A 72,089-nucleotide genomic window follows, 5' to 3' on the forward strand; every position below is an offset into this window, starting at 1 on the left:
AAATATTTTTGTATTTTTTGAATATCAAAAACTATTTAAAATGAATTAAAAATAACCAAAAAAGAGAAAATTCACAAAATATCAAATGATGAAATAAAAAATATTAAAAATCAAAATTAGAAGCTAGAAATTATTTGGAGAAGAATGCAATTGGTCCCATATTTTTTGGATTAAAACTGAAGAAGATATTGATTTTTGAAAATAATGGAAATAAAAAAATTAAATCAGAAAATTGGAAATTCAAAAAAAACCAGGAGCGTTAGATCTGAGCTCATTAATTGAGCTGGCAGATCATACGCTCCAGAAGCGCGCTTCCATCATAGGTCCAAGTCCACGCGTAACACAATGAATAAATGAAAGTCATAACAAGCGAAGGCCAGGATTAGATATGGGAAACTCAATCCAACGATCCAGATTCAAACTGGCAATGGGATGGCCACCAAAGCCACCTTCTTCTCCGGTGAGCTTGTGTTTTCTGGCCAAAATTGCAGACAACCAAAACTTAACCAAAATACACGATCCATACATCATTGGAAAGCTGGGATGATGTACATCATCCCTGTATCACTTAATTCCACTCTAGATCTCTATATTGAGAGAAATCAGAGATGGAAATTCTGTGATGTTCAAGTGAACTTCATGGATTTCAACAATTAAGTACTCAAATCAATTGCCTCTATGAAGAGGACTTCACCAACACAAAATCCAAGCAAATAGATCAATAGATGATGAGTTTCGAAGAAAAAACCAGTTGAAGAACAACCTTGGATTCTGGAAATTTGAGCTTGATTCCTTGCTTCTTTTGGCAAAACAGAAGATCAATGGAGTACAGGATGAAGGTCTAGAAGCTTTAGATCCAAAGATTCAACCAGATGTAGTTGAATTTTAGATCTGAAAAATTTGAAGAAAAGTGAAATAGCTTCTTTGGTGAGAGGTTAGGTTTTCAGTTCTGCAGCATTTCAGGTTGATTCAAGGATCAGATTTGAATGGAATAGAGCTTCTATTTATAGAGGGAATGGCAAGGAGAGGGTGATTCAATCCGTGTGCATGAAATTGGACATTCCTTGCATGGGCTTGCATGATCATGCACAAGGCCCAAATTCAATGCCAAATGCAATCAGAAATCATACCAAAGCGAAATGGACGTGTAATCTGAATGGCAATTGCTTGTGCATGGAATTTTGAGGTGTTATGCATAATTGAACCAAAAGCTTCTCCTCTTCGAAAATACCATTTGCCAAATCCAATCATGAGCATGTGAGTAATGGTTGGAAAGGTTTTGATGTAAGGAACAATTGTTATGTTGGCCAAAAATCCATTTGAAGTGTGGAAATTGGTGAAATTGGAGTTTAAAGTGCAAGGTGCAAAACATGTAAAGGCAAAGTTTCTAAATTTGGCCAATGTTCAAGCCCTTCTGTTTTGATGATGCAAGCCTCAAATGTAAAAACCTCCAACATCAAAGTTGTATATATCTTCAAGACAATCAAAATGGACTTAAATTTTGCATCATTTGTATTTTTGATGAAAGAGTTATGGGCACTTGAAGTTGGACTTTTTTGCCTTTTAATGCATTTGGCCCAAAAGGACCTATAATGTCTTGCATTATCACATGTATTTCCTTTGGATTTTGAAATTTGGTCCAACATAACATTTTAAGTATACATCTTAAGCTTTCCAAAGCATTTGATCCCACCTCAAAATCATAAAAAAATGAATGAGTTATGTCCTTGGGAAGTTGACCCAAAATTAGGGTTTCAGTCAAAATGACCTATAATGTCTTGGAATGGGATATGACCTTCCAAGATTTAAATAAATTTTTTATGAACATTAAAGTTATTCATATTGTCCTTAAGAACATTTTTTATTTTGGAACCATCTCCATTTGACCAACACATAAAAAGTTAGGTCTTAGTGCATTTCAGAATAGTCATATGAATTGACTGATCAACTTCTCAAGTCCATGACTCATATCTTGATGAATTGATGATTGAGGAAACTCAAATAAGTTCAAATATGTATGAAATGAAGAATTAAATAACTTCCCTTGATTGTATTTGATCGTGGGTTGAGGTTGCTTCAAGAGCAAGGCATTGTGGATGTTCAGATGAACTAGGGTTTCCTTGGGGAACAAACCTCAAACCCTTTGACTTACTTTGATCAAAGTGATGAATTGAAATGCTAGGGAGGCATATTTGATGGATGAGAGCTTTGGGAACCACTACCATGCTTGCTATCCTCTTCACTTGGCCATATCTCTGCATAGAGGATCTCCTTGAAGCTCTTAACCTTGTGATTGCTCAGGCTACAAACAAAAGATGTTAGTGACATATTTTTGTGCTTTTGGTTAGTAAACAAAATAAGAAAAACAATGATATACAATTCAAGCATGCTTGGTGATCTCAAACCACTCACAAGAGGTCCCACCCAAAGGCCAAGGGAACCAAGATGCTTATGATCCTTGAGGCTTTGCAAATGCAATGTTATGATGCCATGAGGGATCTTAGGGTCAAAATTGGGGTCTTACAGGGACGTAATCTTCGTCTTGGGGATTCAGACCTGGCGTGCTATCATTCCTTTTTGCCCTGGCTTCTTCCTCCTCAATCCTCTCTCTCTGAGTGATCGCGAGCATTGTCTCCAACAACTGATCCATCTTCTCCTGGATTGTATTGATGTCTGTCCTCATGGTAACCTGATTGGCCTCAACTTGCTCTAATGTCATCTTGTATTTGCTTCGCGTCTCGTATCGGTGTTGATTAGTCAGTGTGGCTGGATAAAGGGTAAAAAGGTTGGGTAAGTTTTTTTGAATTTTTATGAAACGTGATGCATAATGAGGATGCAAATGTTTATGCATATTTTATTTTCAAGGAATCATTCGAGTTTCATTAGTTGTTAGTAATTCGAAGAAACAAGAAATGCTTGGAATAGCAATAATGGAGTAATTTTTAAACGTCATTCATTCAAGTACATAACACAGAGGTCCGAAAAGGTCATAGTTCAAAAGTACATTTATTAAAGGAACAAAATACAAGACATAAGAAAATTAAACAGCTGGCTTTCTGGCCTGAAGCTCTTCTAGTTCCTCATTGAATCTCTTCAGCAACCCTTTACAGAGCAGAATGAAACTGATTATGGCTGGAGGAGTGCTATCTTCTTTCAACTCTTTGACTGCGTCTCTCAACTTCCATGGCAATTCTTTAGCCGCCCAATTACAGAACCCTACTAGCCCATCAAGTTTTGCACGAAACTTATCCCTATCTCCTTGTAAGAAGTCTATGGTCTTCTTAAAGGATTCATAATCTTCAATCACATAGTCTCGCTCTTTCAACCATATGGAGCTGTCTTGGCGTAATGACTCTAGCTGGTTCTTCCAATAGCTGACAGATTCTCTTGCATCTCTTACTTCTCGACACTTCTCCTCCCATATTATGGGTGACACCCTAGAAGCTTCAGTGGCTATATTCTTGAGTCGGCGCTCCTGATCTACTTCAGCTTTTGCATGACGAACATAATTGGTGAGTTCTTTTATCTGAGTCCCAAGTGTATCCTTTATCGTCTTATTTTCCTTTGTGGCTAGATGCCACCAACGCTCATTGTCTTGACATTCTTTCTGAGTTTGTCGTAGTTGACCCTTAAGAGTATCTAAACAATGATCATCTTGTTCTAATCCCACTTTGATCTTTTTCCTCTTATGCTCTTCCTTGTTGAACTTTTCCACATGTGCTTGAAGTTGTGCCTCTTTTCTCTCAAGCTCCCACTTCATATTGTTTTTCTCATTGATGGTTTGCTGGAGTTTTATCTGCAACTCTTTGTTCTCTTTTTCTAGCTTTGCCATGGTAGTCTTGAGTTCCTCCATTTCTTCAATAGGGACATGGGTGAGCTTAGGTTCAGGAAGAGGTATAGGCATCCTAATGACAAATGGCATTTTAATCATTTGCACCCTTTCCTTTACCCACTGAAAATATGGTTCTTTTGTAATCCCATTTGCTCTCCCTAACTCAGTTTTCCCTTTTCGATTGACATTCTTCCAAGCTTCTTTGATTCGCTGGAATAAGCTAGGATTCTCAACCCCAAAGCCAAGTAACAAGAAAGCTTCCAAATAATTTGCCTCTGGAGGGCCTTCCATTGGGTAGCCGAGTTGTCTGAGTGATAGAACTGGATTAGCATTCACACATCCTTGAGTTCCAATAAGCAGAAGATTTGAGAAATCTCCACAACTGAATATGATGTCTACGTTGATGTATTCTTTGGAGTACCAAGAGAGATCATCAGATCGGAGTGATCCCAATCTCTGAGGCCAACTAACATCTGTCTGTTCAACCCAAGCACCTGTCTTCGGAAGATGTTATAGAAACCACTGATACAATAAAGGAGCACACCAAGCAATCAATCCCTTCTTCTTAGTATACCTATGACTTATGTGATAATAGACATCGGCTAACAAAGTGGGTACTGGGTTCCCAGTAAGGAAGACACAAATGGCAGTCATGTCTACGAAACCATCCATATTCAGGAACAGGACGATGCCATAGATGGCCAATACAATAGCAGAGTAACAAGCATCCCAACTTTCTGCCTTCAATAGGGTATGAGCTCTTTCCAAAAGAAAACTTAGTGAAAATCCTTTGGTATTCCCTTTGGTCTCTAAGTTAGCCTCTGCTTCCTTTTCATCCATGTGAAGCGCACTAGCAATGACCTCAAGGGGCAAAGATTCATTTGTCCCTTCAAATAGTGGCTTGTTCTTCATAGGAATCCTAACAAGACGGTCGAATTCTTCCAACGTTGGTGCTAGCTGGAAGTCTTGGAATGTGAAGCATCTTAAAGGTAGGTCATAGAATTGGGCTAAAGTGATTAAGGTTGTATGGTCCACTTGTTGATTGAGGATGCTGAGCAGATTGCCATAATTCTTTCCAAAGTTGATTCTGTATACTGGGTGCATCTGAGAGACCAAGTCACGTAAGCTCCTTAGATAGAGATCTTTGAACTTGAATGAGTAAATATTTCTTTTGCTTGATTCCATGTTTCTTGAATTCCTGCAACTCATGATACTCAGATTCCTTGGAAATAATATAATATGAATGTTATGCTATGAATGATATTATGCGTGCCACATGTAGGTTAATATAAAGGTCATGAGATAGGGTATTCTTGGTTACTAAACAAAACCCTTTTGGGAGGATGCTAAAGTTAAAAGGTTCCCAAAGTCATCAATTAATATTTAGGAAAGTTATTGTCATGATGAAAACTCATCTGCAAATAACATCCCCAAACAAAGTTTCATCTGGGTGAGGCCTTCGTATGGTCCCAAAGAGGAAAACTCCTAGTGGGCCCATACTACACAACTCTCGAGTCCAAGGTTCTAATAAGGTTCTCAGAGTCATAGATCGAGGTTGGGAATACCAATGTAAGATAGTAATACGCCCAAGGGATCTCATCTGATTGGGGCTTTCGTATTAACCCAATAAGTCTTGAGACTCTTCAGGTAAATACTACATAACCACCGGATATAATGGGTTAAAAGGTCCCTAGAGTCATTGATCCAACTTGAGAATACTATCGTCATGACGAAGACTCGTCGGGAAATAATATCTCAAGAGAATCTCCTCTAGACGGGGTCTTCGTTTCTTCCCAACAAAGAAGACTCCTTGTGGGCGCCCACTACGCAACCACCAACTTAATCTTATGGTTTTTCTCAGACTCGGGTAGAGAGTCTATCTCACAAAGTACCACTAACAGAGAGCCCCAAATAAGATACAGTCAATAATCCACAACACAATAATTACAACAGAATAGTAACAGAATAAAAATAACAAACAAACGAACAAGATTAACACACAAATACAAAAACCGAACTAAATTAGGCTTCACTCTCTTTTGCTTGGAGCTAGTCCCCAGCAGAGTCGCAATTTGTCACATCTCGAAAAATACGATTCCTCACGATGGTCGCGGAAAAATTAATGTCTGAACAGAGTCGCCACCGAACTTTATTTATCCCAATAAAGGGATAGGAAAATATCGATAAAACCTTTAGGAAATAGAATAATGGTCATCGCAACCATATTCGGGTTCGGGAGTGGATTACGTAAAGGGAAGGTACTAACACCCCTTATGTCCATTGTACTCAACGGGAACCTTTTAGTTCTAATTTGCATTTCGAGTGTTATTCATATTTGTTTGTTATCTTTGGGTTATAAAATATTAGAAATTAGAAATGGATGGGAATCTCAGAAAGGGAAAGGGGAGGTTTTTTATTAGTGTGCTCGCGAAGATACAGCAATCTCCTGCCTATGTATCCTTATGGTATAATAAGGAAATCAGAGCATTCGTAGTTCGGAGAACTACGGTTGGTTGGTGTTTTTTAATGAACTACTGTTTAGATCACATCCTAAAGGCTAAACGTTGGCTTGTCTACTCTCGGCGGAGGCTTAAGCATTAGTTTGTTGTGCGCATCAGAAAGGATTAAATAGTGTTTTTTTAAAAGAATTTTGATCACACGGAGGTGACAAGTTGAATTAATGTGTTGGGTTTTTTGTTTGATTGGTTATGATCGCACGAGGGCGAGAAAAGATAGGTTTGATGTGTTGAGATATTTTTGGTTGGATGACGATTACTCGGATAATCGAGTAAGACAACTCGTATCCTAATAGTCGGGAAAGGGAGTAGAAGACTCTAGACCACTTTCTTTTTCATCCTTAATTATAGAAAGGATTTCATAATAATTAAGATGTTTTAAATGGATGACGAATACTCGGATAATCGAGTAAGACAACTCGTATCCTAATAATCGGGAAAGAGAGTAGAAGACTCTAGACCGCTTTCTTTTTCATCTGAGTGATTATGAAAATCAGTTTGCGTATGGTTGATATATTTTAGCATGAACAACAAATACTCGAATGACTGAGTAAGACAACTCATATCCAAGCATTTGAGAAGAGGAATTGAAAGCTCAAAACCATCTCCTTTTTCGTATAGTTTGTTAAGAAAATGATTTGATTAAGTTGTATGTTTGGCGAAAAATAACAATTGTTCGACTGAACGAATAAGAAAACTCGTATTCGTCCAATTGAGGAGTGAAGTTGAAAACTCAAAGTCAACTCCTTTTTCATTCAACTTATTGTAAACAAATGTTTTGATTTAATCGGGATATTTCAACTGAGTTTGAGAGAAAATACTCGACGTTGGATCGAGGTTTTAGATTTGTGTTTTGAAGGAAGTGAATTTATTTAGTGTATTGCTCTTCTACTCGATAAAAATCGAATAGGTCTCATTGTCAAAAAGCCCAAGAGTAAGCTATGTGAGGTTGATGGCGATGCTTTAAAAGCCATCGACTTACAAGGGTGTTTTGAATTGATTTGGAAAAGTCGCACTCGATATTGACCGAAGTTTGTATTTACATGTGCATATGAATCAAATTACGACAATGGTCTCAAAATGAGATTACTTATAAATTTTAACTTATGCAACGTGAATGCAAAAATAACCAACAAGAAAATAAAAAGTCTCATTGTAAGGTAGCCCAAGACAAAGCCTTTTGTGTGCTAAAGTGACCTAAGCTAAACAAAGGATAATGGTCTTACAAACATGCATGTAAGTTACGGGTGAGAATCCAATTGTTTACAAAGTATCACAAAGAGTGAAGGAAGGTTTCCAAGCAAAGGTCCTAAGATGAGATTCTCTAAGTTCAAGTTGCTTAAGAGTTGAGTGAATATTTTTGGTCTTATCATTTTATCATGTTTTGGTTATTTTTAATATATGATGACAATAAAATAAATAACAAACAAATAAACATGCATGATGAGTTTGTACAATGATGATGATAATGAGTACTAGAATATAAATTACAAAGTAATGACATAAAAGAAAATCACAAGATAAAGAAAGATAATATCACAATAATAATGGTTAGTGAATGTAAATGACAATAAAATAAATTGCAAGGAAGTAAAGTGCAATACTATAAATGTTAGAAGTTAGTAGTTAATGGTTAGTGGTTAGTATAATAACAATAAGCAAATAGAATAACAAGTTAATGTAAAGAGAATGGTTTCATCTATGTATCAAATGACCCAAATATGGTTGAAATAGAGGCAATCTATCAATACCTCAAAGTATCATGAATGGTATATTTATCAACCATTAATAGATTTAAAGTATTGAAGTTTTAATCAACTCTAAACAACCATGGTCATGATCTAATAGAACTCATCAACCAAATAAATGTAACAAAAAGTCAACAATAAATATTAAATGATAACAAGAAACAATGCAAAGGAAATGGTTTCATCTATGTATCAAATGACCCAAACATGGTTGAAATAGAGGCAGCCTATCAATGCCTCAAAGTATCATGAAGGATCTATTGATCAATCATTAATAGGTTTGAAACATTTAAGGTTTTATCAACCCTAAACAACCATAGCCATGATCTAATAGATCTCATCAACCAAATAAATGTGAACAACAAGTCAACAATAAATAGCAAATGAAACAAAATACTAAGTTTGATTAAAGATAGTGGATAAAAGTAGCAAGAGCAAGAAATCCCAAAAAAAGGGGTGTAAACCAAGGTTAATCATTTTTACAATCTTGAGTCTAAAACCTCTCACAAGATCAACCAAGAATGAACAAACATTTTCAACGTAAAAACAGAACCAAAAAGTTAACAAAGATTAAGCTAAAATTATTACCCAAAAATGTTGAAAAATGGTAGGTTGAAGTGGTGTTGAGCTTGGATATAAAGTGGTTTTTGGGATGAAAGTGTTTATGGTGGAAGTATAGTGAAGGAGCTGAGTTATGAGTGTTAGAGAGTAAGAAGTTTTGAAGAAAATATGAAAGTGGACAAAAAAAAGTTGGTAGGGTGACTTTTCTAAGAGAGAAAGATTTTTTTGATTTGGCTTAGGTTTAGAGAGGTGAGTAAATGGTACTTGGACAGAACTTTTGGGGGCTAGGAAGCATGAAAAATGAGGGGAAATAGTACCTCTATTTATAGGGAAAGTTTGTGGAAAATGGGGGTGATCCAAATAGTATAATGTGTAAAAAACAGACCTATTACAGCTACCTGCGCAGGTGTAATCGGTTACCCTGATTAGGGTAACCGGTTACACAGTCCAAAATGGCCAAAAACTCAATTTTGGGTCTGTGTAACCGGTTACGCTGATTAGGGTAACCGATTACCCAATATGGTTGCGATGACCATTATTCTATTTCCTAAAGGTTTTATCCATATTTTCCTATCCCTTTATTGGGATAAATAAAGTTCGGTGGCGACTCTGTTCGGACATTAATTTTTCCGCGACCATCGCGAGGAATCGTATTTTTCCAGATGCGACAACTAACAGTACTTGGCAACTTGCCCTTCTTTATGTGGATTTCAATTCTTTCGTCGGAGGTGACAATGTAAGAGAAAGTTGGGAATACGTTCGCTACCATATTCTCAAGATATTGAACTTGTAAAGTTCCCATAAACATATATATCATCTCTTTATTAAGGATGGGTGGCTGAACTCTGGCAGCTAGTTCCCTCCAATGTTACACGTATTCCTTGAAGGACTCATTACGCTTTTGTGACATATCTTATAATTGAGTTTGATTTGGTACCAAGTCCGTATTATATTGATAGACTTATCAAGGTTCCTCCATGACTGGACGTGGCTCCACTCGATTTGCATGTACCATTCCAAAGACGCCCTACTGAGGCTATCTTTGAAGTAATGAATCAATAGCTAGTCATTATCTGCATACATTGCCATCTTACGATAGTAATCCCTTAGGCGAGTTAAGGGACAACTAACCCATTTGTACTTGTCAAAGTTTGGTGCTTTGAACTTTTGGGGAATGATGAATCCAGGAACTAGACACATGCCCATAACATTAAGGCCTGGAGTGTTGTGTACTTCTATTACTTTAAATATTTTCTCAAGGGCATGCACTCTTTCAGCAGATGGATCAGGCAGAGGACCAACAATAGGTACTATCTGAGGCATATGAGGAGGCATAAAGTAAGCATCTTGTGGATCCTCTTCATCATATAGGGATCATTGCCTTGCTGAGGCACTAGAATAATCATATGCAACTAGATTTATCATAGGAATCCTGACAGGTGGATAAGCAGTCACTCCCTCATGAGGAGTGTACCAGGGGGTGGTCCAAATTCAGGGTTATTCACTTCAGGAATGCGGAGTGAAGAAGAGCCCAATTGGGATGCAATGTTTATGGCGTCAGCTATTATTTATGGATTGTCTTCTTTTCTGGCCATAGCCATCATGGCCTCTAGCAGTTGGTCCATCTTCCCATTCATCACGTCCATTTCTTCCCTCATAGTAGCCTAATTTGCTTAAACTATATCTATTATTCTTTAGTAGTTGATGTGATTCTTGTACCGGTTTCAAGAAGTCAGGGTTGGTTTCTGGATAAAAAGGAAGACGAGTATCATTTTTGGCATTGAAGAATGAGATGCAGGAAGATGGGCTTATGCATGCAAAATGTTATGTTTTTGTTTATTGATTTTATTTGCAGAGAACATTTGGATTCATTATCTCTTTACCATTCAAAAGCGTAAAAGTAAGAAAGAAAGATAATAACTGCCAACGTTTTTCACTCATTTATTTATAGACAAAGTACAATAGAGGAAAGTACAAGTACAAAGTCTCCTAGCCACTAGTAGTGCCTCGCACCGCCTTAAAATGCTCTAACTACTCATGGAGATCTCTAACCACACGTCTACAGATAATTATGAAATAAAAAATGATCAGAGGAGTGTTCTCAGGTGTCATCTCCTCGAATGTATCTCTCAATCTCAGAAGCAATGTGTGCAACAAGCTGTTCGAAAGTTTGAATACTTGATCACATTTTGCAAACCATTTTACGACTTCTAGGCGTGCATAATGAATACTCTCTCTGTCTCTTTGTGCCAAGCTTTCCCATTGTTGGGTTTTCAAACTTTATTCCCTCTTCATGGCCTATCTGGCATCTCTCAGGACCTCGTTGGATAACTTGAGTCTTTCCACCTCTACTAAGGCTTTTTAGAGGCTAGCATAAGGGTTGCTTGAAGTCCTCTCAATCTCTTGTCGGATCTGAGTCTCGTGAGTAGAATGAGCTTGGGCTTCTTGGAGTAGCCGGGTGAGATCTTAGATTCGGGCATCAAAATCTACCCCAAAGAATCTTCCACTCAACATTCTTTCATTGGGAATCTCGAAGCTCTTGGTTTCTCTGACCAAGCTCAAGGCCTTCCTCATTCAGGAAATCCCCGAGCCTCTTCCTCCCGTGCTTCTCATATTCAACCCTGGCTTCTTTCTCTTTAAGTAGTTCCTCATTCTGCTTGAGATTGAATCTCAATTCATTTTTCTCATAAGACACCTGATGAAGAACAATATGTAGCTCCTCTTTCTCTAAATCAAGTATGAATATGATGGCTCTGAGCTTATCCACCTCCTCGAGATAAATAGGAACACGCTCTAGTGATGTAGGTATGGTGGGAAGCTCGATGGAGAAGGGAAGCTTGACAATCTTAACCATTTCCAGAACCCACTACCGGTAAGGTTCCTTGGCTACACAATTATTTCTTCTTAGCTCATTGCTCTAGTATAAATTTTCTCCCGTTCTTGGATGATCTTGTGTAGTAAGGTTGAATTACCAACACCCATATCATTAAGTATCATCTCTTTCAAAGCTTTACCTTCAGGCTTTCCTAGCATCGGATACCCAAGTTGTCTCAAAGATAAAGCATGATAGTAACTTATACAACCCATGTATCCGATTAAAGGCACATTAGGAAAGCTCCCACAATTGAAAATAATCTCTTCTATATTGAGATTTCTGCAATACTAGGTGACAAACTTTCAGGTTAAGGATACAAGGGTATGGGACCACTCTTCACTAGACATCTCATCAATGGAGGCATTAGGATTAAATACATGTGAAGTGAGCCATGTATAAAGTAGTGGGAGACAACCGACTATATCACCGCTTCTCTTCTCATGACGAAGATGAAGAGTGTGGAATACATTATCCAGGAGTGCAGGAATTCGATTCTGTTTCTCCTTTAGCACGACCCAAAATATGCTCAAGGTAGCAGAATATATGAAACCCTCATATGTCGGTGTCGCATTACGCGAAAAACCGGCGGGAAAACGAAACAACAGAGCCGCCACCGTGCGTTATTTATCCCAAAAGAGGGAAAGGAAACGCTCGAAGTAAACCTGGAAAAGACATAGTCTCGCGACCAGAGAAAGATGGGATCGGGAGTCGATTATGCGAAGGGAAGGTATTAGCACCCCTACGCATCCGTCGTACTCGACGGGATCCACGCACAAAAGAAAGGAAGAAAGGTTGCTAAAGACTTCTCAAACACTGCACAAGGCTGGAAGGAAACACAGAAAGACGGAAGAAACGGGACTCGGCAGGATATCGCATCCTAGGCCTACGTAGTCTGCTAGACACAGACATTAGAGTCGACGTAGTTCGGGGACAGGGGAAACGTGCTCTCTAGGATGTCACATCCTATGCATACGTATCTTCTCTAACCAGAGAAGAATCAGAGCACTCGTAGCTCGGCTAACGCACGCCAAACAAAACCACACAGGAAACCGACTGCCAATCGCTGGGCTTACGTCAGACTCCATACAAAACAGGCAAACATGGAAACCGAATGCCAATCGCTGGACTTACATCAGACTCCGAACCAACAAACACACACACAGGAAACCGACTGCCAATCGCTGGACTTACGTCAGACTCCAACGAGCAAATAAGACACAGGAAACCAACTGCCAATCGCTGGACTTACGTCAGACTCCAAACACACACAAAGGGGTTGAAAAAGAAAAAGGGCGCCCGGAGAGATCAGCTCATCTCCTGCCTACGTACCTCATCTGGTATGAGGATCAGGGCGACGTAGTTCCCCTTAACAGGGAAAAAGGACTAGCCTAACCAGATACAAAGGGAGACACAAACTACTAGGGAGACTACGACTCGAGCCTAGAAGTTATCATACATACCATCCCTATGTTAAGGTTTCTATCTAACTTGCACAGGGAGTAAGCTATCCTAAACAACACAGGAAAATACATACAAGCACACAAAGCAAGCACACACACTATATGCACACAATTAGGCTCATACAAGGTTAGGCTGTGAAACACAAGCCAACTGGAATCGGGTGTGGTTAGCTCTTAACCCTAACATTGAGAGTTAGGGTGAAGCAGATGAAATGGGAAGTGAGGGTAAGACCTCACAGCTCTTATCCCTGGCCTGAGAGAGCTTCACTCAAATAGAAAGTGTGGGAGTTCAGAATGTAGGAACTCTTCTCCACAGATGACTGACACAACAAAGATCTTGAGCTATTATCCACAATGCATCAACACATGGTGTGAGCAAAGTGGATGACACACTGAATAGCAAGAGATGGATTACACATCTCTTTTATCTGCCAATTGCCTCATAAGAGGACTTTTCCTGCTTGGCATAAAGATAAACAAACACAAGCATTGCCTCTTAAGGAGGGCTTCAGACAGGTGTCTGCCCACATAACAAGACAGGTCTTCCAGACTACATGAAGTCAGAGAATTATACCTAGGTTAAGCAACCCACAAGCTAGCAAAGCAAGTTCAAAAGAACTCAAAGCAACTTAGGTACCTGAAAAAATCTAAACCAATCAGTTTACAAGTCAAACAACAGACAACAGTCATCAGGCAATAGTACACAGACAGACAAAGCATTAGGCAACAATGTGCAAGGCACAAGATCGATGGAACTTGTTCTCAAAACCTACAAAACAACTCAATATTAGCCAACATCAATCAAGTAATCAACTCAAATGAATGAGCCACTCCAATCATGGCAATGTGCTTCTTAACCTGAAATCCACAATCCAAACAGTGAGTCCAAACCACTAGGTCAAAGCCTAGGGTCAAAAGTAGGTCAAACATTCAAAACAGAACATGAAATTTAACATGAATCAACTTCAATCATATCTTGACACATTCCAAAAGGTCTCATATCAATATCATTAACCAAAAGCATTTCATGAACCAAACATGGCAAGGTATGCAAATTGTGACCACATTGTGACATCAGAAGAAATAAATGCACATTAAATCAAAAATGATTCAAATAATCTTGGAAAAATTCATGAGTAAACAGGACATACAACATGATCATCACACAAAAAATTAGAGGCATTGGACATCATTAGGCATGGCAATCACATAGCATAAGTCAAGGCAAGCACATGTGTGACACAAATTGTCACACCAAGTTAGCATAGGCATAAAACATGGATGTATCATGGTAAAAACCTCAAACCAAAGCCAAAACAACACTCAACATGTCTAGAAATAGTATGCAAAAATTCAGAAGCATTGGATAAGAAACAAGCATTTTGTGATCAAATTAAGTTCAAGGCAATTTTAAAGCTCAAATGTGACCAACCAGAATGAAAAATCTCAATTAAATCAGAAATGATCCCAATAATTCCAACAAAAATCATGAGCAATCAAAACATCTATAACATGCATCACAAAAGAAAATTAGGACCATAGGATATCATTTGGCATGGCAAACACATCAATCAAGTTGAACATCACAAGGTGTGACACAAATTGTCAAACCAACTTAACATGATCATCAAACAGAAATGGTAAGTGATAAAAATACCAAATCAACACCAAAATGTCAAACAATGTGTCTAGTTATAGCATGCAAAATTTCACATTCATTGGATAAGAATCAAGCATTTCATGATCAAATGAACAAGGCAATGTCAAACATACATACATGTGCAAACTCCTTAGACAAAATATTTTCCAGGCCAGGCACAACTTGCACTTTGATAATCATAAAAATCTAGATAGAATGAGGAACATAATGCAAAAAATCGGGAATCATTTGGTTGATTTTTCAATTTTTAATGAATTTTGGAAGTTGAGAAAAAATTGAAATGAAATGTGAAGCCAAACATGAAATAATGAAGAAAATGGTGAAAAAGGCAATTGAAGAATGATCTCAGCCAGGCTCGAACCGTGCACAATTTCAAACTACCTAGCGCGCCAATCCAAAACGACAACGTTTGGACACCTAAACCCTAACGCGCGCTCCTGCATGGATTCAAAAATCCGCAGGAAATCCACATGAACTCGTGGATGAATTCGCAGGAAAACATATACGTTTCGCACCAAAATTCGCAGGAAACCTGGACATGCATGAGCACGATGAAGATCATGAAGATCTTCATCTGGAAATTTCCAGATCCAACAAAATGTTCCAGAAATCCATAAAAGCTATACCAAACGATTCGCCATGCATCATACAATCACAATCCATAAACATTTCATAAGAAAACACATAAACACGCATGGATCGAAGGAATCAAAGTTTATCATCAAAACTTCAAATGCATGGATCTTTGTGTACAATGCATCATTTCACTCCATTCAAAGCTCAGATTCATCACCAATCTATGAACTACACAACTAGCATAATGGATTTGTGAATTAAAGAGGTCGAAAAACCAACCTCTTGGTGAACAGAGTTGAATCCACGTGCTTCCAAGGCTTGGCAATGCTCAGATCTCTTCCAATATGCTCCTTGAGATGGATGATGATGAAATGGAAGCTTAACAATGCATGAAACGAACTGAATCTCCAACTGCCATGAATGCTTCACTCTATGAACATGAACAATACAACCACGATTTCTCTTGAATCTTGATCCAAATATGCTCAACAACACTTCATGATGATGAATGGATCACTGAAAAGTGCTTGTGTTTGAAGAACTTAGCAAAAAAAAGTGAGAGAATTTTTTTGAAGATTTTGTGATTCTAGATCTAGAGTTGGTAATCCTGATGAAAACAGTTATGATTAAGCATATATACTTTATGCTAATCATGTTTAGGAATGGATTAGGGCAAATGCACATGTGATTAAGGAGTTTGTGGTGTGAATGCAAAAAATGAAATTTTCTCTCCATGCACCCTCATGCACGTGAACAATGCATGTTCAATGTCAAAAATGCCTTAAAATGGTTTCATGCACATGTTGAATTGATTTGGTATGCATATGTTCAACCAAAATGAAGTTATGCAATTTCTTCCCAAAATCTTCATGAATGAGCCAATGCCATGCAAATGAGAATTCATGTCAAATGATGATATGCTTGGAAAATACATGTTATAAGGATCAATATGCAAAAAGAACCACTCAAATTGGAGTTTTGGTTTGAAAGTTATGCTCATTTGAAGTTTAAACCACACTTTGCCATGATTGGACCATATCTCCTCAACCACACATGAGAAATTCATGATCTTGGACTTTTTGGAAATGGGAGAGAAATATCTTCAACTTTCATGTTGGACAAAATTTCATTTGAAGCTTTCTTGATGATGTAATCTTGAGTTGAAGTTTGTCCAAAACCTTTCCATTTTTGGAAAGTTCAAATTACAGGTCACCTGCTATTTTTGGAAAGTCTTGATCTGACTTCAAATTCTTCAATGTTGATGTTTGAGATGTCAAATGAGACTTGTTTACACATGAATGAGGCATCTCTAACCATTTCCCATCTCCAAATCCATAATTGAATTGACAATTGACTTTTGTTGACTTTTCAAGGTCTCAGATGAATTGCACATGGACTGATGGTCTCTGAGCCTCCAATACTTGGCCAAACCACTTCATAATGATCCTTGAATCATGTGAATTCATTGCACCAACCCTAGGGCTTTGATCTCATGGACAATGCTCTTGCTTGCTTGCACAGTTGAATCTCCTGACCAGTCTTGCTTGATGACATGATGGACTATGCAAATGATAATGCAATGTTAATGACCTAAACATGAAATGTATATACAAATGGGAGGTGCAAATTTGAGGTGCTACAGTCGAGAATAACACTAGCCCATATGTTATGATATCTAATACATCCCCAAATGCGTCCCACTGTCTATCTACAACTTGCCTCTCAGCTTCTCCTTCCAAATAAACTCTCCAAAATCCAGAAAAATCCCATATCCTCTTCAAATTGGCCATCATATTTGGGATTGGAATCTGAAGGGCTATGGCTATTTCTTCTACTTTTGGAAGCTGTCTAATTTTGGTGTAAGATATTCTTCCCTTCATTGGGATCCCTAAGACTCTCTTAAATTCCTCCAAGGTGGGAGTCAACTGAAAGTATTGGAATAAGAAACTATGAAGTGGTGGTTCATAGAATTGTGCTAAGGCAGTGATGGCTAGGGGCTGAACTCTAACTGAAAGGAGGTACAATATTTTGCCATGTCTCCCTTCCAATGTAACTCTGTAACAATGAGGAAGCTTATCTATGAGCTTCTGTAAACAATCTAGGTCAGGAAACTTGGCTTTGAGCTGTAAAGGCTTCCTTCTATCTTAACCCATACTTCTTCTCAAATGTTAACAACCCTAAATACAACAATTCCCTGAAAACAAAATGCACTATGCTTAATTAGTTTTATTTTTCATGATGTCATGCAGATGTTTATGAATGCATAATCTTTTAGGATCCGGGATAACATGAGTAGTACATAACACCCTATCGAGGAGGTTTCCCTATAGTGGTACAGTTCTAGGCTTCCTACCCATAAACCACTCATAGGGTTGGCCTTAAGGTTTTGGATAAGGTTCATTTAGTCATGGACCTTAATCGGCTCTACGTCCTGCAATGAGTTGGTTGCTTTATGACGAGATCAACGAAAAAGGTTTACTCTAGGTGGGGTTTTCGTATTATCCAATCATGGTGTGCATTGTGGGGGATAAAACTACGCAACCACCAAAGAAAATCTGGTTCTAAAAGGGAGTCCCTAGAGTCATGTATGTTTTATGAACCAATATCATGCGATGGGCGAGCCAAATTATAACGTGATCCATAAAGAGGTCTACTATAGGGGGGGTCTTCATGCTAGCCATACAAGATGTGAACCTTGAGGGCTAACACTCTACAACTACCACTCTAACCTATGTGTTTTTTGTTGGTGTAAGTCCTAGAGGCCAATACTTTTGGTACTTGTATCGAATTATTTATTAATAATAAAAGGCTTTTTCTTTATTATGTTTTTCTAATAAAGTCCCTAGAATAGATAGTCCGTTTAATGTATCACGTGTGACTTAATCATGAGATCACATTAAACATAAGGACATTATTCTTAAAGTATCCATAGTCGAGCTTTATTGTGAAGTGAGATAACATTAAAGCATTAAGACTATTATGTATATAGACTGATGATCACATCTCATGGATCATGGATAAGGAGTTATCAAGTCTTAAACATAGGTATGAATATTAAGAGTAACATTTATACTGGATTGACCCGCTATGAGAATACTATATAGAATGTTATGCAAAGTGTCATAAGTTATTCTCATGGTGATAATGGTGTATACCACCCTTCGACCTGAAACCACTATGGACCCTAGATGTAGAGTCGAGTGCTTTATTGTTGATCAAACATTGTCCGTAACTGGATGACCATAAAGACAGTTGATGGGTACTCCACGAAGCATGCTAAGGGACATGAGTGACCTAGATGGAATTTGCCCATCATGCGTAACAGGATAAATGTCTATGGGCCCAATATTGAACTGGACAAGGATGACACGGTCTATGCCTTGTGCTCAATATAGACGTAAGGGCAAAAGGGTAATTGTACACATAAGTATTATCATAAAAGGATTTGTCAGATCACGTGACATTTTCGTGTCTTGGGTAGTAGTGATGTGTTACTAGATACCACTCATTGTTTATTATGTTAAATACGTGATTTAGTATAATTGCCAATGTCGCGAAAACCTACAGGGTCACATACAAAAGGACGGATTGATGAGAGATAGAGTAACTAAGGAATACCGTAATGTACGGTGCCCTTAAGTGAATTCTAGAACATCGTAAGGTACGGTGTACTTAAGTAGAATACGAAATATGGTAAGGTACCACGCGCTTAAGTGATTTTGACATATTATAAGTATGGGCCACATACACTTGAGTGGGCTTTTTAGCTTGGAGCCCACACAAGTGGTTCTATAAATAGAACTCTTGTGCAGAAGCATTTGTATAGTTGCAATTTCGTTTCTCTCTCTCTCTCTCTCACACACACACACACACACACTCAAAGCCTTCATTCGTAGCAGTTAGCACTGAGATTGAAGGAATCTGTTCGTGTGGACTGAGTAGAGGCGTTGTCATCGTTCAACGTTCGTGATCGTTCCGTAGATCTGTTGATAACACTGAAATTTACCGTATTTTCGACTCCGATTTCACATGCATTCTAGTTGTTTTATTGCTATTTTGTTGTGTTATTACTATGTTTTTCTTTATTTTCAGGTTTTTACTTTAATCGGAGCCCCGATCGAGAAAAGGAGCGAAAAAGAGCTAAAAACCCTAAAATTCAGCATTTTGTACTTGTGGCTTCCACCATGGCTGGCGCCATAGACCCTGCCATGACGTGTCCAAGCTCAACCTCCCTCAACTGCCACGTTCGCCACTGCTTCCACTAAGGCGCCTCAGATTGGCCTTGTGGCGGGCACCATGGCCTTGTGGCGGGCGCCACAAGAGGAAAAGTTTCCCCTCCCATTTTCAAGTTGAAGGGCATCCTTGTCATTTCCATCTTTTTACTTGCTTATAAATAGAAACTCGAAATCACTTTTTCAATCATCCAAACTTAGAGCAGAGGAAGATCCAAACTTAGAACAGAGGCAAACCCATAGCAAAATTTGTCTCACTTAGGCATATATTCAGTATTTTAAAGTGGTAATCGCTTCGCATTGGGGTGTTACCACAATTGTGTAGTCGAGTTTTGTGATCGAGTCTGTAATCGAGTTTGGAGCACTTTGGAAGGAAGTTAATCCAGCCGCCATTTTCATTTCCGCTTTGCAATTTATTCAACCCTCCGATTGGAGCAGGTTTTTATTACTTGTCTTTATCTATTTTATTTTCCCGCACTCGCTTTACTTTATTTATTTCTCGCACTCTCTTTACTTTATTTATTTCTCGCACTCGCTTTACTTTTATTTATTTCTCGCACTCGCTTTACTTTATTTATTTCTCGCACTCTCTTTACTTTATTTATTTTCCGCACTCACACTACTTTCATTTATTTTCTGCACTCGCACTACTTTTATTTATTTTCCGCACTCGCACTACTTTTATTTAAATTAATGCAATTTTACTTTACCATGTCTAACTAAATCTATAAGGTTAGAATGTAAGGATCGTAATTGAACCGATGATCCGTACAATTGTTCGTAGAAACACTTAAGGGCTATTTTAACTTTCAACTTAAGTTTTCCCGCACTTAATTTCTGTTGGGTAAGATCGAAAGCCGTCCAACGTCTATTTAAACTTAATTGTTTTTAACTATTTCAAAAACAGCGAAAGCGCTTTGTTTAGTTCATTAGGAGTCTTAATTTAAGAAGAAAAGAGATTTTACAACTATTTTCGGACGCGTTTATAAGTTTAGAGTCTGGTTCGTGAGAACCTCTTTTGGTTAAGAAATCCAGGTTAAAATACTTTTCAACTTAGTCAAGATACTATATTTCTTAAAAATAGGTTTACTACTCTAACGCAATGCGCGCCTTTTTATAAGTGACAATAAGAGGGTTTGATTAGGGAGTACAACTCGGTTCTGAATACGTGAAAGCGACAGTTCCCGTTAAATTAGTTCTTTTCAAAGTAAGAAACGTTGCCCATAAGTAGTTCTATCAGCAAGTACTTGGATTATTAATTGATTATGTGAATTACATTCGACCCTGTCTTTATTAATTGAACTTCATTCAATACTTTACTTTTCATTTCACACTCTAAAAACACCTATTTTGATTGCCTTTGATAAACACCATAACAATAGATAACGATAGATTGACACTTGGTCTCTGTGGATTCGACAATCTTTTATATTACTCTGACGCGTTCGTATACTTGCGAAAACCAATGCATCAAGTTTTTGCCGCCGTTGCCGGGGACCAATTTCGTCAAATTTCATTTCCCTGTTGTTATATCATTTAGACTTAGGCTATTTCCCGCCGCTCAATGCGAAGAACTCGCAGCACTGGAAGTTTAAGCTTAGTATATCCTCTGGCGGAACCTGAACGTTACGCTCGCGCACGTTTATTCTTTCATAGAATTAAGAGAGCTATGGCCGAAGATCAAAACCAAAGACCTCTTAAAGATTTCGCTCAACCATCAAATGAAGAACCTAGTTCTAGCATAGTAAAGCCAACCATCCCAGCTAATAATTTTGAACTTAAACCATCCCTATTGCAACTAGTGCAACAGAGACAATTCGCAGGTCTCGCTACTGAGAACCCAAACCAACATTTAAAAATATTTCTTCAATTAGCAGACACTTTTAAAACCAATGGAGCTTCTCCTGAGGAAATACGTTTAAGATTATTCCCTTTTTCCCTTAGAGATAAAGCCCTGTCATGGTTAGATTCCCTTCCACCCAATTCCATTACGACTTGGGATAACCTTAGAAGAGTATTTCTTGCTAGATATTTTCCCCCAAGTAAGACCTCCGTTCTTCGAAACCATATAACTAGATTTACCCAAAACCAAGGAGAATCGTTGTTCGAAGCTTGGGAGTGATATAAAGAGTTGTTACGAGCATGCCCACATCATGGTTTAGAAAATTGGTTAATCATTCAAACCTTCTATAATGGACTTCACTATAACACGAAGATGACCATCGACGCTGCCGCAGGCGGTGCTCTGATGAACAAACCTTATCCTGAAGCTAGTGCCCTCATCGAAGATATGGCTCAAAACCATCAATCATGGGGAGTCGAACGAGCGACAGTTGAGAAGAAGGAAGCCCAAGGAGGAGTGCATGAACTAAGCTCTATAGACATGATGCAAGCTAAAATGGACGCATTAGCCCTTAATGACGAGCATATGTGCATAAACCCGAATACTGTAGCCGCAGTTTCGTCGGATTGTGAGATATGTGGAACCAAAGGACACCAATCTGCAGAATGCAGTCTATTAAACGAAACCCACTCTGAGCAAGTGAACTACACCCAAGGGAACCCATATTCGAATACCTATAACCCTGGATGGAGGAATCACCCGAACTTCTCCTATAAAAACAATAACCCTATCCAAAATAATGCACCTCCGAGACCTAGTTATCAAGCCCCAAGATCAAATCAACCTATGCAACCTGTACCACCAAAGTCGAGCCTTGAGAAAATTATGGAAAATTTTATCACCGCTCAAACCCAACCAAACAAGGAGTTCATGAACCAAAACATTCATGTTAACAAATTGATTACTCAGTTAGGAACCAAGGTTGACCAAATAGTTACTCATACCAAGATGCTTGAAACCCAGATCTCTCAGGTAGCTTTAAACCAAGCCCCTCAGACTACACCTGGAGGACAGTTCCCTGGACAACCTCAACAAAATCCGAGAGGACAAGCCAATGTCATTACCCTACGAAGTGAGAACGCTTATGATGAGCCACCAAACCCTAGATTGAGTGAACCCAAAACTTCTAAAGAATGTACCAAACCCACGGACGAAGTAAAGGAACCAGAGGAACCTGAAAACCAGGAAGGTCGAGAAAAAGGAGAGGAACCTAAAGATAAAACTTACGTACCACCCCCGCCATATAAACCACCTATACCATATCCGCAAAGACTCAAACAAACCCAGATCAATAAACAGTATAAAAAATTTATTAAAGTTATAGAAAAACTTCATGTAGAAATCCCTTTCACAGAAGCCATCACCCAAATACCTTCTTATGCAAAGTTTCTCAAAGACATCCTTACCAACAAACGTAGACTTGACGATCCGAAGCCTTTGGAATGTAATGCTATTTCCGAGGACAAACTAGCAAAGAAAGATAAAGATCCTGGAAATTTCTCCATTCCTTGCCTTTTGGGTAATCATGTCATCGAAAAAGCTTTTCTAGACTTAGGAGCTAGTGTGAGCCTAATGCCTTTAGCAGTTTGTGAGAGGTTAAACTTAGGAGAATTACAACCCACTAAGATGTCACTTCAGTTAGCCGATAGATCTGTTAAATATCCGATAGGCATTTTAAAAGATGTCTCTATTAGGATAGGTCAGTTATTTATCCCTACTGATTTTGTTATCATGGACATCAAAGAGGACAATGATATACCAATCCTTCTAGGTAGACCATTCTTATCGACTGCAGGAGCCATAATAGATGTCAAGAAAGGAAAGTTGACATTTGAGGTAGGTGACGAGAAAATAGAATTTATACTTTCGAAATTTCTTATGGCACCCGTGATGGGAGACGCGTGTTATGCCTTAGATATCATTGATGAATGTGTTAGAGAATTAGAACAAGAAGAAATTATAAAAACAATTAAGTTACCATCAACTCTCATAATGGAAGATGATGACTTTAAGAAACCCTACATCGATGATAACCTTTACAAATGTTTATCCCTTACCCCAAATCCTATGCCATGCCCTAAGAAACCAACCTTAGAACTTAAGGAACTACCTAAGAACCTGAGATATGAGTTCCTCGATGAAAAGATGAACCGTCCAGTTATAGTCAGTGCTACCTTGAGCCAAGAGGAAACGAACCAACTTTTAGACGTTTTATGAAGATATCCCTCATGTAACACCCTTCTAAAATACCCCAAATTAATTAAAACAACCAAACATAAATCAGAGTATATATGCAATTTAAGGGTGTCACACTTGACACTTCACACCATGTTCCAATTTAACTCGTCATGCTCATTTATTCATCAAAATAAACATTTGCATAATTGGCAGCGGATAGAAATTAACAACAACATGCAAAACATGTAACACATTACATGTAAGGTTATTCAACAACCAAACCGAAAACAAGGCAAAACATCCCGTCCCGATGTTACATCTACCAGAGCATGACTCACTAAGGAACTACACTAGACTCCAAGGACTAGCTTCTACTCAATCACTGCACGTTACCTGAAACATAGTTGTAAGGGTGAGTTCCTCAATCGATATAATAAGCATTATAAAATATCATGTAATGCTAAGTAAATGAACACATCTCATCACCCTAATCATATCACACATTCAGTAACGGCGACATCAACTCATACTCATAATCATGCTCAACATAAACATCAAAACACACGTATAATATTGGAACACATCCATTCATATTATACACAATACATACATTATGCAATGAGACTCCATGCATGCGGTACCGACTATTCGTGAACATATAGTTCAACCTCACCGATCAAATCCAGATACGGCTACCAAGCTCACTAGTCCCACTCATTTGAGACCTAGTGACTCACTCACTAATTCCTCACCATGGGAATTAGCTACCACCCCAAGGGCTATGCTATGCACGCTAATCACCTAGCATGCAAACATCAACAACAATCCACAATAACTCACTCACTAATTCCTCACCATGGGAATTAGCTACCACCATAAAGGCCACAATATGCAAGCTAAATCACTTAGTCATGCAAACATCAACAATCATCCACAATGGACATATGCTCACACTCTAAGCCATAAACAGTCCATTCGCAATTGCATACATAATAGATACATCCACAGCATCATGCATACAATCATACATCATCCACATATTTATCACATAATCATATCATGCCACATAATCAATCACAGTATTAGCACGCTCTACTAATACCCCTACCGCTCAAAACAACGGGAAATGATCCCTATTATATCATACGCCAATATAGGCCAAACATCAAACATGCACACCACATTTAAATATAAATTTTTCACTTTTCACACAGTGTTAACCGGTTAACGCCCTGGGTTAACCGGTTAACGCAACACAGAACACGCTTCCTGGCAATTCACAACAGTGTTAACCGGTTAACGCCCTGGGTTAACCGGTTAACGCAAGACAGACAGCAATATTTCACAATTCATAACAGTGTTAACCGGTTAACACCCTGGGTTAACCGGTTAACGCAAGACAGAAAGTTGTTCCTGCGCTAACACGAAGCAGAATGCAGAATTCTCCGCATTTTCCGCCGTTGGAGGACTTCCGGACCTCCGATTCCAATTCCGTAAAAAGCTACACTTTCGGAAAATCAAGACTCATCAAATTACAGATTCAATTACAGCTTTTACATAACTTATTCATCTCAATTTTTCAGCATTCAACATCCCAATTAGGGTCAAATCAATGGCTTATCACTACCCATTACATGTTAACCCATAATACCCATTAAACGACGATAAACCCCCCTTACCTGAGTTAATCGGGAAATCTTCTTTGACCTTCAAGCTTTTCCCTTCTTCAACCCTTGCTCTCTTGCTCTTCCTCTTTGACCTTTTCCACTTTCTGTCGCTTCTCTGGTTTTCACGCGAAAAACCCTTTTTACCAAATGGAACTCTTTATATATATTCCAACTTATTATTCCAATAATAATAATTCCAAATAATATTCCAATAATAATCTAATTATTTAATTAAATTAATAAATATACTATTAACTTAATTTAAATAATTATCATATTTTATCGGGGTGTTACAACTCTCCCCCACTAAAAGAGTTTTCGTCCTCGAAAACATACCTCAAGCGAATAACTCAGGATAAGACTCCTTCATCTGACTCTCAAGTTCCCAAGTCACATTGCCACCTGCTGGTCCTCCCCAAGCTACCTTTACCAAAGCAATCTCTTTACCCCGCAACTGCTTCAACTCTCGATCCTCGATCCTCATAGGTGATGTTTCAACAGTCAGGTTATCTCTCACCTGTACATCATCTACTTTGACCACATGCGACGGATCAGGAATGTACCTCCTCAACTGAGACACATGAAAAACCTCATGCAAATTCGCAAGTGACGGCGGTAAAGCGATACGATAGGCTACTTCCCCTATCCTCTCCAAAATCTGATAAGGACCAATAAATCGAGGTGTCAACTTCTTCGACTTCAAAGCTCGACCAACCCCAGTTATCAGAGTAACACGAAGAAACACATGATCTCCCTCTTAAAACTCAAGTGACTTCCTCCTCTTGTCATGATAACTCTTCTAACGACTCTGAGCAATCCTCATCTTCTCCTGAATCATCTTAATCTTTTCCGTAGTTTGTTGAACAATCTCCGGTCCAACCACAGCACTCTCACCGGACTCATACCAACATAAAGGTGTCTGACATCTCCTACCATACAAAGCTTCAAACAGTGCCATACCAATGCTCGAATGAAAACTATTGTTGTAGGTAAACTCAATCAAAGGTAAATAACAATCCCAAGCACCTCCCTTTTCCAAAACACAAGCCCTCAAAAGATCCTCCAGTGACTGAATCGTCCTCTCAGTCTGACCATCAGTCTGCGGATGATATACAGAACTCAATCTCAGCTTAGTTCCCAAAGCCCTCTGCAAACCTTCCCAGAACTTCGATGTAAATCTAGGATCTCTGTCCGAAACAATACTCGACGGAATACCATGCAAACTTACAATTTTCTCAATATACAACTCAGCTAATCTCTCTAACGGATAATCCATTCTGATCGGAATGAAATGAGCCGATTTTGTCAATCTGTCAACAATCACCCAAATAGCTTCAAAATTCTTAATTGTCCTCGGTAAACCAGAAACAAAATCCATACTGATACTATCCCACTTCCACTCTGGAATAGCCAACGGTTGCATTAGCCCAGACGGCTTCTGATGCTCAATCTTTGACTTCTGACAAGTCAAACAAGAATAAACAAAACTCGCAATTTCCCTTTTCATTCCCGGCCACCAAAATAACTTTTTCAAATCATGATACATCTTCGTAGCTCCAGGATGAATACTCAGGCCACTACGATGTCCTTCCTCAAGAATACTCTTCTTAAGTTCGGTAACATCCGGAATACACACCCGATTACCAAATTTCAAAACACCATTCTCATCAACTCTGAATTCACCACCTTGATCTTGATTCACTAGAGTCAACTTATCAACCAAAAGCACATCGGATTTCTGACCCTCCCTAATCTCATCCAGAATACCACTCGTTAACTTCAACATTCCCAATTTAACACTATTGTGAGTACTCTCACACACCAAACTCAAGTCTCTAAACTGCTCAATTAAATCCAATTCCTTAACCATTAACATAGACATATGCAATGATTTCCGACTCAATGCATCAGCCACTACGTTTGCTTTACCCGGATGGTAATTCAAACCAAATTCATAATCCTTCAGAAACTCTAACCATCTCCTCTGTCTCATATTCAGCTCTTTCTGGTCAAACAAATACTTTAAACTTTTATGGTCACTGAAAACCTCAAATCTTGACCCGTACAAGTAATGCCTCCATAACTTCAGAACAAATACCACAGCTGCCAACTCTAAATCGTGTGTCGGATAGTTCCTCTCATGAACCTTCAGTTGTCTCGAAGCATAAGCTACAACCTGCTTATTCTGCATCAAAACACCACCCAAACCCAACAATGAAGCATCACAGTAAACCTCAAATGGTTCCGATGGACTCGGTAATATCAGAATAGGAGCAGTAGTTAACCTTCTCTTTAACTCTTGGAAACCTTCTTCACATTTTGAGTCCCAAACAAACGCTTGCCCCTTTCTAGTCAACATCGTCAACGGTAACGCCAACTTAGAAAATCCCTCAATGAATTTCCTATAATAACCTGCAAGTCCAAGAAACTCCTTATCTCAGAAACTGACTTCGGAGCTTCCCACTTAGATACCGCTTCTATCTTAGAAGGATCAACAGCAACACTACCTCTTGAAATCACATGACCAAGAAAACTAACCTCTTCCAACCAAAATTCACACTTGGACAGTTTAGCAAATAACTTCTTTTCTCGTAGAACTTCTAAAACCACTCTCAAATATTCAGCATGCTCTTCTTCAGATTTCGAATACACTAAAATATCGTCAATAAACACCACAACAAACTTGTCTAGGTACGGATGGAAAATCCTATTCATATACTCCATAAATACTCCAGGCGCATTAGTCACACCAAAAGGCATTACAGAATACTCATAATGTCCATACCTTGTTCTGAAAGCAGTCTTCTGAATATCCTCAGTTTTCACACGTATCTGATGATACCCCGATCTCAAATCTATTTTGCTGAACACACTCGCACCAACCAACTGATCCATCAAATCATCAATCCTCGGCAAAGGATACCGATTCTTGATCGTCACTTTATTCAGTTGCCTGTAGTCCACACACAACCTCATAGTACCTTCTTTCTTCTTAACCAATAACACTGGTGCACCCCACGGCGACACACTCGGACGAATAAATTTCTTATCCAACAGATCCTCCAACTGACTCTTCAATTCAGTTAACTCAACAGCGGACATACGGTACGGAGCCATCGACATCGGCCTAGTACCAGGTACCAAATCAATCGAGAACTCAACTTCACGCTCTGGCGGTAATTCATTCACTTCTTCAGGAAACACATCAGGAAAATCACACACCACGGCTAGATCGCAAATCATCAGTTTATCTTTAGCCTCCAAAGTCGCTAACAGCATAAACAACTCTGCCCCATCTGCTACTGCCTCATTCACCTGCCTTGCTGATAGAAGCAAACTCTTTCCTTCCTCAATCTCAGGAAAGATCACAGTCTTATCAAAACAGTTGATATAAACTCGGTTAAAGACCAACCAGTTCATACCCAGGATAACATCAATCTGCACTAGTGGAAGACACACAAGGTCTATCCCAAAGTCTCTACCAAAAATACTCAAAGGACAATCTAAACAAACTGAAGTAGTAGTCACTGAACCCTTCGCAGGAGTATCAATCACCATACCCCCATGCATCTCAGATATCTCTAATTTAAGTATCACAGCACAATCCAAAGATATAAAGGAATGAGTCGCACCTGTGTCAATAATAGCTACAAGAGGAAAGCCATTAATATAACACGTACCTCGGATCAAACGATCATCTGCAGAAGTCTCAGAACCCGATAAAGCAAAGACCTTGCCTCCCGACTGGTTCTCTCTCTTCGGCTTAGGACACTGTGGACTGATATGACCCACCTCTCCACAGTTGAAACAAGTCACAGTCTTCAACCGGCACTCTACAGCCAAGTGACCACCTTTTTCACACTTGAAACACTTCTTCTCAGTACTGGTACACTCATGGATACGATGTCCAGCCTGACCACATCTGAAACACTTAGCAGGGGCACTGGAGTCTCCCCCACTAGGTCTCCTCATCCCACTCTGTCTCTGGAAACCTTTGCCAACTGCATACGGTTTCCCACGATCATTCTGATTCTTGCCTTTCCTATCAACCCTCTGCTGATAGCTCTCCGCTCTGGCCTTGGTATCCTGTTCAAAAATCCTGCAACAGTCCACCAAGTCAGAAAACACTCTAATCCGCTGATACCCAATAGCCTGCTTGATCTCGGGACGTAACCCGTTCTCAAACTTCACACACTTTGAAAATTCCCCAGTAGCCTCATCATAGGGAGTGTAATACTTCGACAGCTCTGTGAACTTAGCAGCATACTCAGCAACAGACCGATTGCCCTGCTTCAATTCTAAGAACTCTATCTCTTTCTTTCCTCTGACATCCTCTGGAAAGTACTTCCTCAGGAATCTCTCTCTGAACACCGCCCAAGTGATCTCAGCATTCCCAGCAGCTTCCAACTCAGTGCGGGCAGCAACCCACCAATCATCTGCTTCCTCTGATAGCATATGCGTACCGAACCTGACCTTCTGGTTATCGGCACACTCAGTCACTCGGAAGATCCTCTCGATCTCCTTCAACCACTTCTGAGCACCATCTGGATCGTATGCTCCCTTGAACATTGGAGGATTGTTCTTCTGGAACTCACTCAGTTGACGAGCAGCTCCCATTCCCACAACATTCGGATTTCCTCCAAGTACTCCAGCTAGCATACCCAGAGCCTCAGCAATCGCAGCATCATCTCTACCTCTTCCAGCCATCTCTATTCTGAAAGCCCAACAAGCTAAAACAATAAGTACTGATAGGGTTACACAACACCTATCACGTACAGGGAAACAGAATAATTACGACTCGACTCGACCGACTATGCTCTGATACCACTAATGTAACACCCTTCTAAAATACCCCAAATTAATTAAAACAACCAAACATAAATCAGAGTATATATGCAATTTAAGGGTGTCACACTTGACACTTCACACCATGTTCCAATTTAACTCGTCATGCTCATTTATTCATCAAAATAAACATTTGCATAATTCGCAGCGGATAAAAATTAACAACAACATGCAAAACATGTAACACATTACATGTAAGGTTATTCAACAACAAAACCGAAAACAAGGCAAAACATCCCGTCCCGATGTTACATCTACCAGAGCATGACTCACTAAGGAACTACACTAGACTCCAAGGACTAGCTTCTACTCAATCACTGCACGTTACCTGAAACATAGTTGTAAGGGTGAGTTCCTCAATCGATATAATAAGCATTATAAAATATCATGTAATGCTAAGTAAATGAACACATCTCATCACCCTAATCATATCACACATTCAGTAACGGCAACATCAACTCATACTCATAATCATGCTCAACATAAACATCAAAACACACGTATAATATTGGAACACATCCATTCATATTATACACAATACATACATTATGCAATGAGACTCCATGCATGCGGTACCGACTATTCGTGAACATATAGTTCAACCTCACCGATCAAATCCAGATACGGCTACCAAGCTCACTAGTCCCACTCATTTGAGACCTAGTGACTCACTCACTAATTCCTCACCATGGGAATTAGCTACCACCCCAAGGGCTATGCTATGCACGCTAATCACCTAGCATGCAAACATCAACAACAATCCACAATAACTCACTCACTAATTCCTCACCATGGGAATTAGCTACCACCATAAAGGCCACAATATGCAAGCTAAATCACTTAGTCATGCAAACATCAACAATCATCCACAATGGACATATGCTCACACTCTAAGCCATAAACAGTCCATTCGCAATTGCATACATAATAGATACATCCACAGCATTATGCATACAATCATACATCATCCACATATTTATCACATAATCATATCATGCCACATAATCAATCACAGTATTAGCACGCTCTACTAATACCCCTACCGCTCAAAACAACGGGAAATGATCCTTATTATATCATACGCCAATATAGGCCAAACATCAAACATGCACACCACATTTAAATATAAATTTTTCACTTTTCACACAGTGTTAACCGGTTAACGCCCTGGGTTAACCGGTTAACGCAACACAGAACACGCTTCCTGGCAATTCACAACAGTGTTAACCGGTTAACGCCCTGGGTTAACCGGTTAACGCAAGACAGACAGCAATATTTCACAATTCATAACAGTGTTAACCGGTTAACACCCTGGGTTAACCGGTTAACGCAAGACAGAAAGTTGTTCCTGCGCTAACACGAAGCAGAATGCAGAATTCTCCGCATTTTCCGCCGTTGGAGGACTTCCGGACCTCCGATTCCAATTCCGTAAAAAGCTACACTTTCGGAAAATCAAGACTCATCCAATTACAGATTCAATTACAGCTTTTACATAACTTATTCATCTCAATTTTTCAGCATTCAACATCCCAATTAGGGTCAAATCAATGGCTTATCACTACCCATTACATGTTAACCCATAATACCCATTAAACGACGATAAACCCCCCTTACCTGAGTTAATCGGGAAATCTTCTTTGACCTTCAAGCTTTTCCCTTCTTCAACCCTTGCTCTCTTGCTCTTCCTCTTTGCCCTTTTCCACTTTCTGTCGCTTCTCTGGTTTTCACGCGAAAAACCCTTTTTACCAAATGGAACTCTTTATATATATTCCAACTTATTATTCCAATAATAATAATTCCAATTAATATTCCAATAATAATCTAATTATTTAATTAAATTAATAAATATACTATTAACTTAATTTAAATAATTATCATATTTTATCGGGGTGTTACACCTCAGCCTTAGGATATAATATCTCTGACCTGAAAGGTATAAGCCCATCTGTATGCATGCATCGGATTTCGCTCGAAGAAGATTCAAAACCCTCCAGGGAACATCAGAGAAGAATAAACCCTATAATGAGTGATGTTGTTAAAAAGGAAGTTCTTAAGTTACTTGAGGCAGGTATAATCTATCAGATCTCGGATAGTAAGTGGATAAGCCCTGTGCATGTAGTACCTAAAAAGGGAGGCATCACGGTCGTGCAAAACGATAAAGGCGAACATGTAGCAAAACATTTAGAAGGAGGATGGCGGATGTGTATAGATTATAGAAAATTAAATAAAGCAACCAGGAAGGATCATTTCCCTTTACCATTTATAGACCAAATGTTGGAGCGTCTAGCCAGACACTCTTACTTATGCTATCTAGATGGATACTCTGGATTCTTCCAAATACCTATCCACCCCGAAGATCAAGAAAAAACTACCTTTACATGCCCTTATGGAACTTTTGCCTATAGACGAATGCCATTCGGCCTCTGCAATGCCCCAGCTACTTTCCAACGCTGCATGATGTCAATCTTTGCAGATTACCTAGATGGTATCATGGAAGTGTTTATGGATGATTTCTCGATTTGCGGATTTGATTTCCACAATTGTCTTGCTAACCTTGAGAAAATCCCGGAGAGATGCGTGGAGGTGAACCTCGTGCTAAACTGGGAAAAGTGTCATTTCATGGTGACCGAAGGAATAGTTTTAGGACATATAGTTTCCGAAAAAGGTATAGAGGTAGATAGAGCTAAAATAGAAGTTATAGAAAACCTAAAACCGCCAAAAACCATCAGAGAAGTCCGAAGCTTTCTTGGACACGATGGATTCTACCGGCGTTTTATTAAGGACTTCTCCAAAATAACCAAACCTTTAACTGGACTTTTAATGAAAGATGCTGAATTCATTTTCGATGAAAAATGTAATGACGCATTTAATCTTTTAAAGCAAGCATTAATCTTAGCACCCATTATGAAACCACCTGATTGGTCAGAACCTTTTGAGATAATGTGCGATGCTAGTGATTATGCAATTGGAGCCGTTCTAGGACAAAGGAAAGATAAAAAATTACATGCCATTTATTATGCCAGTAGAACCCTAGATGCTGCCCAACTTAACTATGCAACAACTGAAAAAGAATTACTCGTTGTAGTTTTCGCTATAGACAAATTTAGATCTTATCTAGTAGGAGCAAAAATTATAGTTTACACTGATCATGCTGCCATTGGTTACCTATTAAGTAAAAAAGATGTCAAGCCCAGGTTACTCTGATGGATTCTATTACTACAAGAGTTTGATTTAGACATAAGAGATAAAAAAAGGTACTGAAAATGTAGTAGCCGATCACCTTTCTAGGCTAGAGCATCTAAAACCTGAACTAGTACCCATAAATGATGATTTCGCCTATGATAGACTGATAGCTAGAGTAGAAACCATTGAAGATGATAACCTAAGCCCTCATGACCATCCCCAAAATTCCTTAGCAATAAGTAACATACCCTGGTATGCAGACTTCGTTAATTACCTAGCTGCTGATATAGTACCCCCTGATCTTGACTACCACCGCAAGAAGAAATTCTTCCACGATGTGAGAAACTTCTATTGGGACGAACCGCTCCTTTTCAAAAGGGGTAAAGATGGCATTTTTCGCCGTTGCGTTCCGGAAGAAGAGGTAAATAGTATTATCAAGCATTGTCATTCTGCACCTTATGGTGAACATGCGAGCACCTCTAAGACATACGCCAAGATTCTTCAAGATGGCCTATTCTGGCCTACCATGTGGCGTGATGTCTATGCTTGCATTGTCAAATGTGATAGATGCCAACGCACTGGAAACATTTCAAGGCGTGATGAAATGCCTCTAAGAAACATTCAGGAAGTAGAACTCTTTGACGTATGGGGTATAGATTTCATGGGACCTTTCCCACCATCCTTAGGAAATAGGTACATCTTAGTAGCTGTAGACTATGTGTCTAAGTGGATTGAAGCTATAGCGGCACCCACAAACGACACTAGGGTAGTAATCAAACTATTTAAAAACTATATATTCCCTAGATTTGGAACACCACGTTTAGTCATAAGCGATGGAGGATCACACTTTATATCGAGAATATTTGACAAACTTTTAAGAAAATATGGAGTTAGGCATAGAGTAGCAACACCATACCACCCACAGACTAGTGGCCAAGTAGAAGTGTCCAATAGGGAGATAAAACAAATCCTAGAGAAAACTGTTTCTATTTCTAGGAGAGACTGGTCTCAGAAGCTTCAAGAAGCATTATGGGCCTATAGAACCGCTTTCAAAACCCCTATAGGAACTACTCCTTATCAACTAGTCTATGGAAAATCCTGTCACTTACCGTTCGAATTAGAGCATAAGGCCTATTGGGCCATTAAAACTTTGAATTTAGACTACCTAGCCGCTGGAGAAAAGCGTACCCTGGACATTCATAAACTAGAAGAACTTAGGCAATCTGCCTACGAGAATGCAAAAATATACAAAGAGAGGATAAAAGCCTATCACGACAAAAGAATAGTAAAGAAAAACTTCAAAGTAGGCGATCCTGTTCTCCTTTTCAACTCTAGGTTACGACTCTTCCCGGGAAAGCTACGTTCAAGATGGACTGGTCCTTTCGAAGTATCCAAGATTCTGAGATCCGGAGCCGTAGAAATCAAGAACGAAACCTGTAGTCCATTCATTGTAAATGGACAAAGACTGAAGCTCTATGAAGGAGGAGACATTCCAGCATACTACTCAAGCCACACTCTGATTGATCCACCAATTCCTACTACTACAGGTGTATAAATTCTAATCGTCAAGCTAATGACATTCAACAAGCATTGCGTGGGAGGCAACCCATGGTTTTTCTTTCATTTTACTTTTTCGCATTTATTTACTTTTATTTTTATTTTATTTTATCATATTTTGCAACGAGACTAAAAATTTAAATGGTTTGCAATTTCAGGATCACTTTCTTAACTTTTACAGGATGCAGGATTTCGATGATATGCATGTGGCCTATAGAGATAATGCTTAGAGAGAGCGCTACATCGCTCTGTATCAGCGCCCTATGACACCCACGCGTTATCCTTATCAGCACTGTATGGAGGTACTGGGTATCGAGCCGAGTATCCGATTCCTTAGCCACCAGCTTCATTGGGACGAGTTTGCCGACAACTTGAGTAACACCTACAGAAACCTGACATTGGGGTTCCTGAGTTCATTCGACTATGACCCATACTCTTGACCAGATGGGTATGCTGCTTTCAGGCTCTTTGGAGTTGAGTACTTGTCATACCCTGATTTTGGTCCCCAAAAAAAATTAATAAAATAATAACTTCCAATCTCCGAAAACCTCAAGCATCACAGGCATGGTGCCATGGTGTTTCTTTTCTCCAAATATATTCTATTACAAACCCCTTTCTCAGAAAGCCCTCACCTTTGCAAACCATTCTTCAAAGGCATGTATGGTTCCACCACTTGAATATCTCTTCGCAGAAAGTTTTCAACTTTGAGCTCTGACCACTGTGAGAGTTATCATGGGAACGTTCCGCCCAAGAAATTCTACTGGGAAGACTTAAATTTGCTTGGAGGAATCATCAATCAAAAGAAGCATTTGAAACATTTCATGATTTTAAGACTCTATGGTTACCTTGAGGTTCAGTTATTGAATAAAATTATTATTCAATTGTGTTATTCTTCAAAATCATGTTTTGAATGCAAATGGCATCACCTGCATCGATTACACTTAGGTTAATGCTTGAGAAAGGGTTTGTGTCCTCTATGCAATTTCTGTCCTTGATTGTTCTTCATAGTGTGAGGACGGAAATTAGAACACATCTTGTATCGAATTATCTGCCTAAAGTTTGTGATTTTTTATATTGTTTGAAGCATAAAAAAGAGCAACATGCAATTATGTTAAAACCAGATATTTTGGTATTTAACCTCGTTTCTTAATGCTCACGTGAGGTTTTAATTGGCTTTGGAAGGCTTGTGTTTAATTGAATTAATGCCTCTAATTGGGATAGTGACTGATGTGCACCCCATTGTGATCATTTCACATATGCTAGAAATGATTGGTTTGGGAATTGAAATGATGGAATTATAATGGCATAGTTACAGCAGTTTATGTCCGGCACTCTTATCAATTTTAAGATACTTTTATTGAGCATGCACTTCAAGTTTAACGACATTGATGTTGCGGCTAGGCTTATTTTGGTAATGAGTAGCCCACATAATTATTGCAGTAATGAAGAATATAGGAATCATTTACAAAACAAAAACCTTACTTTATCACGTGTGGATCGGCTAATTTGAAAATATGCATTGAAGATACATATATGTTGCCCTTGTCAGCTTATCAGAAGAGGGGAATGCAGAGAGAAGCTGAAGCAAATAAAAAGAAGAAGAAGACTAATTTGCTCAGTGAATTGTCTAATGGTGCTATTCACAAACACACTACATTCACGCTCCCACTCTCCTCTTTCCCATCCAAAGTGTCGGTAATCCAAAACCTCACGCTTTCAATCTCTTCTTCTTCATTCACTTTCTTAGCTCCATCCAGAATTCGTAAATGCATCGCTACACTCCGAGAAGTTAAGACTACTTACAAGACAAGGGTCTCCCGCAATGGAAACTTGGGTTAACTTTAAGCCAACTATCTCTTTCCTAAGATTGGCAGAAGAAAGTCTGCACACTTGCAACCATACCACCATGCCATGATACAACTCCAAGTCTATTCATTAGTCGGCGCACCAAGACACCAAGCATGCGGCTGTCCATTGACGAACCTACCAATTCACAAGGCAATAATGTCAGTCGAACATGGCACCAACAGCAACTTGTAGCAGGAAATTCATAGCAGTCCTAAAAAAAAGATTACAATCATTTCTAATTCCATATATGCACAATCCATCTAAATTTTCTAACATCCATACAATTTACAAGCATTTCAAAAAACCACTCCAACAATGAAACATCCTAAGGTGGAGCAGCATGTCTAAGTGTTTTGACAGATGAAAAATACTGCAAGGGAAGCTCTGAAAATCTTGAGTTAATAAGAAATGCTGGAGTAAAGTGCCCTTTGTTGTGCAAAGAATTCATCATAGATGCTTGGCAATTCTACTATGATCGATCTAAAGGAGCAGATGCAGTCCTTCTAATTGCCGCTGTTTTACCTGATCTTGACATCAAGTACATGGTTAAAATATGCAAATTACTTGGATTGGCCGCCCTTGTTGAGATGCACGACGAGAGGGAATTTGACCGTGTTCTTGGAATAGAAAGTGTTGAGCTTATTGGCATCAACAACCTGCAAAGTGATATTGCAGTAAGCCACCAATAAACCATAATCACCATCAAACCAACACATAATCGTACAAATGGACCTGGTTAATTCTAACGGATTTCGGTTCCAAGCATGAGATACTGGGGAGACTTCAGATAACCTCCCAAAAGCTTTTTCACACAAGACACCTTCTAGCAGGAGGCGATAATACACCAGATTATACGTCCAAAAGTCAGTGCCATTTAAGAATGTAGGAAGAGGTTGTCAAAAAACCAGACCTATCAAAACAGAGCCATGAAAAGCGTTAGAATACAGGGAGACTAAACATCACGACACTTCAAACCAAATGCACACAAAACCTATTGCAGAATATACGTGGGCATGGATTTGGAAATCCGGACGCATACATGACCGTGATGTCACCAGTTGCAGAGGACCTACCAAATTGTAGCACGACACGTGAAACTTAGCTTCTATGCAGGACAGAATTCTAAGCCATTTCAGGATGCTGCCGTGATTCGCGTTATCTTACTCAACTGTGAACCTGCACAGCAACAATTGACGGCATTAAAGAACTATGACAGACGCAAAATCAGCAAAAGCAACTCTGTTACCACAAGGAACATCTTCAACAGTCCAGCCTGCATTACCGTCCAAATCAAAAGTCCACAAGCTAAACAAACATGCCCTATAGTTTGTTTTGAGGAATCAGACCCTGCAAACCAAAGACATGAATCATAATAGGAAAATAGAAAGCAAGAGAAACAGAATAGTAACAAGGGTGTTGATAAACAAGAAGGCAATGATGAAGTTAGCTTTGATGTTTTGTCTGTTGGGCTTCACCGCAACTGTTGTTGATGCTCGTTTCGATTCAGATTCCTTCATCATTCAACTGCTCTCCAAAGGTGATGCAAGTAACAAAGCATTCTGTTGATTCCTGCATTTTCACAAAACCAATCCTTCCTCGGTGTCGTAATACTCAGCTTGCAAAGCTTGCATTTGCACAAGATCATTGAACTTGAACCAACCTGCAACAAATTCACAATGAAGTCGCACCAACAAGGCTGTGTGAGAACCGAAACCGCTCTTGAATTTTCACTAATAATTTTCACTGCAGTAAGAAACCAAGCATGCGGTTGTCCATTGACGAACCTACCAATTCACAAGGCAATAATGTCAGTTGAACATGGCACAAACAACAACTTGTAGCAGGAAATTCATAGCAGTCCCTGTAGTACCTCAAATTTGCACCTCCATTTGTACATACATTTCATTTTTTAGGTCATTAGCATTGCATAGCATATTACATCTCATCAGGCAAGACTGGTTAGGAGGTTCAACTGTGCAAAGCTACAAGAGCATTTTACATGAAACCAAAGCCCTAGGGTGGTTCCAATGAGCTCACATGATTCAAGGATCATTTCAAATATCAACATTGAAGAATTTGAAGTCAGGTCAAGACTTTCCCAAAATAGCAGGTGACCCATAATTTGAAACTTCCCAAAATAGCAAGGTTTTAGACCAACTTCAACTCAAGTTTACATCATCAAGAAAGTTTCAAATGAAATTTTGTCCAACATGAAAGTTTAAGATCTTTCTCTCCCATTTCCAAAAAGTCCAAGATCATGAATTTCTCATGTGTGGTTGAGGAGATATGATCCAATCATGGAAACGTGTGTTTGAAGATTCAAATGGGCATAACTTTTGAACCAAAGCTCCAAAATGAGTGGTTCTTTTTGCATTTTGTTCATCATGACCTCTAGTTTCCAAAACATTCATTACATGGCTTGAATTCCACTTGCATAATCATGTGTTCATCCATGAAGATTTTTGAAGAAAATTCCATAAAATCATTTTGGTTGATCATGAGCATACAAAACCAATTCAAAAGCTTGCATGGGCATTAATTAAGTGATTTTGGGCCAGATTCGTGTACTGTTCACGTGGCTTTTCATACATGGAGGTGAAAATATCATTTTGTGCATACACCTTACAATTGATTAATCTTAAGTGCATTTGGCTTAAACAGGTTCTAAACATCATTAGCAAGTGGTATATATTGTTAATCCTAACTGCATTGAGGAGGAGCATTCATTTCAGATCTGAATTTCAAGAATCATCAAAACTTTTCTCTCAAAATATTTTCCAAATTCTTCACATAAACTTCCATATCCTTGCATAATTTTGGTTGTTGGTAAGGTTTTGAGTGAATTTGAACGTAAATTTGGAGCAAATCGTGCCAGATCCATACACACACTAAGCTTGAAGGTGATAATGGAAATTCAAAGTTGAGCTAGATTCAAGAGGAATTAAGCATCCATACACACATAAAGCTTCATACCAAAGTTGATAGAGTGGAACTGGACATTGCTGAGCTTCGAACTTGCTGTTTTAGCCAACTGTTCTTCAAGAAGGTGAAATTTCGAATCTCACCATTCTCTATTTCATTGCCATAGTTGTGTAGGTCTTCTCTCCCTGATCATGCTGGTGTGAATATCTTTTGAAATGGTTGAATATTGGTTAAGTTAGGCTTGATAGAAGTTTTTGTAGATCTAAATATTTTCCTTCGATTCTATTAATATGTGATGAAATGGATGGTGGATTCGTACTGTTCTTGGTGTAAGCTGTTGATTGGTATGGTTATTTTCGTTTTCTGGAAAATTTCGCGCAAGCTTGTTGACTGCTCCGCCATCTCCACGAAGGAGACGGTTGTTTCCGCCCCCTAGACCACCGCCTGGTTCAGTGTGGCTACGTTTAGGGTTTTGTCTTATTACCATGTACACCTGCGCGCCATGTAAGCAAATCCATTGGCCAGCGTTTGTTGACCAGTCCACATACGCGTGTGACTGCTGAGTTGGGCACGCCACTTCATTAAGTGAAGCTGTGCGTTTTGCCCCTACCCCCCATTCGATTCTCGCCTACAGCACTTTTCCATTTCCAGTTTTAATATCATTTCATATTATTTTCACATTATGGCAATTTTTATTTCAATTATTTTCATGAACTTAGAAAAATCACAATAAATTGAAAAATGCACCAATTTGATCCCAATTTTTTGCTATATGCTCCTCATGCTGTCTAGTTTTTTATGAGTATAAATTGGAAAGTTGTGCCTGGCTGAAAAATTGATTTGTTCTAGGTTGATTGATCATATGTCTAATTGTGACCTTGCCTTGCTTATCTCATTGTGAAATGCTTTTTCTTATCCAATGAAAGTGAAATTTTGCATGCTAATTCTAGACACTTTTCTGGACATTTTGGCTTTGGTTTGACATTTTTCCCATAATCCAATTCTGTTTTACACTCATGCTAACTTGGTGTGACAATTTGTGTCACACATTTGGTTGTCTGTTTTGTACAACGTGATTGCCTTGCCAAATGATGTCCAATGCTTCTGATTTTTTGTATGTTGATCATGTTACATGTCTTGAATATGCATGAATTTTTTCAGATATATTTGAATCATTTCTGTTTTGATTGGGATTTTTCATTCATGTTGACCATTTGGATGCTTTGAAATCACCTTTGACTTCACATGCTTGGTAAATGAACTTGGTTAGTGATTATGATTTGGTTCTTTTTAGGACTTATTCTTGAGTGATTAAGCATGCTTCATGTCAAGTTTGAGCTTCTGTTTTGGATTTTTGATCCTCTTTTGACCCTAGGCTTTGACCTAGTGGTTTGGACTTACCATTTGGATTGTGATTTCAGGTTCAGATGCACATTGCCATGATTGGAGTGACTCATTCATTTAAGCCTGGTTATTGGTTGATGTTGGCTAACATTGTGTTGTTTTGTAGGCTTTGAGAACAAATTCACTTGTGCTTGTGCCTTGCTCATTGTTGCTTGATGCTTTGTCTGTCTGTGTTATTGACTGTTGTTTGTTTGTCTGTACAGTTGAACTGATTGGTTTAGATTTTTCACAGGTACCTAAGTGGCTTTGAGTTCATTTTGAACTTGCTTTGCTAGCTTGTGGTTTGCTTACCACTGAGGTATAATTCTTCTGACTTCATGTAGTCTGGAAGACCTGTCCTGTTATGTGGGCAGGCACCTGTCTAAAGTCCTTCTTAAGAGGCAATGTTTGTGATTGTTTAACTTTGTGCCATGTACATTCAAAGACCTCCTAAGTGAAGAGGCATTGGCAGATACAAGGGATGTGAAATCCATCCCCTGCTATTCAGTTGAGTCATTCACCTTGCTCACACCATTGTGTTGATGCATTGTGAACAAAAACCCCAGATCATGTTGAGTCAGTCATCTGTGGAGAAGAGTTCCTTCATTCTGAACTCCCACGCTTTCTATTTGAGTCAAGCTCTCCCAGGCAAGGGATAAGAGCTGTGAGGTCTTACCCTCACTTCCCATTTCATCTGCTTCACCCTAACTCTCAATGTTAGGGTTAAGAGCTAACCACACCCTTTTCCAGTTAGCTTGTTTGTCAAGGTTGATTTGACCCCTTGACTAAAGCCTAGCCTTGTGTGAGCCACTTGTTTGTATATAGTGTGTGTGTTTGCTTTTGTGCTTGTGATTGATTGTGCTGTTTAGGCTAGCTTGCTTCCTGTGCAAGTTAGGATAGAAACCTTAACATAGGGATCGTATGCACGACAACTTCTAGGCTCGAGTCGTAGTCTCCCTAGTAGTTTGTGTCTCCCTTTGTTTCTGGTTAGGTTAGAAGTTCTTTCCCTGTTTAGGGGAACTACGTCGCCCTGATCCTCATACCAGATGAGGTACGTAGGCAGGCGATGAGCTGATCTCTCCGGGCGCCCCTTTTCTTTTTCAACCCCTTTGTGTGTGTTTGGAGTCTGACGTAAGTCCAGCGATTGGCAGTTGGTTTCCTGTGTCTTGTTTGCTTGTTGGAGTCTGACGTAAGTCCAGCGATTGGCAGTTGGTTTCCTGTGTGTGTTTGTTGGTTCGGAGTCTGATGTAAGTCCAGCGATTGGCATTCGGTTTCCATGTTTGCCTGTTTGTGTGGAGTCTGACATAAGTCCAACGATTGGCAATCGGTTTCCTGTTTGTGTTTTGTTTGGCATACGTTAGCCGAGCTACGAGTGCTCAGATTCTTCTCTGGTTAGAGAAGATACGTATGCATAGGATGCGACATCCTAGCGAGCACGTTTCCCCTGTCCCAAACTACGTTGACTCTGATGTCTGTGTATGACAGGCTACGTAGGCCCAGGATGCGATATCCTGCCGAGTCCCGTTTCTTCCGTCCTTTCTGTGTTTCCAGTGTTTGTGCAGTTTGTGAGCAGTCTTTAGCAACCTTTCTTCTATTCTCTTGTGCGTGGATCCCGTCGAGTACGACGGATGCGTAGGGGTGCTAATACCTTCCCTTCGCATAACCGACTCCCGATCCCATCTCTCTCTGGTCGCGAGACCATGTTCTTTCAAGGTTTACTTTGAGCGTTTCCTTTCCCTCTTTGGGATAAATAACGCACGGTGGCGGCTCTGTTGTTTCGTTTTCCCGCCGGTTTTTCGCGTAATGCGACAGTCCCAAAAAAAAAGATTACAATCATTTCTAATTCCATCTATGCACAATCCATCTAAATTTTCTAACATCCATACAATTTACAAGCATTTCAAAAAACCACTCCAACAATGAAACATCCTAAGGTGGAGCAGCATGTCTAAGTGTTTTGACAGATGAAAAATACTGCAAGGGAAGCTCTGAAAATCTTGAGTTAATAAGAAATGCTGGAGTAAAGTGCCCTTTGTTGTGCAAAGAATTCATCATAGATGCTTGGCAATTCTACTATGATCGATCTAAAGGAGCAGATGCAGTCCTTCTAATTGCCGCTGTTTTACCCGATCTTGACATCAAGTACATGGTTAAAATATGCAAATTACTTGGATTGGCCGCCCTTGTTGAGATGCACGATGAGAGGGAATTTGACCGTGTTCTTGGAATAGAAAGTGTGAAGCATATTGGCATCAACAACCTGCAAAGTGATATTGCAGTAAGCCACCAATAAACCATAATCACCATCATTCCAACACATAATCGTACAAATGGACCTGGTTAATTCTAACGGATTTCGGTTCCAAGCATGAGATACTGGGGAGACTTCAGATAACCTCCCAAAAGCTTTTTCACACAAGACACCTTCTAGCAGGAGGCGATAATACACCAGATTATACATCCAAAAGTCAGTGCCATTTAAGAATGTAGGAAGAGGTTGTCAAAAAACCAGACCTATCAAAACAGAGCCATGAAAAGCGTTAGAATACAGGGAGACTAAACATCACGACACTTCAAACCAAATGCGCACAAAACCTATTGCAGAATATATGTGGGCATGGATTTGGAAATCCGGACGCATACATGACCGTGATGTCACCAGTTGCAGAGGAACTACCAAATTGTAGCACGACACGTGAAACTTAGCTTCTATGCAGGACAGAATTCTAAGCCATTTCAGGATGCTGCCGTGATTCGCGTTATCTTACTCAACTGTGAACCTGCAGAGCAACAATTGATGGCATTAAAGAACTATGACAGGCACAAAATCAGCAAAAGCAACTCTGTTACCACAAGGAACATCTTCAACAGTCCAGCCTGCATTACCGTCCAAATCAAAAGTCCACAAGCTAAACAAACATGCCCTATAGTTTGTTTTGAGGAATCAGACCCTGCAAACCAAAGACACGAATCATAATAGGAAAATAGAAAGCAAGAGAAACAGAATAGTAACAAGGGTGTTGATAAACAAGAAGGCAATGATGAAGTTAGCTTTGATGTTTTGTCTGTTGGGCTTCACCGCAACTGTTGTTGATGCTCGTTTCGATTCCGATTCCTTCATCATTCAACTGCTCTCCAAAGGTGATGCAAGTAACAAAGCATTATGTTGATTCCTGCATTTTCACAAAACCAATCCTTCCTCGGTGTCGTAATACTCAGCTTGCAAAGCTTGCATTTGCACAAGATCATTGAACTTGAACCAACCTGCAACAAATTCACAATGAAGTCGCACAAACAAGATTGTGTGAGAACCGAAACCGCTCTTGAATTTTCACTAATAATTTTCACTGCAGTAAGAAACCAAGCATGCGACTGTCCATTGACGAACCTACCAGTTCACAAGGCAATAATGTCAGTCGAACATGGCACCAACAGCAACTTGTAGCAGGAAACTCATAGCAGTCCCAAAAAAAAAAGATTACAATCATTTCTAATTCCATCTATGCACAATCCATCTAAATTTTCTAACATCCATACAATTTACAAGCATTTCAAAAAACCACTCCAACAATGAAACATCCTAAGGTGGAGCAGCATGTCTAAGTGTTTTGACAGATGAAAAATACTGCAAGGGAAGCTCTGAAAATCTTGAGTTAATAAGAAATGCTGGAGTAAAGTGCCCTTTGTTGTGCAAAGAATTCATCATAGATGCTTGGCAATTCTACTATGATCGATCTAAAGGAGCAGATGCAGTCCTTCTAATTGCCGCTGTTTTACCCGATCTTGACATCAAGTACATGGTTAAAATATGCAAATTACTTGGATTGGCCGCCCTTGTTGAGATGCACGATGAGAGGAAATTTGACCGTGTTCTTGGAATAGAAAGTGTGAAGCATATTGGCATCAACGACCTGCAAAGTGATATTGCAGTAAGCCACCAATAAACCATAATCACCATGATTCCAACACATAATCGTACAAATGGACCTGGTTAATTCTAACGGATTTTGGTTCCAAGCATGAGATACTGGGGAGACTTCAGATAACCTCCCAAAAGCTTTTTCACACAAGACACCTTCTAGCAGGAGGCGATAATACACCAGATTATACGTCCAAAAGTCAGTGCCATTTAAGAATGTAGGAAGAGGTTGTCAAAAAACCAGACCTATCAAAACAGAGCCATGAAAAGCGTTAGAATACAGGGAGACTAAACATCACAACACTTCAAACCAAATGCGCACAAAACCTATTGCAGAATATATGTGGGCATGGATTTGGAAATCCGGACGCATACATGACCGTGATGTCACCAGTTGCAGAGGAACTACCAAATTGTAGCACGACACGTGAAACTTAGCTTCTATGCAGGACAGAATTCTAAGCCATTTCAGGATGTTGCCGTGATTCGCGTTATCTTACTCAACTGTGAACCTGCAGAGCAACAATTAATGGCATTAAAGAACTATGACAGGCGCAAAATCAGCAAAAGCAACTCTGTTACCACAAGGAACATCTTCAACAGTCCAGCCTGCATTACCGTCCAAATCAAAAGTCCACAAGCTAAACAAACATGCCCTATAGTTTGTTTTGAGGAATCAGACCCTGCAAACCAAAGACACGAATCATAATAGGAAAATAGAAAGCAAGAGAAACAGAATAGTAACAAGGGTGTTGATAAACAAGAAGGCAATGATGAAGTTAACTTTGATGTTTTGTCTGTTGGGCTTCACCGCAACTGTTGTTGATGCTCGTTTCGATTCAGATTCCTTCATCATTCAACTGCTCTCCAAAGGTGATGCAAGTAACAAAGCATTATGTTGATTCCTGCATTTTCACAAAACCAATCCTTCCTCGGTGTCGTAATACTCAGCTTGCAAAGCTTGCATTTGCACAAGATCATTGAACTTGAACCAACCTGCAACAAATTCACAATGAAGTCGCACCAACAAGGTTGTGTGAGAACCGAAACCGCTCTTGAATTTTCACTAATAATTTTCACTGCAGTAAGAAACCAAGCATGCGGTTGTCCATTGACGAACCTACCAGTTCACAAGGCAATAATGTCAGTCGAACATGGCACCAACAGCAACTTGTAGCAGGAAACTCATAGCAGTCCCAAAAAAAAAAGATTACAATCATTTCTAATTCCATCTATGCACAATCCATCTAAATTTTCTAACATCCATACAATTTACAAGCATTTCAAAAAACCACTCCAACAATGAAACATCCTAAGGTGGAGCAGCATGTCTAAGTGTTTTGACAGATGAAAAATACTGCCAGGGAAGCTCTGAAAATCTTGAGTTAATAAGAAATGCTGGAGTAAAGTGCCCTTTGTTGTGCAAAGAATTCATCATAGATGCTTGGCAATTCTACTATGATCGATCTAAAGGAGCAGATGCAGTCCTTCTAATTGCCGCTGTTTTACCCGATCTTGACATCAAGTACATGGTTAAAATATGCAAATTACTTGGATTGGCCGCCCTTGTTGAGATGCACGACGAGAGGGAATTTGACCGTGTTCTTGGAATAGAAAGTGTTGAGCTTATTGGCATCAACAACCTGCAAAGTGATATTGCAGTAAGCCACCAATAAACCATAATCACCATCAAACCAACACATAATCGTACAAATGGACCTGGTTAATTCTAACGGATTTCGGTTCCAAGCATGAGATACTGGGGAGACTTCAGATAACCTCCCAAAAGCTTTTTCACACAAGACACCTTCTAGCAGGAGGCGATAATACACCAGATTATACATCCAAAAGTCAGTGCCATTTAAGAATGTAGGAAGTGGTTGTCAAAAAACCAGACCTATCAAAACAGAGCCATGAAAAGCGTTAGAATACAGGGAGACTAAACATCACGACACTTCAAACCAAATGCGCACAAAACCTATTGCAGAATATACGTGGGCATGGATTTGGAAATCCGGACGCATACATGACCGTGATGTCACCAGTTGCAGAGGAACTACCAAATTGTAGCACGACACGTGAAACTTAGCTTCTATGCAGGACAGAATTCTAAGCCATTTCAGGATGCTGCAGTGATTCGCGTTATCTTACTCAACTGTGAACCTGCAGAGCAACAATTGACGACATTAAAGAACTATGACAGACGCAAAATCAGCAAAAGCAACTCAGTTACCACAAGTAACATCTTCAATAGTCCAGCCTGCATTACCGTCCAAATCAAAAGTCCACAAGCTAAACAAACATGCCCTATAGTTTGTTTTGAGGAATCAGACCCTGCAAACCAAAGACACGAATCATAATAGGAAAATAGAAAGCAAGAGAAACAGAATAGTAACAAAGGTGTTGATAAACAAGAAGGCAATGATGAAGTTAGCTTTGATGTTTTGTCTGATAGGCTTCACCGCAACTGTTGTTGATGCTCGTTTCGATTCAGATTCCTTCATCATTCAACTGCTCTCCAAAGGTGATGCAAGTAACAAAGCATTATGTTGATTCCTGCATTTTCACAAAACCAATCCTTCCTCGGTGTCATAATTCTCAGCTTGCAAAGCTTGCATTTGCACAAGATCATTGAACTTGAACCAACCTGCAACAAATTCACAATCAAGTCGCACCAACAAGGCTGTGTGAGAACCGAAACCGCTCTTGAATTTTCACTAATAATTTTCACTGCAGTAAGAAACCAAGCATGCGGATGTCCATTGACGAACCTACCAGTTCACAAGGCAATAATGTCAGTCGAACATGGCACCAACAGCAACTTGTAGCAGGAAATTCATAGCAGCCCCAAAAAAAAAAGATTACAATCATTTCTAATTCCATCTATGAACAATCCATCTAAATTTTCTAACATCCATACAATTTACAAGCATTTTAAAAAACCACTCCAACAATGAAATATCCTAAGGTGGAGCAGCATGTCTAAGTGTTTTGACAGATGAAAAATACTGCAAGGGAAGCTTTGAAAATCTTGAGTTAATAAGAAATGCTGGAGTAAAGTGCCCTTTGTTGTGCAAAGAATTCATCATAGATGCTTGGCAATTCTACTATGATCGATCTAAAGGAGCAGATGCAGTCCTTCTAATTGTCGCTGTTTTACCTGATCTTGACATCAAGTACATGGTTAAAGTATGCAAATTACTTGGATTGGCCGCCCTTGTTGAGATGCACGACGAGAGGGAATTTGACCGTGTTCTTGGAATAGAAAGTGTTGAGCTTATTGGCATCAACAACCTGCAAAGTGATATTGCAGTAAGCCACCAATAAACCATAATCACCATCAAACCAACACATAATCGTACAAATGGACCTGGTTAATTCTAACGGATTTCGGTTCCAAGCATGAGATACTGGGGAGACTTCAGATAACCTCCCAAAAGCTTTTTCACACAAGACACCTTCTAGCAGGAGGCGATAATACACCAGATTATACATCCAAAAGTCAGTGCCATTTAAGAATGTAGGAAGTGGTTGTCAAAAAACCAGACCTATCAAAACAGAGCCATGAAAAGCGTTAGAATACAGGGAGACTAAACATCACGACACTTCAAACCAAATGCGCACAAAACCTATTGCAGAATATACGTGGGCATGGATTTGGAAATCCGGACGCATACATGACCGTGATGTCACCAGTTGCAGAGGAACTACCAAATTGTAGCACGACACGTGAAACTTAGCTTCTATGCAGGACAGAATTCTAAGCCATTTCAGGATGCTGCCGTGATTCGCGTTATCTTACTCAACTGTGAACCTGCAGAGCAACAATTGACGACATTAAAGAACTATGACAGACGCAAAATCAGCAAAAGCAACTCAGTTACCACAAGTAACATCTTCAATAGTCCAGCCTGCATTACCGTCCAAATCAAAAGTCCACAAGCTAAACAAACATGCCCTATAGTTTGTTTTGAGGAATCAGACCCTGCAAACCAAAGACACGAATCATAATAGGAAAATAGAAAGCAAGAGAAACAGAATAGTAACAAAGGTGTTGATAAACAAGAAGGCAATGATGAAGTTAGCTTTGATGTTTTGTCTGATAGGCTTCACCGCAACTGTTGTTGATGCTCGTTTCGATTCAGATTCCTTCATCATTCAACTTCTCTCCAAAGGTGATGCAAGTAACAAAGCATTATGTTGATTCCTGCATTTTCACAAAACCAATCCTTCCTCGGTGTCATAATTCTCAGCTTGCAAAGCTTGCATTTGCACAAGATCATTGAACTTGAACCAACCTGCAACAAATTCACAATGAAGTCGCACCAACAAGGTTGTGTGAGAACCGAAACCGCTCTTGAATTTTCACTAATAACTTTCACTGCAGTAAGAAACCAAGCATGCGGCTGTCCATTGACGAACCTACCAGTTCACAAGGCAATAATGTCAGTCGAACATGGCACCAACAGCAACTTGTAGCAGGAAACTCATAGCAGTCCCAAAAAAAAAAGATTACAATCATTTCTAATTCCATCTATGCACAATCCATCTAAATTTTCTAACATCCATACAATTTACAAGCATTTCAAAAAACCACTCCAACAATGAAACATCCTAAGGTGGAGCAGCATGTCTAAGTGTTTTGACAGATGAAAAATACTGCAAGGGAAGCTCTGAAAATCTTGAGTTAATAAGAAATGCTGGAGTAAAGTGCCCTTTGTTGTGCAAAGAATTCATCATAGATGTTTGGCAATTCTACTATGATCGATCTAAAGGAGCAAATGCAGTCCTTCTAATTGTCGTTGTTTTACCCGATCTTGACATCAAGTACATGGTTAAAGTATGCAAATTACTTGGATTGGCCGCCCTTGTTGAGATGCACGACGAGAGGGAATTTGACCGTGTTCTTGGAATAGAAAGTGTTGAGCTTATTGGCATCAACAACCTGCAAAGTGATATTGCAGTAAGCCACCAATAAATCATAATCACCATCAAACCAACACATAATCGTACAAATGGACCTGGTTAATTCTAACGGATTTCGGTTCCAAGCATGAGATACTGGGGAGACTTCAGATAACCTCCCAAAAGCTTTTTCACACAAGACACCTTCTAGCGGGAGGCGATAATACACCAAATTATACGTCCAAAAGTCAGTGCCATTTAAGAATGTAGGAAGTGGTTGTCAAAAAACCAGACCTATCAAAACAGAGCCATGAAAAGCGTTAGAATACAGGGAGACTAAACATCACGACACTTCAAACCAAATGCGCACAAAACCTATTGCAGAATATACGTGGGCCTGGATTTGGAAATCCGGACGCATACATGACCGTGATGTCACCAGTTGCAGAGGAACTACCAAATTGTAGCACGACACGTGAAACTTAGCTTCTATGCAGGACAGAATTCTAAGCCATTTCAGGATGCTGCAGTGATTCGCGTTATCTTACTCAACTGTGAACCTGCAGAGCAACAATTGACGACATTAAAGAACTATGACAGACGCAAAATCAGCAAAAGCAACTCAGTTACCACAAGTAACATCTTCAATAGTCCAGCCTGCATTACCGTCCAAATCAAAAGTCCACAAGCTAAACAAACATGCCCTATAGTTTGTTTTGAGGAATCAGACCCTGCAAACCAAAGACACGAATCATAATAGGAAAATAGAAAGCAAGAGAAACAGAATAGTAACAAAGGTGTTGATAAACAAGAAGGCAATGATGAAGTTAGCTTTGATGTTTTGTCTGATAGGCTTCACCGCAACTGTTGTTGATGCTCGTTTCGATTCAAATTCCTTCATGATTCAACTGCTCTCCAAAGGTGATGCAAGTAACAAAGCATTATGTTGATTCCTGCATTTTCACAAAACCAATCCTTCCTCGGTGTCATAATTCTCAGCTTGCAAAGCTTGCATTTGCACAAGATCATTGAACTTGAACCAACCTGCAACAAATTCACAATGAAGTCGCACCAACAAGGCTGTGTGAGAACCGAAACCGCTCTTGAATTTTCACTAATAATTTTCACTGCAGTAAGAAACCAAGCATGCGGCTGTCCATTGACGAACCTACCGGTTCACAAGGCAATAATGTCAGTCGAACATGGCACCAACAGCAACTTGTAGCAGGAAATTCATAGCAGTCCCAAAAAAAAAAGATTACAATCATTTCTAATTCCATCTATGAACAATCCATCTAAATTTTCTAACATCCATACAATTTACAAGCATTTTATAAAAACCACTCCAACAATGAAATATCCTAAGGTGGAGCAGCATGTCTAAGTGTTTTGGCAGATGAAAAATACTGCAAGGGAAGCTCTGAAAATCTTGAGTTAATAAGAAATGCTGGAGTAAAGTGCCCTTTGTTGTGCAAAGAATTCATCATAGATGCTTGGAAATTCTACTATGATCGATCTAAAGGAGCAGATGCAGTCCTTCTAATTGTCGCTGTTTTACCTGATCTTGACATCAAGTACATGGTTAAAGTATGCAAATTACTTGGATTGGCCGCCCTTGTTGAGATGCACGACGAGAGGGAATTTGACCGTGTTCTTGGAATAGAAAGTGTTGAGCTTATTGGCATCAACAACCTGCAAAGTGATATTGCAGTAAGCCACCAATAAACCATAATCACCATCAAACCAACACATAATCGTACAAATGGACCTGGTTAATTCTAACGGATTTTGGTTCCAAGCATGAGATACTGGGGAGACTTCAGATAACCTCCCAAAAGCTTTTTCACACAAGACACCTTCTAGCAGGAGGCGATAATACACCAGATTATACATCCAAAAGTCAGTGCCATTTAAGAATGTAGGAAGAGGTTGTCAAAAAACCAGACCTATCAAAACAGAGCCATGAAAAGCGTTAGAATACAGGGAGACTAAACATCACAACACTTCAAACCAAATGCGCACAAAACCTATTGCAGAATATACGTGGGCATGGATTTGGAAATCCGGACGCATACATGACCGTGATGTCACCAGTTGCAGAGGAACTACCAAATTGTAGCACGACACGTGAAACTTAGCTTCTATGCAGGACAGAATTCTAAGCCATTTCAGGATGCTGCCGTGATTCGCGTTATCTTACTCAACTGTGAACCTGCAGAGCAACAATTGACGACATTAAAGAACTATGACAGACGCAAAATCAGCAAAAGCAACTCAGTTACCACAAGTAACATCTTCAATAGTCCAGCCTGCATTACCGTCCAAATCAAAAGTCCACAAGCTAAACAAACATGCCCTATAGTTTGTTTTGAGGAATCAGACCCTGCAAACCAAAGACACGAATCATAATAGGAAAATAGAAAGCAAGAGAAACAGAATAGTAACAAAGGTGTTGATAAACAAGAAGGCAATGATGAAGTTAGCTTTGATGTTTTGTCTGATAGGCTTCACCGCAACTGTTGTTGATGCTCGTTTCGATTCAGATTCCTTCATCATTCAACTTCTCTCCAAAGGTGATGCAAGTAACAAAGCATTATGTTGATTCCTGCATTTTCACAAAACCAATCCTTCCTCGGTGTCATAATTCTCAGCTTGCAAAGCTTGCATTTGCACAAGATCATTGAACTTGAACCAACCTGCAACAAATTCACAATGAAGTCGCACCAACAAGGCTGTGTGAGAACCGAAACCGCTCTTGAATTTTCACTAATAATTTTCACTGCAGTAAGAAACCAAGCATGCGGCTGTCCATTGACGAACCTACCAGTTCACAAGGCAATAATGTCAGTCGAACATGGCACCAACAGCAACTTGTAGCAGGAAATTCATAGCAGTCCCAAAAAAAAAAGATTACAATCATTTCTAATTCCATCTATGAACAATCCATCTAAATTTTCTAACATCCATACAATTTACAAGCATTTTAAAAAACCACTCCAACAATGAAACATCCTAAGGTGGAGCAGCATGTCTAAGTGTTTTGACAGATGAAAAATACTGCAAGGGAAGCTCTGAAAATCTTGAGTTAATAAGAAATGCTGGAGTAAAGTGCCCTTTGTTGTGCAAAGAATTCATCATAGATGCTTGGCAATTCTACTATGATCGATCTAAAGGAGCAGATGCAGTCCTTCTAATTGTCGCTGTTTTACCCGATCTTGACATCAAGTACATGGTTAAAGTATGCAAATTACTTGGATTGGCCGCCCTTGTTGAGATGCACGACGAGAGGGAATTTGACCGTGTTCTTGGAATAGAAAGTGTTGAGCTTATTGGCATCAACAACCTGCAAAGTGATATTGCAGTAAGCCACCAATAAATCATAATCACCATCAAACCAACACATAATCGTACAAATGGACCTGGTTAATTCTAACGGATTTTGGTTCCAAGCATGAGATACTGGGGAGACTTCAGATAACCTCCCAAAAGCTTTTTCACACAAGACACCTTCTAGCAGGAGGCGATAATACACCAGATTATACGTCCAAAAGTCAGTGCCATTTAAGAATGTAGGAAGAGGTTGTCAAAAAACCAGACCTATCAAAACAGAGCCATGAAAAGCGTTAGAATACAGGGAGACTAAACATCACGACACTTCAAACCAAATGCGCACAAAACCTATTGCAGAATATACGTGGGCATGGATTTGGAAATCCGGACGCATACATGACCGTGATGTCACCAGTTGTAGAGGACCTACCAAATTGTAGCACGACACGTGAAACTTAGCTTCTATGCAGGACAGAATTCTAAGCCATTTCAGGATGCTGCCGTGATTCGCGTTATCTTACTCAATTGTGAACCTGCAGAGCAACAATTGACGGGATTAAAGAACTATGATAGACGCAAAATCAGCAAAAGCAACTCTGTTACCACAAGGAACATCTTCAACAGTCCAGCCTGCATTACCGTCCAAATCAAAAGTCCACAAGCTAAACAAACATGCCCTATAGTTTGTTTTGAGGAATCAGACCCTGCAAACCAAAGACACGAATCATAATAGGAAAATAGAAAGCAAGAGAAACAGAATAGTAACAAGGGTGTTGATAAACAAGAAGGCAATGATGAAGTTAGCTTTGATGTTTTGTCTGTTGGGCTTCACCGCAACTGTTGTTGATGCTCGTTTCGATTCAAATTCCTTCATCATTCAACTGCTCTCCAAAGGTGATGCAAGTAACAAAGCATTATGTTGATTTCTGCACTTTCACAAAACCAATCCTTCCTCGGTGTCGTAATACTCAGCTTGCAAAGCTTGCATTTGCACAAGATCATTGAACTTGAACCAACCTGCAACAAATTCACAATGAAGTTGAATTTTCACTAATAATTTTCACTGCAGTAAAAAATACAGATAATTAGCAAAGGCAGTAAATTTCAAGAAATATCCCAAAATGGAATTGAGACAAAGTAGAGGAAGAAGGTACACGATTCAGATTACCATTCCAGAACAAGCATCAAAGAGGCAGACCAAAAATCTGAGCAACCGAAAGGAGTTCGCAGAGACCCTTTTTGATCTGCATAGGTCAACACGAAACCCTAATCTGCTGGATATAAAAGGAGAGGCGAACAAGAAAAGAAAGGACCCTAAATTCGGAGGCGACGAAAACCTAGAAAAGAGACGAAAAAATCAGAGGCTTGCAAGCTCACCGCCACCGCAGGAATCATCGCCGAAGGTGAGTTTTATCCGTTTAAATCTCGTTAAAGCCTTTGTTTCTGGTTGCATGTAGAGTGAAAGTTTGTGGATAAAGTTGAAATTGAGAGTTGATGAGAGATTGGGGGTTCGAGAGTTGATAACAATCGAGTGAGAAAGAGAGGTGCACGATTGAGGTTGAGGACGAGCGATTGAGGCTCGAGTACAAGCGAAGGTTGGAGGAGATGAGTGATTGAGAGGAGGGAGGACGAGATTGAAGAGTGAGGACGATGAGGGATTTCACGTTTTTGTTACCGTACCTCACATTTTCTCATTTTTATTATTTTTTTTAAAAATAAAAAACACAAACATTTAAACCATATTAAAAAACTTAATACGTTTAGTATTCCTTTGTTTTTATTAAATAGTGTATATTAATGTATTGCTTTTTTGTTTTTCCCAATCCATAATCCCTTGGAAACCCAACAGCCAGGCGACTAGGGTTTATTTTCTTGGATTCTTCCACTGTTAATTGGTAGTCCAACAGACTATTTTAGTTTAGTTTTATTTTTAATTTTAATTTTAACCTATTCTGGTTTATATATCCAAGTTGTTATTAAAATTATAAATAACCATGAGTGGCTTAATGGAGAGAGAGTAGTTTTATTGTCTTTAGTGGGGTGAGTTTGATACTTGGGGATAGCAAATTTTCATGTTTTTATTTGTTATGCTTACTATTTAATTTAATTTCCTTTTTTATATAGTATCTTGCTATTTATTTTACTTTTATATTTTTATTAATTTAATTCAATCGTTATTTAGTGGTTTGTATTTTTAAATGTTTACCTTTTAGATTTAGTTAGTGGTTGAATTTCCGATATTGCTTTTTATTCGATTAGTCGATTTTTGTGTGTTAACTAATTTAGTTAGGTTATTAGTACCCATGTCCATACTTATACACATGTAAATAATCACATTCAACATTCAATTTCATTTCCCCATCACCTTCAAATACAATTTCAAGCCTTTCTTCCATTAACACTCTAATATTCAAATCTTTTTCTAAGTAAAACGTGAAGAAAAAGATTATCCTGGATGGAATATCCAGTTATAATCCCGAATATTAGGCTCAAGCTGTAAGAGCTTGCAAGCCATAAATATTCGTCTTCTCTTTCACACTCCAATATTCAAATCTTTTTTCTAAGTAAAACGTGAAGAAAAAGATTATCCTGGATGGAGTATCCAGCTATAATCCCGAATATTAGGCTCAAGCTGTAAGAGCTTGCAAGCCATAAATATTCGTCTTCCCTCCAAAACATCCGTAAATGTTCGAATCATTTTCTTAATAAAATGGGAAAGAAATAGACTGCCTGGGTGGAATGTCCAAACATAGTCCCGAGTATTAGACCCAAGCTGTAAGAGCTTGCAAGTCACAAGTATTCGTCTTTCAAACTCCAAAATACTTAATTCCGATCTTAACCTCTTTCAATAAAGATGGAAATGGAACATGGTGTATACCATGCACTCTTGAGAATAAGATTCGAGGCGGATGCCTCGCCTATCTTAACTCTCGCCATCGTCTAAAATTGTCAATGCGGTTTCTTCAAACCCTTTCTCAATCAAACCTAAAAATACTTAATCTTTATTAAACACTTTTGTCATTAAAGATGGAAATGGAACATGGTGTATACCGTACACTCCTGAGACTAGGATTCGAGATGGATATCTCGCTCATCCAAGTTCTTGCCATCATTTAAAATACATCCAACCAATCAAACTCTTTTTCGCCGCCGTGCGACTAATCAAAAAACCTTTTTCATAAATGAAAGATATATTGTCTTAAGGTGATGCAAAACAATGTTTCGGCCACGATTGTTGAGTCGAGATAAGTGACGCTTTTCCGAATGTAGATTTATAAATCCGTTCGATGTGTGGTATGTGTCCACTCCTCATCTGTTTTGGGTAAAACATTGTTTTTGTCGATTAATACAATATAGCTTTCGCTAAAATCGACCAACAAACAAACATTTTTCTACCCAGAACTACGTAAGCCTTGATTTCTCTTTTGAGATACGTAGGAGCCGGATTTTTAAATCTTGTCAGACCCACTAATAAAAAACTTAGGTTTAGTCCTTCGTCAAAAAATCCAAAAACATTCTCTTCTCATCCTTTCTTTCTTTCCCACCTAATAATTTGAAAAGCCTAATATTTCAACTAACACTAACGCACACGACTAACCTAATGGTTCCCGTTGAGTACAACGGACGTGAGGGGTGCTAATACCTTCCCCTTGCGTAATCGACTCCCGAACCCTGATATTGGTTGCGATGACCATATCTTATCCTTTCTTTTAGGGGTTTTATCGATATTTTCCCTTTCCCATTTTGGGGAATAAATAAAGTTCGGTGGCGACTCTGTTCAGTCCATCATTGCGAGCGTTTGATCGCGCCTTCGCTTTAAAGTCGTATCCCCATTTTTTCGAGGTGCGACAGTACTCTTTCATCCAGAAAGAGTTCGGCGACCTATTGGGCTTCCAGACCACTCCTGATGCTATCCTGGAGACACCTATGGGATATTTTCTGGGTAAGGAGGTGTAGAAGTTTTGGAGTGATATATCAGGTGGCAGAAGCCAAGATCCATCTATGCAGCTATCTCATGTTATACATAACCTTGCCTTTAGATACTTCCAGATGATATTGGCACATTCCTTCCTAGGAAGACCGGATGCAGAGACATTACTGAGTGAAAAGGAGATCTTCCTACTATTTTGTGCATCCCAGTCTCGCCCAGTAGCATGTGGGAACTTTTTGTTATGTGGTCTCAGAGGTGTCTCTAGATCTACCGAAGGAGCCATCCATGTGGGCGGGATTATCACGCAGATTGTTGTCGCTTTAGGTATGTCTCGCAAGCTGTCACATCTCCAGATCTACTGTGGGTACACTACCATGGACATCGACTTCTGTTTGACCAGAGGTTTGATGAGGAGAGCCTCTTTCCACCCATGTCAGTTCCGATTGCTGGTCGACAGCGAGGCTATCCATTATTTCACACTGCCAGATCCTATGATGACCAGTGTGCATGATCTAGCAAATTGGAGTTATGCTCTAGAGGGCCAGGGAGAGACCGTCGAGGAGCCGAGATCACCACCCATTGCTGAGTACACGCCTACACCACCTTCTCCCAGGATCATTGTTTTCTCTAATAATCTTTCATTGCAGACCCCCGACATCCGCAACCAGATTGCTGAGTGTCGTAGAGAGATCGCAGAGCTTAGACAGGAGATGGTTGACTTCACTTTACAGATGGGAGTGTCTGATCTCACCCACGCTACCGAAGCCGACTGTTTATATCAGGAGATCACAGAGCTCAGGCAGGAGGTAGCCATGCTCCGTGGATCCACTCAGGAAGACGACATCCCTACTATATGATCTCACCATTTCATCTTATTTTATCTCTTTTTTATATTTCTCGTATTTGCATAACTCATTTTATATTATCGCATTTGGAATATTATATAAACTATGTTTATACATTGATGTTTCTACTTTTATATATATATATATATATATATATATATATATATATATATATATATATATATATATATATATATATATATATATATATATATATATATATATATATATATATATATATATATATATATATATATATATATATATATATATATATATATATATATATATATATATATATATAGATATATATATATATATATATATATATATATTATATATATATATATATATATATATATATATATATATATATATATATATATATATATATATATATATATATATATATATATATGTCTTATGTTTGTTTTAATTGCATTTTTTATTTTAGTAGTTTATTTACTTATTAGTCTAATATTTAAATTTTATTTTATTTTTATTTTTATTTTTTTACTTTTATAAAATTATGCAAGCCAATGATACTAGGAAATCACAAGACAAATGCTATCCGGACCCCTCAAAGCCAAAAGACAAGAGAAGCCCAAGCCAAAGGACCAAAATCCGGCCCAGCCAGATTTTGCCTTGTGGCGCCCGCCATAGACCCTGTGGCACCCGCCACAACGTTTGTAAAAGGTCGGGGCAGAACCCCTTTCTTCACCATTTTCACACCTTACAACCTTCCAACCCCATTTTTCCACCTTGCAAAAACGTCCTTGAACCCACAAAAAGATCACACCTTTCTAATCACCACACCGTACAAATCAATTTTTCGATTTCCATTTTCATTTTCATCCGTCGGATTTCGTAAAAATCCAACCTTTTCACATTCCACTTCATCTTTTTCGTCACTTTTCAAGAGCTACACAAATGGAGTTTAATGGATTCATTCTTCGAGGAGGGAAACCGGGGGATAGACAAAGAAAAATCATCGAACGGTTGCAAAATCGGGAGATCCTCCCGACAAGGTATGTTGACGAAAACTGTCTCTAAACTTTAGGTATCTATCATAGCATATTTCATTTATTAGATAACTTAGGTTTGCATAATTTCTTTTCCAACAAAGAACCTACCTATGAGCGATTGGAAATCGAATTCTTGAGTTCTTTAATCTATATTGTCAATCCTAATACTGCTAGCACAGTTGGTACTGTCAGATTTAGAATGTTTGCTGTTGAATATGAATTCAGTACCGACGAACTAGCAGGCTTGTTAGGAATCCCTCATGGGGACGGTGCTATTTGTGAGGCCCCTTTGGATTCGGAGTGGTCAGTTGAGGTATTTTCCTTCTGGGAGCGATTATCAAACACTTCCATAAACTCTTTTGAAGGAGTTCTTGCCTCAACTATCCATAACCCGACCATCAGAGTTTTTAGATATCTGTTGGCATGCACTATTTTTGGCCGGGAGAATTCAAATAAGGTTAATGCTAGAGAGCTTCTATTTTTGCAAGGAAGCCTCACAAATAGACGAATTAATTCGGTCCCGTTCATGCTTGCTCATATGACTTTAACTTTAAATAAAGCGGGACCAATTTCTTTTGGTGGATTGATTACGTCTATTGCTCGGGCGCTTAACTTGGACAATGAGATAGCCACCCTAGACCCCTTACCTCCTCGCACAATTAACCTAAAATTTCTGAGAGACATGAAATTGTGCCGTTTGAGGAGAGAAAGAGGCTATATGCTTATGGTTCATGGTGTAGCCATCCCATCTGTTGTTTTACCATGCACTAGACGTACAGACGTACGAGATGAAAGGAATTGGACCTACGCTTTAGATGCTCCACCTGTTTTGGGTCCTCTTCCTCCTAACATTCCTGATGAGGCGGGACATGACACTGATGATGAATATGATCGGAGAGAGAGATCTTCCATACCCCATGTGTCCCCCCATCATCCTTCACCACCACACACCGCACCATCTTCTTCTTCTGCAGGTACCACTCTTGGCTTTTATATTACGGATGAGATGTGGCGTGACCACATGGCTAGAGAGCAAAGACTTGATGACCTACTCTCTACAATCCAACAACAACTGGTGAATAACATGAGCTTCATGCAAGAATCGCAGCGGAGGACAGACAGGTCCTATGACTGTTCTACAGTCCCTGCAAATGATCACAGATACACAAGCCCATCAGCAACACCACCACCGTCAGCATATTGCACTCATAGAAAACACTCAGGGTTCCATTTTGGATAACCTTCGAGAGGTGAGGACCGCTCAGGATGCCCTGCAGGCGAGGATGGATCAGAGAGATCGTCGTCGTACCCGATCCCGTCGTCCACCTCAGGATGGCGAAGGCACCAGTGGTCAGCAATAGGTTGTCAAGTAACTCTTCCCTTATCTTATTTCGAAACATTGGGGACAATGTTCGATTTAAGTGTGGGAGGAGACTCTATCGTCTTTTCTTTATTACCTTTCTCGTCTTTCCTTTATCGTTTTTCTTTGCTGTTTTTAGATAGCTTGTTTATTTTTATTTCCTTTTAGTTGTTTATTTTGCTTTTTAGTATAATGCATGAGTCTGACGAGTCACCAAATATAGTATATCTTTAGTACAATCTAATCTCCCCATACCTTTAGCCCCACCGGAATTTTTTTGCAAAAGAAAACAATGTTATTCCGAAAGTTTTCAGGTTCTAAAGACATGTTTTGAGTAAGGATGCGGTGACTTGGGAGAACTTTGCGAAACATCAGTATTATTTTAGCACCATAGACTTCGTAAATATAGGAACCACTCTTGAAACCCCATATACCATGGCCTTAATCATCATTTCCGTATAAGTCCTCAGTAGTTTATCTCAGCAGTCAGCTCCGGCCTACGCATCCTCTACGTAGGGGACCGATGCAAATAAGTGAATGATCTAGCAAAACAAAAAAATAAAAGAAAGCAAAAAGGCAACTCCGGTATAGGTGACCCTCACAAAGTCATTTAAACCAAAGAATTGTAAAAATTTGCTACAAAAAGAAAAAGAAAAAGAAAAAGAAAAAGAAAAACTTACTCACTGTTAGTTGGTTCAGAGGTATCTGGCACTGAACTCGGTAGGGCGGATTATGATCCGATCCCCCATAACTACAGTTGGGTCCAATAAAAGGGTTTACACATATTTATGTTCCAGAAACCCCATGCTCAGATCATAATCACTAACAGGCCACTCTACTATGAAGCATGTACGGATAACGGGCTTAATGTGATTGCGCCTGAATGAAAAGGACACAAAAAGAGATGAAGAGGCAGGCCTATGTATTGTGGGATAATATGGATTGGTTAATATAGGAATGAAGTTTATGTCCGTATTTGCGGATTAGTGTCATCATGATACCTTTAGTTCACTCAGTTAGTACCTATCACTGCATCCCGACTTGAACTTAGAATTTTTACCTGAAACACTCGTTTACACCCGTTTTTCTTTTATGAGGTTTTTAATGTTTTGCTTGAGGACAAGCAAAGGTTTAAGTGTGGGAGAGTTTGATAACACTGAAATTTACCATATTTTCGACTCCGATTTCACATGCATTCTAGTTGTTTTATTGTTATTTTGTTGTGTTATTACTATGTTTTTCTTTGTTTTCAGGTTTTTACTTTAATCGGAGCCCCGATCGAGAAAAGGAGCGAAAAAGAGCTAAAAACCCTAAAATTCAGCATTTTGTACTTGTGGCTTCCACCATGGCTGGCGCCATAGACCCTGCCATGACGTGTCCAAGCTTAACCTCCCTCAACTGCCATGTTCCCCACTACTTCCACTAAGGCGCCTCAGATTGGCCTTGTGGCGGGCGCCATGGCCTTGTGGCGGGCGCCACAAGAGGAAAAGTTTTCCCTCCCATTTTCAAGTTGAAGGACATCCTTGTCATTTCCATCTTTTTACTTGCTTATAAATTGAAACTCGAAATCACTTTTTCAATCATCCAAACTTAGAGCAGAGGAAGATCCAAACTTAGAACAGAGGAAAACTCATAGCAAAATTTGTCTCACTTAGGCATATATTCAGTATTTTAAAGTGGTAATCGCTTCGCATTGGGGTGTTACCACAATTGTGTAATCGAGTTTTGTGATCGAGTCTGTAATCGAGTTTGGAGCACTTTGGAAGGAAGTTAATCCTGCCGCCATTTTGATTTCCGCTTTGCAATTTATTCAACCCTCCGATTGGAGAAGGTTTTTATTACTTGTCTTTATCTATTTTATTTTCCCGCACTCGCTTTACTTTATTTATTTCTCGCACTCGCTTTACTTTATTTATTTCTCGCACTCGCTTTACGTTTATTTATTTCTCACACTCGCTTTACTTTATTTATTTCTCGCACTCGCTTTACTTTATTTATTTTCCGCACTCGCACTACTTTCATTTATTTTCCGCACTCGCACTACTTTTATTTATTTTCCGCACTCGCACTACTTTTATTTAAATTAATGCACTTTTACTTTACCATGTCTAACTAAATCTATAAGGTTAGAATGTAAGGATCGTAATTGAACCGATAATCCGTACAATTGTTCGTAGAAACACTTAAGGGCTATTTTAACTTTCAACTTAAGTTTTCCCGCACTTAATTTCCGTTGGGTAAGATCGAAAGTCGTCCAACGTCTATTTAAACTTAATTGTTTTTAACTATTTCAAAAACAGCGAAAGCGCTTTGTTTAGTTCATTAGGAGTCTTAATTTAAGAAGAAAATAGATTTTAAAACTATTTTCGGACGCGTTTATAAGTTTAGAGTCTGGTTCGTGAGAACCTCTTTTGGTTAAGAAATCCAGGTTAAAATACTTTTCAACTTAGTCAAGATACTATATTTCTTAAAAATAGGTTTACTACTCTAACGCAATGCGCGCCTTTTTATAAGTGACAATAAGAGGGTTTGATTAGGGAGTACAACTCGGTTCTGAATACGCGAAAGCGACAGTTCCCCTTAAATTAGTTCTTTTCAAAGTAGGAAACGTTGCCCATAAGTAGTTCTATCAGCAAGTACTTGGATTATTAATTGATTATGTGAATTACATTCGACCCTGTCTTTATTAATTGAACTTCATTCAATACTTTACTTTTCATTTCACACTCTAAAAACACCTATTTTGATTGCCTTTGATAAACACCATAACAATAGATAACGATAAATTGACACTTGGTCTCTGTGGATTCGACAATCTTTTATATTACTCTGACGCGTTCGTATACTTGCGAAAACCAACGCATCATCTGCATCAAAGGTTACAATCACCACAAGAGGTAACGATTCTATCACTGATCATGCTCATTCGTAAGGATCATTAAAGGAGAAATTTTAAATTCCGTTGCGTTATGGATCACCCTTCTCCTTCCTTTTTCTCCTTTTTCAGAGCTTGGGTGTAGAGCTTTACTCAAGATGTCATCCCAAGATCCACATATAAGCATGATAATAAGAATATAATATGAAAGGAGAAAGCATAAGAAATAGATAAATAAAATCAACATTTATCGCAAAGTTAACTAAATTAGGCTTGACTCTATCTTGCATGAGCAATTCCCCAGCAGAGTCGCCAGTTGTCGCATCACGAAAAATAAGACCTACAAGCGCATTGCATGCTCGTAGATGATTGGACATAGTCGCTACTGAACTTTATTTATTGCAAAAAAGGAAATGGAAAATATCGATAAAACCCTTAAAATAAATAGAAGATGGTCTTCACAACCAAATTCAGGTTCGTGAGTCGATTATGCAAGGGGAAGGTATTAACACCCCTCACATTCGTTGTACTCAACGGAAACCATTTAGTTAGATTTGTTATTAGAATGCTAACTATGTCATTTGTTTTCTTCGAGTGATAAACAGTTCAAAAAGAAAATAAAAGGGGTCGCAAAAAGTTTTTTATTAGGGTGCTTGACGAGATTGCGGGTCTCGCTCCTACGTATCCTCAGGTGCAATGAGAAATTCAAAGCAACGTAGTTCTGCATAGAAAACTACACATTGGTTGGTTGATTTTATTAAAAGAATGCTTAGATTATGCTCTAGTAGTTAAACTTTGCTTGTGCTCGTAATTGGAGGCTTAAAGCGCTTGTTTGCGTCATGATAGAACGGACTAAACAATGTTCTTTTGTAAAAGGGTTTTTTGATTGCACGGGGGTGAGAAAATAGGTTCAATATGTTAATTTACTTTTAGGATGAAGACAAATGCTCGATAGGGCCAAGGCGTGTGCATCGGGCCCGATTATTCAAGGTTGCAAAAAGTGTGCACCCTATGTACCTTTTTCATCCAAAGTTTTATAAAACTCATTTGTGAAAGACGAGCGTTCTTTAAGACCAAGACGTATGCCCCAAGGCCGATTGTTTGGAGGTTTTAAAGAGCGTAGACTCGCATGTACCTTTTTTCATCTAAGTTTGGATTAGGTAGTTTAGAACGAAAGAAGAAGAATCGGTAAAACCAAGACATGTTTCTTGGGGCCAACCATTGAAGTTTTTCATGGAGTGTATACCCCAATGTTCCTTTTCTTTCGATTTTAGTGAGAAAAGATTTCAGCGTAGCATGTAATTCGAAAAGAGATTTGATAACGATTAAACATTTTGAAAATGTGTTTGATCTTGATAAAATAAACACTTGACGTTGGATCAAGGTTTCAACTTATTGAAAATATTTATTTTATTTATATTTTATTCATTTAATTAATTAAAACAATTAATAAAATAAATAAAATAAAAATAAAAAGGTATAAGAAAATAAGGGATGCAATAGAATACTAAAGGGTATAGCCATAGAAAAAAATAAAAACAATAGTGATGGCCCAAGGCCCAACAATAATCAACAGAAAAATGACAATAGAAACAAATAGTAAATAAAAAAAAGGAAGTACAAGCGTCCATACCAAGGGTCAGTTAATGAAGCCCCAATCAACGCCCATGTGATGTTACGTGGCATAAAGGGAGGAATGAAAGGAGATAATAAAAAGAGGGAGTCCATCAAGTGAGAACCCATACCCTATTCTCTTCTCTCTCTCTCTCTCTCTCTCTCTCTCTCTCTCTCTCTCTCTCTTACATGCGCCCAACCTCTTACTTCTCTATCTCTCTTTGGCCCACTGTGTAAACATACTTACACCAAACTTCCACCACCACCTAAGATCAAAGCGAAAGTTGAGGCAAGAACAAGATGAACACCCTATGATTTTCATCACGCCTAAACCCAGATTCACTCAAGAATCAACCAAACACCAAAGATTAAAACACAAACCCTAGTTAAAATACAACCATGAACCTTATTCTGACAAATCAAACAGAAAATACATCAAATGATCGGATCGAAACTAATCCCGAATTAAATCTAACCATAAATTTCATCACTAAACCTTCAATAATTCATGCAATAATCAAAATTCAAGACATAACAACAATAGTTGAACAATCATAAAACGTCAACATAGCAGGAAATGAAATCACAAGAACTCATTAGAGCTCTGCAACTCCAATGAGGCTCCGCAAGAAGAATGTACCCCAGGTAAGTTTTCTTACACTCGCTCTATCTGGTTTGTTTCTCCTATTGTTTTGTAACACTCCCTTTTTCTTCCCCTTTTGCTCTGCTTCGTATTTTCTGAAGAGGGTATGTGTAGCTCCAGTGAGTAGGGTTTTGAGATCTAGTTAGCTCAAGTTCTAATGATGAACTTGATTAACCTCTCGGAGAGACTTTTAGTAAGTGAGGGGTAGGTTGAAATTTCGCAGAGGTTCAATGCAAATTTTTCGTATCCCTCTTGAATGAATGTTGTAACGTCCTAGACTATTTTCAGGATTACCGACTGACACCACAAATCAACACGACTCTTTTTAACATGCTTTGTTCTCACTCACATGCTTTCCGAGAAGTTTCCCACAAGGCCACCCATCAAAATATTACTCCAAGTCAAGCACACTTAACTATAGAGTTCTTATTTGTTAGGCTACCGAAAAAAAGATGCATTTTGTTGGTATATATAGTACCAATCAATCATTATAGCCTTTCTTCAACCATCCAGTCCCATCTCTATACAACCTTAGGATCCCTCTTATTCCAATGTGAATTTGGAGACCACTCTCCGCCCTCTTCGGTCTCGAGTGTTACATCCATTCTCCGCCCTCTTCGGTCTCGGGTGTTACAAATGTGAGGGGAGTTTTTATAGTATGAGTGAGTGAGATGAATGATGGAAAAAGAGAGGGAAATGAGAGTTGGTTAGCATGGAATTGTAGGGAGATTTCCTTAGCAATACGCGTGAGCAAATGGTTGTAAGGCTGAAATTAATTCAGATTGAAATTTTGTTGCATTTTGTGTTTGTTTGAGTGTATAGGATGAGTATTGCTACATGATGGATGATAGTATGTTGAGGGATGGATGAGGGCACGCGCTCTGCAGTGCCCTTGCTCTGAGTTTGTTTTAATTTTTATTTTAAATTCCTTTTTTTAATTCAATTAAAATTGTTAAGGAATATGTGTTATGTGGATGGATGATAAACATTGGTATATGCTTATGGATGATCAAACCAATGATGTTTCACTTGTTTTTTTTTCAATTCTGTTTTAGTTATTAGATATATATGATGTTGAATCATATGGCATGAATGTCGGTGAATAGAAAATCATGTGTTTGCCCATGCTTGAACTTGCCAATTCGATTTTTACTCAAACTAAGTTATGGATATATGTTATGTGTTTATGTTGTTGATATTCATTTTTTCTCTTTTTTATTGATTCAAATTAAACGTGGATGTTATGTTGTTATGATGAGCATTGTGTATGTATTACTTGATGAATGGGTGTGTTGTTGCTTGCTTGTTGAATGTTAAATGATGATGTTGTTAGTATTGTTATGTTGTTGTGATGTGGTAATACTACTATGCCATTTGCGGGTTGTTTGTGTTGCTGCAATATTCATGGGCTTTGGATTGGTTTTGCTGGGTGTATGCATTGATGAATGTACAAGATGATGGTGATGGAATGTAGGTGATGACTTGATGGTGATGTTGATGAAAATGAAACAATGGAAGGCGCCCGGATCAAAACTCACTTTTTGTGTATTAAAACTTTTTATATATTTCTTTTTGTTGTACCATTTTTTCAAAGATAATGTAATATATGTGATGCAAATGGCTTATAAAAATGCTATTTTATTAACTCTTTTGTATTTTACTCTAAAACAATGCAATGTAATGCACACTTTGAGAATGAAATCCAAAACCTTTTGTGTTTTAATTAATAGTGTAATGTAGGTAAAAAATAAAAGTCCATTCTTACTATTTCAATTCAAACATTAATCCCCCATGACACTAAAAGTATATTGGACATGTAGTGTGATAATAATACAACTTGAGTGAGAATGACATATTAACTAAAATGGAAGTCAAAGAGCCAAGTGCACCAAACATGATCAAAATGAAAATTCAAAAGAATGCAAACATTAGTTCTAAAGAGCCCTAAACCCAACATTCAGATCATAATACCACATGCAAGAACAATGACAATGACTTAAGATTAATAAAACGAGGACCTAAAAACAAAACCACACAAAATCTAAATGTGAATGCCCATGACCAAATGACTTATTATACAAGCAAGTGAAAGATGAATGCAATTAGTATAGATTTAAGAACGATACAATGCAATGTAATATGCAAAAATAAGTTAAAAAATAAAAAGATGATAGGACAAAATTAAGATATGACTGTAATATACAAATAAGAATAAATGTGAAAAATGAAACCAAATAATAATGGAAAATGAAGCATTTGACAACACAAAAGAAGGAGATAGAAAAGAGGGAGGGAACAACACGCTGAAATGGGAAATGATAGTGTTATGGCTAATAGGTTAGCATTATTCTTCTTAAGTAATAAAATAGACTTAAGTTTATGTGGCATGTCAATCTTTTTAGTACAACCCCTTATCACTTCTTTTGTCACTATTTTTGTTTTGGACATGATATCGATATTTATAATAATTAGATTTGATTTGGATTCAATATATAATTTATTTAAATTAAAAATGTTAGATTTAATATGTAAAACTTCATAATGGTGTAATAATTGTTTAGAAGGTTTTATTTTACTAAAAAGAAATATTTATAAATTGTTATAAAATTAAAATGAAAATAATTACATCGTATTTAAGTAATTTATATCATAATTGATAGGGAAAAGTATTATTAATATATTTCTTTTTTAGATTAAGAAAAATTATAATCAAAACAAAGAAATAAAAGAGGGAATTAAGCTGAGACCCTCAAATCAATAGTTAGAAAAATCCAGTTTATTGTGACCAACTAAAGAAACAAGGGCATTCGGGGACAAAGGCAAAGTGGAGTTGAGAGCCAAAAAGGCTAATAAACATGTGGAATTGGATCCTCTCCAATTTTTTTTCTCACTCTCTCTCATGTGTAATTTTAAATCATTTGATTAATTCAACTGTTAAAATACAAAAAAGAGAAAAAAATATTATTTAAAGAAGATAGAGAAATATATCAATTTTAATTTTATTTTATTTTTTCATCTACTAAATAATTTAACTTAAGAGGACAAAGAACCATAAAAAAGACCATATCACCCCATATAATTTATTGTTTAAAACTTGTTCTTTTTATTTTAATATTTTTTACCAAATAAATATTTTATAGATAATAATTAAATTATTTAAACTATCTGAACCAAATAAATATTATATATTTCTATTTGATGATAATTAAATTATTTAAACTATCTATACCAAATAAATATTTTATACATTTTTATTTCATGATAATTAAATTATTTAAATATTATTTATCAAATAAATATTTTATACATTTTTATTTGATAAATTATTTTTTAGGAATTGGATCCTTTGCAATTTTTTCTCCCATTTCTTCTTTCATGTGTAAATAAAATATTTATTTAATAAAGAATATTAAAATAAAAAGAACAATGTATTTTTAGCAACAAGTTATATGGGGTGATATGATCATTTTTTTAGTCTTTTATTTTCTTAAGTTAAGTTATTTAATAGATAAAAAAAAAATTAATTGATATATTTTTCTTTTTTTAAATGATATTTTTCTTTCTTTCTTATCTTTTAATAATTAAATTAATCAAATAGATTAGAATCGCATACCAGAAACAAAATTGGAGATGATCCAATTCTTAAATATGCACATTGATTTGGTTCAATATGAAACCTCAATTTCTTAATCTTAACTAAACAAGTTGAGTCATTTGGTCCTAATGTTTCAAGGAACCAACATTGGATTTTTGACAACCAACAAAACAAAAGAATCAGTCTCAAGGCAAACATGGATCCACCCAAAGAGAGTTGCAATTGATCACACCAAACCAAACAGCTCTGCATGTATAGAAGAAAAGCAGATCAATTTTTCCAGCAAAACCATACACAAAAACTCCCAAAGAATTCCTAAACAGACCACCACAATAAGCCAAATCAGTGGAGTATGAACCATCAGTGATGCATTTCAACCAACCAGTAGAAGGGGGTTGCCAAATAATTTTAGGGGTCTTTGGCGGATGTATTTTGATATTGAAGGTCTTGATGATAGAAGAATTAACCATCATGTCTGTAATATTGTATATGAATACTAACTCACTAAGAACTTGGTTAAGAGCCTTCTTCCAATGTCAAAAACTAGTGTTGAATCTGACTTAATTACGGACCTGCCAAATACTATTGATAATATGAATAATTGAAGCTTGAAGAATGACTCTCACTGAGGATTCCGACTCTTACCACAAATCTCCAGAATGCTTATGATGTTTGACACCAAAGGAAGCTTTTCTAAAGATGCAAAGCAAAGGGACAAATTAAGAAAAGGTGCTTAGAGGATTCCTACTGCAAGTTGCACAAACTGCACATCGAAAGAAGAGAGCAACCTCTCAAAATTAGATTTTCATCTCTTAGCCACCTATTATTAATATAAATGGATGGTATGAAACCAAACAATAAATATTATAGTTAAAATTTATAATTATAATGGCAAAATTTGTTATCAATTTTTATTTAGAGTCATGATATATTCTTGTGAAGAAAATAATAAAATAAATATGACTAATTATTTTTAAAAGTAGCCGAGCTTATTTTGAACTTACATTTTAGAAATTAAAAGAGTGATTTGGCATTTAGAAATTTAAATATTTATTTTTAAAAATTCTATCCTAATAAAGATAAAATATTTTTTAACAAAAATATATGTTTTAAATTATTTTTATGACTTAGGCTCTGTTTGGTAAAATTAATGGTTGACTGATGAACTAAATTATAGTTTATGGTTGATGGTTGATGGCCGATGACTGATAGTATATAGTGGATGATTGATGACTGATAGTATATAGTGGATGATTGATGACTGATAGCTGATAAGTTAATTAAAGTGTTTGATAAAATTAATGATTCAACTAACTTATAATGTAAAATGATATACAAGAAATTAAACACATATTTATTTTATTTTAAACTAAAATAAATTATAAATAATAAAAAAGAATTTTTGTTAAAATAATAAGAATAAAAATGGAAAATTTTTTTTATAAAATATAAGATATAAGCTAAACCGCTATTTGAAATAGCGTTTGGAAAATAAACTATAAACTAGGAAAATAAGCTATAAGTTCGTGATAAAAAGACTGAATAGATCTAAGTTGTTGTGAGATATTTGGTTGAACTCTAGTATGATTAAATTGTAGCTTCTGAGTTCAACAATCCGACATGATCATTAGCTTGTTGTCAAAGTTTGTTCACATGTTATAATCGAAGTATGCTAGGATTGTTAGTATGTCGAATTTGGCATGGTTGTTATACCCAATTGTTTAAGTTAGTGTGTTGTCTAAGTTAACTTGTGTAATGGTCATGTATGTAAAGGTTCATTAGTTTAGTGTGTTAGTTTTCTTATAAATGGCATACTAGTCTCTCATCATTGCATAACGCAAATCCTAATTAGACTGAGAGAGATTATTTGTTATTATATAACACTTGTAATATTGTTTCAAAGGAAAAGTAAAGAATAACTCTTTATAACCAATTTTATTGTATTCTTATTGTTTTTTTCTTTTCTATCCTTGTTGGTTTCTTACTGATTAAAAAATCAATTATATTTTATAATTCCGACATCATTTCATAACTATTGTTATATGATTCTATAAATTATAAGCTACGAGTTTAAAATTGTGACCTACTATTTTAATAATTATTAAATTTATTATCTAAAAAATAGGTGATTAATATTATTATGAAGCACAACCATGTAATTTACGGAATAAATGAATATATTTTCAACAAAAAAATTATTAATTAATCTTGAAAATTCAATATATTAAATTTTATAATAAAATTATGAATTATATAATGAGCAAATTTTTATTAATTAATCTTGAAAAATCAATATATTAATTTTCATAATAAAATTATGAATGATATGCATGATATAATGAAATATGAAATAAACTTTGTAGTAAAAAAAATATAGAATTGGGACGTTGATGCTATTGTTATGCATATATGATATTTAAGATTTATTTTAATGTTGAGAGGAAAGTGAAAATGAAATAGTAAATTAATAATTGAGAAGTAAAAAGAAGAGTCGCACAATAAAAATTAGATTTGTATCTAAATATTGAGTAAAATAAGGTCGATAAAGCTTGTCACAAATATAAATATTATACATAATCGTAATTGTTTGTGCAGTTTGGCAATAGTGAAATGTCTTGTATGAAATAATATGAGATAATATGTAGAGTATATATCTTCATATATTTTTTTTCTTTATTTTTGAAAGAAGAGCAAAAGTCATAATAAAACGACTACAGCACAACTAATTTGAAAATCGAAATTTTCAACTAATCATCATTAAAAAGATGTCTACAATTAAGAAGACACGCGTCAAAGAAACAATAATCTTTTAATAGTACAATTTCGATTTCATTTTTCACAAGCGTATCTGCACACTGATTCTCTTCCCGATAAATATAACGATCATGAACCACCTACTCCAACTCCAATCAAACTTTAATCTTATTTATTAAAGCTCTTATAATATGGTTATCAGCATTACTATTCTTTAGACCATTCACTACTTCCAACAAATCAACATTGATCTCGAAGCTCTCACATTCAAGATAAGATTTAGTATATCTACAATCATATTTAAGATAGTTAAGACAACTGAATAGAGATATTTACTCTAAATACAT

At 38.0% G+C, this 72,089-nt stretch overlaps 1 non-coding gene across 1 annotated transcript; it reads right to left on the bottom strand.

Annotated features, from left to right (window-relative positions):
• Positions 1–21,513: 21,513 nt before the first annotated feature.
• LOC127110058 (small nucleolar RNA R71) lies at positions 21,514–21,620 on the bottom strand. Its single transcript, XR_007797296.1, has one exon. It is a non-coding gene; the product is annotated as a small nucleolar RNA R71 (small nucleolar RNA).
• Positions 21,621–72,089: the final 50,469 nt, after the last annotated feature.

Source organism: Lathyrus oleraceus, chromosome 7 (genome assembly GCF_024323335.1).
Source record: "Lathyrus oleraceus cultivar Zhongwan6 chromosome 7, CAAS_Psat_ZW6_1.0, whole genome shotgun sequence".
NCBI classification, from domain to species: domain Eukaryota; kingdom Viridiplantae; phylum Streptophyta; class Magnoliopsida; order Fabales; family Fabaceae; genus Lathyrus; species Lathyrus oleraceus.